Genomic DNA, 53,648 nt, shown 5'->3' on the forward strand with positions numbered 1-53,648 from the left:
TAAGAATATATGTGTAAGTATTTGCATAATAGTATGAAACAAAAAAGTGCAGTGTCTGTTTTTCTACACAAAACAGGTATAGTACGTAATAATAAGTACCTGCTAAAGTTAACAAAATAATAATTTCTTACTCATAGGAAAAGCGATTCTTGAAAATAATTAACAGTTGTCCTAAGTGTTCCACGGCTAGCTGACCCCGGCTATTGGTAAATACCCATTTCAAAAAACGAAAAGGACCGTTCAACATTAATGGCGAAACATTAACCGATTTACATTTTAATTGTAATCCCATGCGTATTATACAATAACACGTACATGTCTGCCTCTGATCTGTAGCATTGCATCGATCAATTTATTCGATACGTATCTAGCGGCACCCTAATGCCTACCCTGTCAGCCTGCCCAGGTTTTTTGCTGAGGGACGTTGGCCGTGTGTTTCATTGTTATTTCTGCGTGTGTGGGTAAGTTAGACGCTTTGCTTGGTCGAGTGTATGGCAAGTGTGTTTATGGCAGTCAGTAGCATAGTGTATTGTGAGCAAACTCCAGTTCACCACTCTCGTAGCACTTTCATTACACTTTTCCTTGGGATTTTCCTTTTTAAATACTCTTACTATTTAGTTGTGGGTCAAATAAGACTGCCTCTTGCGACGCCTGTCCACCCTCTCAAAAAGTGACACTTTTCACGATTCAGAGCACACCTTAGTCCTTTTATGTTTAAATTATTATGCAACTAAACATACATATTTGTTACAATAAAGCTAATATTAAAGAGGCGTAATACATTCTGTGGGAGGTCATTGACCAATGATCCTATGTAGATACTGTCACGGATTAGATGTTGTTTTAGATAGACTAATATCTGAGAACATCGTTTATTGAAATAAGTGTACCAAATTGGACAAGCCTAATAGCTGGTGATAGAACCCAAAATTAGAAAAAAGTTGCCTTAAACATATGTAGTCTTATAGCTGGAATTGCTGATAATAGTTTATTGAGCATATTCAAAAAGCCTAAAGTATTGTACCAAAGGGCATATGAAAAGTCTTCAAACTCTCACTCTCTTATTGTAAAATTAATTACATATGATGACTAGTTTCGAAGTCAAGATCAACAGGTCATACAAGGCTAAAAAATGTAATAATATGAGCCACCAGTAACGCCTCGGTCGCTAGGAACCAAACGGCAAAATGTTACAGAAACCTGTTTAGGTGGGTATGTGTAGGTTGATTTCGGCTACATTTTAAAAATATTTGAAATATACAGGATGTCCAGGAAAGGCGTACCATATCAAAGTTATGTATTTTTAAATGGAACACCCTGTATTTTACTGCTTTTTTGAAAGCATCATAAAAAAATAGGTGAACTTTATTAAAGGTTCTGCATACCTAGGACTTACAGTTTGTGAGATATTTCAATTTTAGTGAAAATGCACTCATAGCGTAGAAACTTAATATTAACAATAAAAAATTAATTTTAAGGAAGAAGCTTTGGAGGGTCTATTTTAGATCATTGAAGTTATAAATTGTTATATTTGTCGTCACTTAGTATTATACAGGGTGTTCAAAAAACTGCTGAATACTTCTCTCAACTTTAAACAGCAATAACTTGGTTTTATCGAGGTCTTTATTGAATTGGTTTGGGTTCTTCTTGATGACGTCTCTTTAAATATACTGAGAAAAATGAGGATGCAATTAGATGGCGCACCTGCAATATTTTCATATGCAGTGAGAAATTATTTAAATGAAAAATTTAGTAATAAATGAATATCACTGGGTATATTTTTTTACATAAACATTTGAAATTGCCTAGTGTTTTGCAAAATTGTGTAGCATACGTATTATCTAATTAACAAAGCGATAATGTAAATCATCGAGAAATAAAAAATGTATGCCGGTCTCCGTAACTAAGAGTAAGTTATGTGGTGGTACGGCCACCACATAACCTTATCCTTATCAAGTGATGTCATACCGGTCGCTAACTGACCTTAGATATTTTTGAAAACACATCCGTCAACCAACGTAGCTATCTTTATAAAAGTTGACTTTAGCTAGCGCACAACCAGTCCGTATCATTACACTACGTGATCGAAGACGCAAAAAATATGTTCTTCAGTGACATAATCGTCGCCTCAATTGGTTTTGTTCTCGTCATATTTTTTGTAGCCGAAGATGTGAAGGTGTTAAAAAAACACTCATACTACAACAACACCATACAAGAAATAGTTTTGTACGAGGTGAACCTTGGGGATATCGAGTTGGAAGCATTCAAAGACTTGTCAGTGTATTTATTACAGATTTCCGAAAATCCTTTGGAGAGATTAAGGAACGGTGTTTTCGTCAACGTTTCAACGCATGAGATGTTACTGTTCGGTAACGACATAAAAACGATCGAACCTGGTACCTTCCAGGACTTGCGTCCTTTGGAAAAGGGCGGAATTCGAATGTTGTCTTTGTCATTTAACAAACTGGGAGTTATACAAAATGGGATTTTCACCAATACAAAGTTTAGGCAACTTTTTCTGGTCGCTAATGATATCAAATACATCGAGTCAGGTTCTTTCGACGGGATGGTAAACTTAGTTGAGTTGAACTTGGAGGATAATCTTCTAGAGAGCGTTGAGGTGGGAATTTTCCAAAATTTAGCAACTCCCGCATCATGGGTGGACTTGTCTTTAGCCGGGAATGTGATAGAATTTGTTGATGTCTATGCCTTTGAAAACACCACGCTTCATGATCTGGATCTACGGGATAATCAGTTGGGAGTGCACTTACTTTGCCACAATTACTTTAAAAGGACTAGCGTAGGTATTTTTCTTGTCTAAAATAGTAGCGCAGAATGTTAATAAAAAGGAAATTACCGATTTTAAAAATAGTTTTTGTGTTGTAACAATGACTTGAATAATACCGCAATTTCAATTTTTAATTGTTAACAAAAGACGTTTCTCGCAAGTATTGGTTTTGTTCTAAATTAGCAGACCTGTTACAAATCGTTTCCAATTCTTTTTATCACGATAAAGTCTTGAAATGGTATATTAGCTGCTAACTCTTTCAATTTAAAATTGTAAGTTACTGTAAAGTTTGAACAATTTTGATTTGTTACTCCTGATTGTTACTTTTTAAAACGTTTTCCGTAAATGACACGATAGTAGCTGCCGAATTTGACGGTATGTCAATTGATAACTAAGAAAAATAATAAAAAGGTACGCAAGATTTAAGTTAAAATTTTTTTAAATATAAAATCTAAAAACCTGTTAGCCAAAATGACTAAATGGAGTGTCCAAAAATTATTTCATTTATAAAAACATTTCTTTAGGAAATGCCTTTTAAATTCTGATTTAAAATGCATCCATGTTGAGTTGCCTAACAGAAAGTGGTAAAAAGTGAAATAAGAACACCTTCAATTGTCTAGTTATTTCGCTTTTGCAGAAAAAAAATATAAACATCAAAAATGTCATATTTTTTTCTGAATATTTGATGTTTATATGTTTTTTTCATTTAATGTAATTAATTGTATTATTAATGTAATTTAACGAGAAGGGAAGCTTCCTGATGAATAATCCCAAGTAAAATGTGGAAACAAACACGTCTCTTTGAAGCTGCTGTCTTTGTCAATTATATTTGGACATATCATTTTTAGTTTTTATTGTGGACAATAGCGTGATATAATTCAATGGGCATATAGCGTATGCAGTACTTTTTTCCCATAATATCAGCAGAATCTTGCTTGTGGGGTTAGATATCTCCTCTCTCCTCCATAGGTACCTACATTTCTGGTATCGAGCAACATTGTTTGACATCATGTGATAAGATTTTCTTAAAACAAATATATAATTTTTTAAAACAGAATAACAAAATGTCAGAGTTAATCATGTGTTTTTTTATATTAATTTTTGGCAATTTCTGTTAATATTTTTATTTATTATCGTATATTTATGTAAACTATCATTGACCAATTGACCCTATATAGAAACTGTCATTGATTAAAAGCTGTTTCTATTATTATTCCTTTCTCAATATTATATGGTTTTTAGAAGAGAGTAATATCTGAAAACGTCGTTCTAGTGATAGAACATAAAATAGGAAAAAAGTTTCCTTAAACATACAGGGTGTCTCGCATAAGAACCGACATAGGGCACGTGCATGTAGGGGCGTCCAAAATATTTATTTAGAAATTACAGTATCCAACGGGACAAAGTCCCCAATTACAGGATAAGGTAAAACAGAAAACCTTAACTAAATTTTAAAAGAAAAAGACAAACTAACATTAAATACAAAAATATAAATACTACATAACGTAAAGCAATCAAAATATAAAATCCAGACAAAGAACTTAAGGATAAACAATAACAGACAAATAAAACGAATAAGCTAACTAACATGTACAAGATAAGAATTACATATGCTAGACAAACGATTTTTTTATGTCATTCATTCATTCAATATTCACAAGAACCAAATTTAGTACATGATTTAGGTTCATTACTGGTCTTCTTTGACTATGATTTAAAGTTAATTGAAGCAGTACAAGATGTTCATTGGGGATGACTCACCCCTAAAATTGTACCGAACTTTTTTTTCATTGACCAAATTGAAAAATAATAATATTAATTCACAGCCGAATTTAATTTTAAAAATTTTTTTACTCTTGTTAAATTTTAAAAAAACTTTATGATTTTCAAGAAAAACTGTACTAACTGAAACAAAATTTTAACAGTGTTTATTAGAAAATAATCGAAAAGTCACTAGTAGGCAATGAATTTATCTTTCAAACTTGTCAGTTAGTAATAGAATTATTTTATTTCAACAATTGCCTCTGATTATTGTTGAAAAATATTAATTATTATTTTTATTATTTATTTGTGTTTTTTACTTAATAGGTACAATATTCGCTTATTTAAAAATTCCTTCTTTTTCCATCGATCACCTTGTCAAAATTTCTAACATTTTTCAGATTTTCCAATATAACATATGACTTTATAAAAGTGTACTTAATGTACATTCTAACTTTTTTATGATATATTGGTGCATTTTTCAATCTATTTTGTTCATAAATTAAATTTTTTGCATTATTTTGACACATTGATTTATTACATTTAACGATTTTGTCTTATGCTATAAACTTATTCTATATCTAAATTTTATCATTCAATTTCATATTCTCAGTATTCCACATCCCTGTTGTATCGGCTTTCTCTATTTATTTTATATGAAATATATCTCAAAAATTTTATTATCGTTGCAAATCAAAATATCATAACACTATATTCATTTTCAGAAGTGCTTCCACATAATCTTATACCTGACCTTATATCCGAATCTCTCCAAAGCACCCTGTATAATTAATAGAAAAAAAATTTTGTTTGTTTTTACCTAAACAATTGAAATTGTTTTGTGGCTGTCAATATTGTGGAGCACACATGATGTTTTTCTTGTCTAAAACAGCTGTGTAAAATGTTAATAAAAACGAACTATTTTTACAAAATTTAAACAGTGCTCATAGTTTACCATTAATGATAAATTTTACCTTTAATAATTTTTAAAGGACTGTATACTGACGCCTGTGCTATAATATTGACAAAACAGTAAAACATAACAATTTGTTACTTTAGATTAAGCTTATTTATGTTATCGCGCACATAAAGTGCGAAAAGGTAATAAAGCTATAAAACAGGAAATCAGTGCAATAACAAATTTAATTGATTGTTATCAATATTTCGAATTAGGATTTAGTGTGTCTCGTTTTAATAACAATGATAACGTTAATTATAAATAAATTTTATTATATGCATTTACTTTATTCAAAGTCGCAGTATAAAGTAAATAAAATACTTCTTCGCTTTACTTTTGATATAAATAATTATGTTAAGGGCGAGTACGGAATAGCGACTTGGATTGGTATACATGTCGTTGATATGAAAAATCGAACAACGCCGATCGCGGTTAGTACTTGTAGTCCAAGAATTCGAGTTTGCCTATTCCAAAAATACCTTTGCTAAATTGAGGGGAACAACAAACATGCAAAAAAGAAAACGAAAAATAACCCGCTTTTCGACATATTTTTCCTGTAACATTGAAACTAAGCCCTAAATAAAAAAAAGCATTCTTAATTTTTTGCTAATTTGATGATTTTCTATAAAGCTACAAAAACTGTGAATGAAAAAGTTGAATTTTGCATTAAAACAATGGACGAAAAATAGTAGAAAATCATGTGTACATTTGAAGCAAGTTTTGTGCAAAACATTTTTTTGACAGTAGCGTAACCTTTCTGGAACCTATTCAAAGCGGATACTAAGTTAGTATTAACCAATTTCTACTTATGGCTTATGGCAGGACACATATGTACCCACAACATTTTTAATATTGTTTAAAGGCCATTTTTGTTGAGCATACATTTCATTTTTCATTTGATATGAAAGAGGCATGCTTATTATTTCATGAAAAATTAAAACAAAACCATGAGTTTATAACTCTAAAAGTAATAAACTAATTGGGAGCAACTTGCACAGCCACTGCGACAAATCACGAGCCCTTAATGACTAATTACAGTAAAATAATCTAGTAATAGAGCTGACAGATGTAAAACTGAGTTGATTGTGATTCAGTATTTTTTGCACTTATTGCTTTCCCTCGTATATTTCCCCACCTACAATTTTATTATTCATTAATACTTCGTATCCACGATTCGTCTTGATCAATTTTAATCTGTTTCATAAACTGCAATAAATTTTACTGTTTCCAATTAATTATCAATTCTCATTTGGCCGAGTGACACAGTGGAGGAAGAAACATGTGGAAGAAAGTGATGGTTTTAGCAATTTTGTGCGGATATGGAGGTTTGGTATGTTGGTATTGAATATTTTTCCCATATAAAATGATTTTAAATTGAAGAATTATAAGATACAAATGCAATTGATATTTTTTTCATATTTTCATATTAATTATATCTAATTATATGGAAAACATGTAAAAGTACACGTAGATATTATTGTATTTCTACATCCTGCATTTGTTCTTATAATTAATGGTTTAATTAGTATATAATTTGGACGATTTTTAGGCGCAAAAGATCAAAATTTCTGTCTATTACGAAACGCTATGTCCATACAGCGTAAGATTTCTAGTCGACCAGTTTAACCCAGCCTACCAGAATCTTACAGACAACATGGAAGTCGACTTAATACCTTACGGCAAAGCTACGGTGAGTTTTTCACATTCGTTGGCGACTGCTGGTTCCGTTAATTCGCATTTAAAGATAAGAAATCGCACATTTAGCAAGTCAATCATAGAACAAGACAATCCATCCGAGAAGTGACGAAGCATAACGCTAAACTAGAGCAACTTCCTTTAATTTTTCGTATTATAGATCACGGAGAACATGTAAACATCAGAAAATGTACCTTTCCTGTTTTGTCCTGCAAATTTGTAAAGATACTCAATAATCGTGATTTATGTTAATGTGTTAATAGTTTACTAAAAGCATTCTACGGAGTGTGATTATGTTTATAGTAACGTATTTTGTTTAGGACAGTAATTTTATTTTCTTCATGTTAGCAATTAAATTTCGCTAAAATTGAAAATTATTAAAACAATAAGATTAGGTACTTTAAAACACAACGTTCTGTTTCACCGCCCGTGATTGGTATAATTTTTCACGAGTTCTATTCAACCAATCGAGCGTAGGAGTAACGGTTTGTTAATGTTCATTGTAAACGAATCATCAATGTTGGTGATGTCAAGATTAAGGAATATTTCGTTACTAGTACCAGTCGCGCAATGTTGGTTGTAAACATTTATGAAGGCATTACATTATTAAGCGATAATCGTTAATGTTAAATGTTGATACATTAAGTTGGACAATTTTAGGATGGTTGCTATGTTGTCGTTCAGATTTCTTGATTGAGTTTTCCTGATGAGTTGATCTCGAATTCCTGATAGTTATAGGCCCCAGAAACGTCGAAAAGTCGAAATTATTAATTATTCTTAAATTGTTAATGTTGTCATTGTTTTACGTCAGTCTAATTATTTAATAAGTAATAAATCAATAATCGGGATTATACTTATGCTATATCAACAATATTTTATGATAACTATGGTTATTGTTCATTTTCAATGGTTGTGCAATAAATGATATTTGATTGCAAAGAGTATATCTTTATTGCACCAGTGCAATTAAAATGTATAACACCATAAGTTGATAGTACATGTTGACTTGCAATTATTGACAACTTTTTATTAAATAATTAATAACATATATTTTGTAACAATATGAACTCTGCTTCTTATGAAAACGTTTATGGTTATCTTGAAAATTAACAAACTGGTGTGCCCGTATATAAAAAATACTCGATCCTACAAATATAAAAAATTAATAACAATTATTAGCAATACAAAAACATATTACGTATAAGTATTTTTGACTGTTTTCTTTCATGTTAGTTTTTTGATTGGAATTGATATACCTAATAAATATATGCAAACGTGAAGATACATAGAGACATTTTGAAATTAGGATAGCTGTGGAAATAGAGTATTTGGGAAAATATTATTTTTACTTTATTTAGAAATGGTGTTTAGATTCGTTCGGTCGAAAATAAAAAAGAGTGGACTCTTGTTGTAAGTAGTCTAATGACAAATTCTTGCCACTTATAGCTTTATTGTAACTTTAAAAAAATACTCTGAGGCCTATTTCACCTGAACCCTGTTGTTTTAATAAAAGTATATAAAGGGTCATGATTAATCTTTGAAATACTTAAATTTTTACTAAATGCCCGGATAAAATCTACTTGATGATGAAGGTAATTTATGCTAACTTTTCTAAAATAACTTGATATAAATGTAGTTTATGTTTCCACAAGTTACTTGCTATCGTTTTTCTATAACCCTAAATTTATAATTAATTTTTAGGCAAGCAATGAAACAGGTTCTTGGGAATTCAGCTGTCAGCATGGTGAACTTGAATGCTATGGGAATAAAGTACATTCCTGTGCCGTAGGGTTGTACCCTGTTAGTCAAAGTACAAATTTTATAATATGTTCGATGAATTCCTCGGACGCATCTTTGGACGCCAACAACGAAGCTGTAAGGTTACATTTATATCGATTTTTAAGTGTATATGGTTTAAATAATATATAGTGCATAGCAAAACAAATAGGAATTGTTAATTTTTCTGTTAAAAGTTAGTGTAATTCTGTTACACGTTAAACTAAACGAAATATATATAGTTTTTCTTTACTAAATTCAACAAAATTACTTAGTGAATAAAACCACAACGAAAGTTTAAATATAAATTTTCAAATGTACAGTAATTCTTGTAAACATACTTACCTACTACTATTTCTTCCAATAAGACGTTTGTTTATTCTAATTATGAACAAGAACTAGGATGAACACAAATCAGTATGCCGCTTGCCGGTATCTTGATATACAAACAAGAAAAATGACATCTGAGTTGTGATATATCACTTATGAATGAAAATTGCCATTAGATTTTTTTCTTTGGGGTTTATTGAAACAAAAAGTTTATAAATCCATGACACAAATTGTACACATACTACGTGCTAGCAAGCCTGTGCAGAAATTACCCCTAATTTACAAACAAAAAATAACAAAAAGCAATTACGAACATAGGTAAGATAGATATGAAATAAATAGTTGGATTGATAAAAGTGATAAGAATATAATTATTTAAATTTTGTTGGTTTCAGTTTCATTATTTTATTTTGTCAAAACTAAAATTATTAATAATTATTATAATACCACATTACTAGAGTTTACTTAAAAAAATTTTATGGTTTATGTTTTGCTTCATGGACAACTTGAAATCAACAATAAATTAATGACAATAAGTAAAGACTTGTGAATTTTTTATTTGGCTGCACAATCGTTATATTTAAAATTTTTTGATAAAATTTGGTATTGGCCCGTTTTGGGGGTCGTGAATCAAGCGGCTTAAATATATTTTTTCACAAAAAATCCCTAATATGGACATTACTTACGAACACATTTCTTCACAAAGTACACTTCACCAAGCTTTACATTAAAAAAAAATCCGGTTAAAATCGAACAATAAATAAAAAAATGGGTCACACTGTAGATAGATGTGAATAGTATATACTGAAATAAAAGCTGTTTTTGAAACAAACAAGCAGATTTAAATTATCTTAGATCAAGGACAAATTTTCTTTCAATTTTAGTGTGCCACATCTACCAACATCTCATGGACAGTAATTCAAGAATGCCTCAGTAGCGACCAGGGTGACGAATTTCTAGCAGCAAACGGCAGACGTACGGACAAATTGATACCAAACGTCGTCAATTCTATACCCACCGTAGTCTTGAACGACGTCTTCAGTGCAGAACTTCGAAGGATATCAATTGCATACTTCCAAGATACGTTGGTGTTTATTTTGGAGCAAGTCCAGTGCGGGTTCTGCCAGTTTAGTGGGTCGAATTTGGTTTCAGGTTCTGGCAAATTTGTTGTTGGTGTCACTTTATTGTTAGCGTTATATCAAAAACTGTTTGCCTTAATATAACAGCAGGTAAACTGAAACTTCTAAAATATTAGTTTATTTACCAAAAATATAATGCTGTTTTATTAGTGTTCCTGTCCACGACGAAGTCAAAGGTTTTATGTCTGTCGTCATTATTTTAAAAATACTCGACAATAATTAGCTACTTAATAATAAAACAAATATAAATGCATCTGTCTTGAGCCCCTTATCATGTAACATCGTCAGAGTGTTTATGTTTATTAATAAATTATTTGACACTCTAATCATGAAATGATGTTATCTCTTTTTTTCGTAAATATAAACGCAGTATGTTGACATTGATGATAGTCAATTAAGTAAGGACCATATACAGTACGGTGTTCCAAAGGGAACAATCCTTGATCCCCTTCCATTTAGTATTTATACTTTTAGTTTGACTAGTTGACATTTATATGCGAATGATACACAATTACATCCGTTTTCTCTAATTAATTTACTTATAGCAAAAGATATTATTTAACCAAAATTTAAGATACATTTGTTTAAATGTATTTTCTGAGTGTCACAAAATGTCTAGTATTATGATATTTGTAAGACGGTGACAACATTTCTAACATTAAGGCGATGTTTCGCATTGTATTAGCTATGTCCTCTCCAAATTTGGTTTAGTGCAACTCTCTCGGTTTCGAGAATACAATACCTATGTATGTTTTCAGCCACGATAATTGAATAATTACAAATATTTCGAGATTTCACCCCCAAGAACGATGGTGACAACATTTTTAACATTAAGGCGATGTTTCGCATTGTGTTAGCTATGTCCTCTCCAAATTTGGTTTAGTGCAACTCACTTGGTTTCGAGAATACAATACCTATGTATGTTTTCAGCCACGAAAATTGAATAATTCCAAATATTTCGAATTTTCGCCCCAAGAACGACGGTCAGTGTCTGATATAGGCTGGTGTAGGCTGCAGCCTACAGGCCCCCATCAACTAGGGGAGCCCACCAAATTAACAAAAAATTTTTTATGAAAACTAATTTTTTTTAAGATTTTTTTAAGACTGTTGTAAATTTCATATTATTCAGCAGGTTTTCTTTAAAGATTTCCGAGTTTTTCACAGGTACTGGGTGTTTATGCGGTTTTAGCGAAATCTTTAATTTGAGAGCGCTCTTTTGCACTTAGGGATACGTGTCTTTGCTTTTCTGCCACTTGTCGTTTTTTTTTCTTTCTCTAACACGTGGTATTTTTATGAATATAATTTAGATTTACGAAGTAACAAAAATAAGCTTAATACTAATTAAGATTGGTAATAATTAAATATAAAATATAAAAAAAAAAAATAAACAATTATAAATTAAATTTATAAACAAAGACCTTCCCATCATGAACAAGACACTACAGACATTATAGAATAATTTGCTACAATAAAAGCTAGAAAAGTTGTTATTTAATCGTATCAATAATCAATAAAGTATTATACTATGATATCTTAATTGTAGCATGAAGATTGCACGTTATTCTTTATTAAGTTTTTTAAATTTATTTATCATGTGGGTAGCAAAATTAAAGCTTTTTTGAACCTTGCGTCCCTCTGGGAAACTGGTTTTAAAATAACGTGTTTATGTTAATAGTGTTTTTTTTTTATTTTACCAGTAATAATTTTTTTTAAGCCAATTACGACTCCCACAATTTACTATTTAAAACAACTTACCCCAAGGGTAAGTGGCTTTTAATTCTTTATTTCTAGTTATACATCTTGTGTCCCTAGGGAAAGTGGGTTAAAATTTACTTTTATTTAATTCAAATTTTTTGTGGGGGGGGCTACCAAAAAGGATTTTTTTTTTCTAGAATAGGCCCCCACCAATTTTCAGCCTACAGGCCCCCACCACTGTAAATCAGGCACTGGTTTAGCGTTGCGACAGAAACCAAGATATTTTCAATGTATGTAATAATAAAACAACACAGACAACATTGAAATCCGAAAGTTTAGCAAAACAAAATAAAAACACATGATATTTATAGACTTATTTACTCTACAGCTGATTTGATTACACGTCTCTCAGGGTCTGTCCGTAGTGAATAAAATATTAATTTGTGGCAGTCCTTTTGGTGACCATAGCTTCTTCACAAAACAGCAAAATTTTTGATCGGCTGGCCAATGTCCAAGTTAAAATCGGAACAGCCTAAAAAAATTTATGAAACTCACTGTGGTGTCGTTTTTGGCATCAGACTTTGTACACAACCAAATTAATCCCAAATATATTGCTTGCGTGGCAATAACCTACGACGTCGGCCGACTATACACAGTGATACATCAAATCTTGAAACAATTGAAATTTGCCTTGATACGCTTGAAATATTAAAAAATCAGATTGCCATTAAAACGAACAACATAAGTAGCTATACTATTTGTGTCAATGATAAAAGCTTAAACAAGAATTTTGAGAGTTCACAATGTTTGCCCAAAATGTGAGATTCCACTTGTGTGAACACTATGGACACAAAAAAGTTAATCAANCTAATTACATCGTATTACCCCAAGGGTAAGTGGCTTTTAATTCTTCATTTCCAGTTATACATCTTGTGTCCCTAGGAAAAGTGGGTTAAAATTACTTTTATTTAATTCAAATTTTTTTTTGGGAGGGGGGCCTGCCAAAAAGGATATTTTTTTTTCTAGAATAGTCCCTCACCAATTTTCAGCCTACAGGCCCCCACCACTGTAAATCAGGCACTGTTTGTAAGTGTGGGCAAGAGTTCAAATTAAAATTTTCATTCTCAATGGAAAACACAAAATACAAGGGATTTTGGATTTACTTTGTTTCTATTTATTATTTTTGTTGAAGATATGAAATGAACTAAATTGCAATATTTTATGCCCACAGTGATACACAACAGCACAGTTTCAATAATTGAGCTTTTTGCATTAAAATGGGGAGGTTATTTCGAATGTTTTCGATCAATCATAATATTTTATATTACTACAATATACATTTATTTTTTATGCAACCAGTAATTCTTCTTAGTGAAATATGGATTGCACAGCTTTAGACGCAATTGATATTTAAAAACATCGTTCATCAAAATCAGTCACTCTGACACTAGGTGTGTTGAATTACATAAACATTGCATGACTTTTTCATTGAACTCAAAATAAGAATGTTTTAAAATTGGTGTATTGAATATATTTAAAACGTGTAGAAGTAAACAAGTGAATGCATGGCAATGCAGCATGGTTTTCGTAAGAGTAAAAGTGTCGACACGGTGCTATTTTCTTTTATCAGTGAAATAATTGACTCCATCGATAAAAAGTCACTGGCCTGAGGGTTGTACCATGATCTGAGTAAAACTTTCGATTGTGTTAATCACCAAATTTTGTTGGATAAATTATTTAGATGTGGTATCCGCGGTAATGTACATAATTGGTTTCAGTCACATCTTGACCATCGATATCAAACAGTCTCTCTCTATCCATTCGAATAATCGTGTTGCCCGGTCTGAGAGTTCATTAATAACGATGGGTGTTCCTCAAGGGTCAATCCTTGGTCCACAATTATTTCTTTTATATGCCAATGATTTACATAAAGCAATAAAAAATTGTCCTAGTTTGCTGGTTACTTACGCAGACGATGCTAATGTTCTTTACAAATCGACCAATATTATGGATATTGAAGTGGCTGTTGATTTAATATTTAAGAATCTAGCACTGTGGTTAGAGAAAAATAAACTTATGTTAAATGTAGAAAAGAACAAGATAATGCTTTTCAGATCAAAACTTTGTAATATATCCTTAGTTGACGGAATAACAATAGCGAATAATTATGTACAATTTTCTCAATCAGCAAGATTCCTCGGTATGTATCTTGATGACAAACTCGATTGGTCTCCTCAGATTAATTATCTGTGTCAAAAATTAACTTCATCTTGTTATGGCTTGAAATCCCTTTCCAAACAATGTAGCCAATATGTTTTGCTCTCATTATATTATGCAAGTTTTTATTCCCATTTACGTTACGGCATTATTCACTGGGGATTATGTGGATCTATTAAGAGGGTATTTGTTATACAGAAATATGCCGTTCGTATTCTCGCAAATTTAAGGTACACAGATTCTTGCAGAGAAGCTTTCAAAAATCTTAAAATTCTTACTGTTACCGGCGTTTATATATTGGAGGTGGTATGTTTTGTTTTTCGTCATTTAGACTTATTTACGAGAAACAACTTAAACCATTTATATTGCACGCGAAATAGGCATATTCTGTGTTCCGAACGGCATCATTCGGCGTTATATCAGAAAGGGGCTTACTTTAATGGTTGTCGCCTATACAACTCCTTATCAATCGATATTCGTAGTTCAAAGAATATATACACATTTAAAAAAAAAGTTAGAGAATATCTAGTTGCTATCTGCCCCTACAATTTAGAGGAATATTTACTGAATAATGCTGTACAATAATTTATTAATGTATTATTTTAGTTTTCTTTTTTTCTCCATCTTTCCATTCTATCGATTTTTTTCCATTTTTTCTCCATCCAGGATTTTGTATTTGTATATGTATTGTAGTGTATTGATGTTTTTTATATTTAACTTTGACCTGTGTGTTTTTTTTNTATTATTATTATTATTAATGTTGACATAGATATACATTTCACTTTTCTCTTTTACAAGACAAAATGTCAATTTATGGACTAGAATAATTTACAGGACGTTGTGATTTGGATGTACCAGGGCCTGTTACAAATACAATTTTGTAAAGAAAAAATCAAAAAGAACAGTTCGAAAATGATTTTTTAATTCATTTTCGAACACTTCTACACGGCACTAGAAACTGGTCCACTGTAAATTCTGATCTCGCACAATGCGACCGGCATGGCGGTGTGATAAAAAACGGACAAGGAAAGAATTAAATAGAACGCAAACCATTTTTGACACTAACTACTAAAAAACTATTGTAAACGCCACAGATAACAGGTAAACACTATCGCAACGACGATTGCAAAATCGTATTTCAGTATTCGGAGTCGCTGAGGCCACGTGGCTCTCCACGCGTATTGCGAATGACGCTAGAGATTACAGTTCTCCAGCTATGTAGTGGTTGCATGTACTATAACTTCAATAATTTTTTTCTCGGAAACTATAAGGATTTTACAAAAATTTTTTTACGATATTGACTCCATTTATCATGTCGCATATATTCCTAAATTTTTTTGGATAAGTTGTGAATCACTCTGTATAGTGATGTGAATCTTGTGTCTATTTGTCTGCTGTTTTCAGTACGAGATATTTTGTTAGGCAAAACTGTTTTCACAAAAATAATAAAAACAACCTTCGATTGACCTTTTGGCACAAGGGTTTCTTTATTAAATTTTTAAAATAAAGACAAAAAAATACAAATAAGTAACTTCAGATAATATCTCGTATTTGTCTATCTCTGGGTAGTTTCTGAATTTTCCACTTGAAACGTTTGTGTCAACCTTTTTCTTATTTTATCTAAAGACTGGAGTGTATTTTGGAATAAGTTATCCATGAAAAAATAGTCCCTACCAAAGGGAAGTGTCCTATCAAAAATGTTTGTAGAGCGAAAGTTGATTATTTTCTTCGGTAGAATACGCCATTAAAGTTTGGCAAAACTTATCACTAACACCCTGTATGTAAAAACGTATGGGTAAATGTCTCGATAAATTACATCTTTGTAATATGTTAAATTAATTAAAAGTATTGACAGAAATATTGTGAAATAACTATACAAATTTTGCAATCAAACGTAACGTTTTGTAATTTAAATTAATGAAACTTAACGCTCTAACTTATATGTAAGGATTACGAAGTTATACTGCGGTATTCCCAGAGATTCATATAAAGTGACGTCACGAACTGGCCCTAATCTGACCTCACGTCGTCTTGGAAAATAATCCAATGAACCGACGGGGCCCTCTTTATAAAAGTTAACAGATATAAATTAAAACCAGTAGCCGTTAAACACGAACGAGATACAGACGCGTTAACTCCTTCGAACTGAGTGTTGTGATGTGAGTCAGACACTATGAATATGTTTTCTAGAAACACATTGGTCGCTTCGGTCGGTTTTGTTCTTGTGTTATTTTCTGCAGCCGAAGATGTGAAGGTGTTAAAGAAACACACTTACTACAACACCTCCCTAGATGAAGTGGTTTTAATGACAGTGAACCTTCAGGAAATTGAGTTGGAAGCATTTAAAGACATCTCTGTATATTTCATACAGATTTATGACAATCCCTTGGAAAAACTGAGAAAGGGTATTTTCGTCAACGTTTCAATTCATGAGATGATGTTCTTTGGTAACAACATAACTACAATCGAACCTGGTACTTTTCACGGCTTGCATCCCTTGGAAGAGCGCGGAATCCTGTTGTTGTCCTTGTCCAACAACAAACTGGGAAATATAAAAAAAGGGATTTTCAACAATACCAAGTTTAGGAAACTTGATCTTTCCACTAACAGAATCAAGTTTATAGAGCCAGATTCTTTCGACGGTATGGTCGATTTGTTTCAGTTGGACTTGAGCGTTAACTTTCTGGAGAAGATTGACGTGGGAGTTTTCCAAAATTTAGCAACCCCTACCGGGTGGGTGCAGTTGTCTCTTGCTAGAAATAAGATCAAATTTATCGATCCTTACGCTTTTGAGAATACAACGCTTTATACTGTCGATTTACAGAACAACCAGTTGGGATCATTGACTTCACACTACTTTAAAAGAACTAGCATAGGTAATTTTGATGTATAAATCTATAGAGTACAATGCTAATAGACTGAAAAATGGTAGCCTCTTTTTCTTATTTAATCCAAGTAAATGTAAACCAAACTAAATACTTATTTATGTAGTAATTGTTATTTTTAATAAAAATGGAAATTCAAACTGTTTTATATTTAATTACTTACCTGTAGTTGTATATAAATCCCACACACCTGAAATGAAGAATTAAAAAATAAATATTTACTATGCAGTCTGTTTGATTATAAAGGCCCTAGTTAGTCATTTTTGTGCATCCTGTAAAGTATACATATTTTTAAATGGGATGTTATTTTCTTCGTCACACTATAGATGAGTGATGTCATAGATATTTGTTAAATAGAATTGTAAACATTTTTTTGCGTGTTTTGATAGATTTTTTTATCCTTTTCCCAACCATATGAAACTAACGAAATTTTTGAGAAAAAATTAGAAAACTTTCAGCTTTTGACTTGTTTTGACTAGTTTGTTTACGGTGCTCGCTTTCTAAATCATATTATCAAATAGAAACCGCTGGAAAAAGAATTTTGCACACTGCTATCTATCATATATCGGGTTGCAATTGCTGATTAATTCGTTGATATACTACAGGTTTATGAACGTAGAAAAAATAGTGTACATTTATATCGACAACGTTATCCTAATAAAATTTTTCCTAACAGAAGAAAGTTTAGTAAACTTTAAGATAGTTAAGGTATAGGAAAAATATGTATGTAACAATAACTTAGTGATTAATAAACAAGAAATTGTACAATACAGTAATAAATGCAAACGAAAAATGTAAAATGAATAGCGAGATTTACTGTTTTGGAGACTGCGTTCCTGTGTTCTTGTTGTCTTCTCATAATTTGCATTTGCCGTTCTTTCAAACCTCTCCTTCAGTTTTACAAAACACTTTGTACGAGGATATCTTTGTAAATCTGGATTATTAGCTTGGTAAATACGACTTGCCAATAAACAGTTACCATGGGCTTCTCTTCTTCTATTAAACCTTATGTGAATCGAAAATTATCCAGATTAACCTTTGACAGGAGCCTACTACGTCATTTTACATATAAGCTATTTGTAAACTTCGCATTTTTTCATAGAAATGAGATTTCATGAAAAACTAATGAATTTTGGAATAGGAGCAGGTATAGCAAAGTTGTAGAGAATTTAATTCTGCATCTCATGGTATGAAAATATACAGGGCGTTGCATTTAAAAAAATCGAGATTTTTCAATTTTTCAATTGGCAATTTTGACATGATATTTTGGTCACCCTGTATAACGCAGGCCAGTTTTTGGAGCATGATTCGGAAGAGTCATCCTTACTAAACATCTGATAAAAAAATGGGCTTAGTAGCTATTAGTATAACCTGTCAGTATCAGAAAATGTAAGCAACCAATATCGACTAGAAAAACCTTTCAAGCGAGATATCTCAAAAACTGTGAATATTTGAGTAGAACTATTCAACACAAAGTACCCTTTATTTTTTATGTAAAATCCGAAAAAAATATAAAAAATGTGTTTCCATTTAAAAAACCAAAGTTGGTGTCTGTCCAGGAAAAGTGGAACATCCTGTATAGTTGAATATATTTTTAATTTGTACATTCCGAGAAATGTGGCAACACAGTAAAAAGAAAAATCCATATATTTCTCATTTTAACATAGATATTGGACTTTTCCGCACTAGTGGGACACGCTGTATATATGTTTTAAGGAACTCGTAGTTTTGAAACAAATATGTTTGCAGTTTATGTTGAACTGTAAGAGAAATTGTAGCTAAAGTCCGAGATGATAAATTTCAAAACTATAAAAGATTTGAATTAAATTATATATATTTACAAATAATATTAATTCTAATAAAAATTATACACTACAGCAAATATTTCAAATAGTTTGACGAAAGTATATACATTTGAATAGAATAAAATAACATTTACGGCAAATTAATCCATTTAAAACTATGTGCTCATTTGATCCTAATACTTTTTTTTAGGTGCAGATGATATTTAGCTATTACATGAACTCTAAAAAATTACTATCCCCATTTTGTACACAAAAAATGTATTATTTTATCGCAATAAAATTTAATAATAATATTGTTGTATTGAATATTTAAATTAATATAACACAGGGGTGTTTATAGTAAAAATATTTACGAAAGTTTTTTACTAAATGGTACTTGAATTTTGAATTGCATCTTAAAATTTCGAGAAATGATAGTCGTGCACATTTTTCTCAGTCAAAACAGATTCCTTAAATTCCGAAAACATGTAGGAATTCATATTTTAACTTTATAATTTCAAAAAAAGTGCTTGTATTCTGAGTTTTATCCTGAAATTCGGAAAAGAGATTCTTCAGAAATTTTTCTTGGGAAAAATTGATTCTTGAAATTCCGAAAACTTAAATCGATATCAATATTTTAATTTAATAATTCTAAAAAACAATTCTGAATTTGATCCTGAAATACCAAGAAAGATTGTGCTTTAGACATTTTTCTTGTATAAATTCTTTCTTATATATGTCGGAATTCATATTTTAATATATTTCCAAAATATGTGATTAAACTAAGACTGAAACACTGAGAAAAGGTTATTTTGATATTTTTATCGACAAAAATTGATGTTTCTGATATGAATGCAGGAATTCCGCATTTTCTTTTGAATTTCAATCAGTTTATTTTACCACGATGTCTTGTTTTCAATTAATTTTTTTATAGAAGTTTTCAAAAACTATTGGGATACTTCTCAGCTTGATATGCGCAGTTATTGTTAAAACTGTGGCGTTACTTTTACTCCTGTATTCAGATTAGCTGGCTTTAGACACCCAAAAAGACGTTTTAAAGTTTGTTTCTGGTTGTGGATAACTCTACAGGACAAAATTGCGATGAATAAATTTGCTCGAAAAACCGGAACACTATAAATACAATATCTTTTTATTTTAAACAACACAAATAAAACTGTGCCGCAAATCAATAACTTCAGATGAAATATTTAATAGTTTATTGAATACAGCGTGATAACATTGAGCACAACAAATCATGTTAACAACAAGTAAAGAGAAAATTCAACAGTATTTTATACTTAAATTAGTTAAAATTGAATTAGATCCAACGTTTTCTGCCTTGGGCATTCGGTTAAAACAATTACTTGACTGACTAACAGTTTTAATTCTTAATTGGACAAACGTAGTTAATTTAATTATAATGAAGTTGCAGCAATAACAAGGAACCAGCTAAATCTAATTTAGCCCAGAAGTTTTTATAATTTGAAACTTAAAATCCAACTAAAAGCTTAAAATATTTCATGTGGAAACTGGTGTTTATATATTTTATATAGAGAAAATTGCCTAGGTATTGGTTATAAAGTTCTTTCCTTTGATTATGGTTGCTTTAGGTTGCCCGTTGTCGCAAATGCAAATAGTTTTTCTCGAAAATTTCCTTCCCTTGAGATACTTCGTGCAATTTTTATTCTCTCAGAGATACATCAAGTGTAGTGGAAGACTAGTGGTCTTGCTTAGCAAATAAAGTTTAATCCGCAGGGAGTGTTGCGCTAATCCTGGTGATCCTTAAAGTAGTTTACATGATGGGGACGTTGGAGACGGGTACTTGGAAGATTTTGCTCAGGGGGATTTCGCTAAGTTGTTGGTCCACAGGCACCCTGGTGTCGTACAAGGACGGTGCCTGGAAAATGATCCCGCAGGTGCCTCCGATGCAGGCGAGAGTAAATATCCAGAGGAAGAAGCGGTCCAAGACCATGGAGACAAATTTCCAATCTTCCACGATCTAATATAAATTTATTATTATTACTAAAATTAAATTTGCCACCTAATCAAATTGAAGTCGAGCATAATCGTACTTTGATGTTGCCAATAATTTATACAAAAAGCAACCTATTATTTGTCACCCATGGATTCATTGTGTTATACAGAGTGTCTGCGAAAGGTTGGGAAATCTGGAGACCAAAATAAGTCGATAGAGGCAACCAAATATACCTTATCCAGATGTTGTTGGTTTCAAAGATAGGGCGTTCAATGTTTTTTTCTACCATAGCCAGGAAATAAAAAATAATAAGTATTCAAATGATTTAATCGATTTTTACTTTCCCTTTAAGTCGTTTGTTAATAAACTGCAAACAATTTGGTTCCTACTCCAGTTTTCAAGTCGCATTATACACCAGGAAAATTAGCGAAAATAAAAGAGAAACTCGAAAAAAGTCCTATCCGCGAGATTATTGTAAAATTTGCCTTAATATGTAAAAAAAAAATACTTTTTAAATGAACGATAGCTTCATTTATATATTTAATAATAGTAAAATAATTCCGAAATTGAAATTTTAATTAATATTTGGTTTAACAATAATTTTTGTAACATTTTTGTAAATTAAAAGAAAATAATTATAAAAGATTTTGTAAACATGCCCATTGTTGTTTTTTCGTCGAGCTATCCCAGTTTAATCTACGATGAATAGAAGCCGAGATATTGCAAAATTTACAGCGCGCATCAATTTGAACTTGCATCTATTTTCGGTGAGATAGCATAAATAGTAACAATGTTATTCAAATTGTTTATAAGCGAAAAACGCGAAATGTCAAAATAACGGTGATATTTTTTAATGGGTCGCTTAATTACGTCTTTAAGATTACAATGACGCTTTCAGAATAATGTTTGGTTGAAAATTAACGCCTATACAGAGGCTTAAAGTTCATAACTTTTGGAGCCTCCGTTATAAACAAATAGAATTGTGCGAAAACTATTGCACCCACAGCGCCCACTTTTGGTACACTTTTGAAGTATGACAAAACCCTCAACTTGTCATAGGTTTTATAAAATTTTAACAATAAATGCGATAGTTATAAACAAATTAAAAAATGGGCACTTTTCTTGTCTTTTTGCAATAACTTTTTTGTTTATTAACCGATTTTAATTTAACCAGTCTCATTTTGTAGATAATTTTACTCCCTATAAGCTGTCTGTGAGTCACTTTTCGCTAAAATTGATGGTTTTCCCTGCAAAGTGAAAAAACTGTGTTCCTCACTTATTTGTTTAAATAGAAAAGTTAGCTAATAAAAGTTTTTGACTCACGAGATTCCTTTAGACAATTTTACAATAATCTTGCGGATAGGACTTTCTTCGAGTAAAAATTTAATTTGCTTGGTCTATTAATCTAACTAAAGGATTAAAAAATATCGAAAACGAACACGAGTAACTTTTTTATGAGACGAAGAACGTTTGCGATACACAATGTCCGTAATTCTAAAAGCAAAAAGATTTTCCAATATTTATCAAGGGAATAAGGCATAACTAACGTCTTATTTGTCATGTCAAAAAACATAATAGTGAGAATTTTTTGTCCATACTCTAACGGTTTTCAAAAGTATTGAGACATTTCAAAATTAAATTCAAACATTGAACGGCTTAGTGCCCTGTATCTTTGAAACCAACAACAATTAATATATTTGGCTCAATCGACAGTATCCCAAGCTTCGAGATTTCCTAACATTTCGCAGACATCCTGTGTGGATTCATTAAGTTGAACGTAATTTATGCATTGAACGGGATTTTATGAAACATGTTTAATTTATTAGGGTAAGTTCGTTTGTATAAATTTTTAAAATTATTCATAAAGTAATTATAAAAGAATACATCCAACTTCTCGGGAAAAATTAAAATATAACGATTTGTAATTATAATTACTGTTATTTATTAATTTAAAATGAATTGTAAAATTAAAAGGATTCACCAGACTTTTACATATGAAGGGCACGTACAAATTAGATTGTCAACCTTCGATAGCTCAGTTGGTAGAGCGGTGGACTGTAGTGGAATCGCACAAGTAGATATCCATAGGTCGCTGGTTCAAATCCGGCTCGAAGGAAACTTTTTTATTTTTTCAAATGTATTTGTATTGTTTAATAATATAGTAATTTTAATTTACAATAGTAATTTCTTATAAAAAACTAACACATCAACGATCAGAGTTAATAACATTTTCATATTTTTTAATTTCCTGGACACCGTATACGAAATGTTAATTTTCTCTATGGCAACCTCATTTTAAATTCAAGTAAACTTTTTTATCATCTGTGCTTTTTTCTGTAAAACGTAAAATAAAAAAGTTTTTCCTTTTAACCCCTCTAATCTGCGGTATTAATATATATAATAACTAAAAGTAAATTTTAGAATCACTTAAGAATTTTATTGCTCACCTCGTTATCCTTATCTGCATCTCGGATGTGCTGAGCGATAAATCTGACCCCTTGAAGAGCTGCCAGCACATTTGCGGAGAGATTTTTCGGTGTTATGTTCGATGAACCTGTCACTGAAACAGACATCAAAGTTGTCAAACTCAAAACTGTTTATTTTTACAAGTACAATCTTTAGTAGAAGATAGAAAAGTATGTAATATAAAATGGAATGCAATTTACTTCATTAAAATTACACACTTTTTATCATAACCTTTGTACTTTTATTTGTTTCAAAGATATTAAGCTAAATAGCCACGATAACTTGACAAACAAATATTCATAAAAAAATTAATATAAACTTATTAATACGAAGAAAATCATCGAACAAAATTATGACTACTTTGGATACCTGAGAGATGAGATATTGATAAAATAATTTTTCAGGATTTAGTACGAAGTCTTATGAGAATGCAGATTTTTTTGGTCTTTCTACTTAGAATGCGCAACAATTGACGAACAGTTTCCACAGCAACTTGTATAAATAGAAAACCGATATCTAAGGAACTGTATCGATTAGTAGAAATCGATTAGGTACATGTAAGATACATAATTTATAATTCACCTTCACACTGCTGTCGTTGACTAAATTATCCTCCATATGCATGATAGCGGCAACGCCGCGGTCTCGATGTAGCGTATTATTTGAAATTTGCAGGTGTCCAAGCAAACAGAATGATCGGACGAGAGCGAGCGAACGCCGAGGCGAGCGAGCCAGCCAATTGCAACGTTGACAAATCTAAAGTCTTACTAGTTTAGTCACTAGCGAATCTACAGAAACTCTCGTTAGACTCTAGATGTACCTCCGTACCCGATAAACCTTTTTAATTAAACAATTTCTGCATTTTTAAGATGGATTTTTCAAGTCACCTTTTTTGAATTGGAATTAACAAATATCAGAATATTAATACATACATTTATTAAATGATGAAGAGAATTAAATTCTCAAGGGATAATATTAGTGACAATGTGTCTACCTGTATATTATCGTGAACTATTATTTTTAACTATTCAATATTTATTCATTTTTCCTCTGTTTATTTTAGTGTTTTTCCTTTGGATAAGCATAACAACGACAACAACAACAACAACAACAACAACAACAACAACAACAACAACAACAACAACAACAACAACAAGAACAACAACAACAACCATAACAACAACAGCAACAACAACATAATTTTAATTGAACTACTATCAATTTTTGTCAAATTTGACAACATAAAAAATTTGAAAGCTTTGTTAATTGAAAATAAATTATTTATTTATTAAATAAGTAATTGCCACGGCACGTAATAGAGTTTTAAAGTTATATATTTAAAAAGAAAAACAAATCGGAGAATGAGAACAGTTTATAAACTTCTGAAATGGGTCACTTTCATTCGTTGATGATTTTACGAAAACTTAGCTAAAGTTTTATCTTTAACATAATAAATTATCTCTCTTTTCACCTTGCAACAAAAACGACTGCAACATTTTTTTACCTTCCACGTAGTAAACAGGCTAAATCAAATTTGCAACAATTTCTTTTTGTAGCATCTTCCAGCTTCATTATTACGTACGGACCTATGCAGTACTCTCCCTGAACTATTCAAGTTGCAATCACGTATTTACAGCGTTATGGATATTTTTAACGTTTACGTGCACACCTATAACTAGGGCCATAATAAGAGCGTAAACCTGTGAAACAGCACTAGAAACTTACTGGAAGAGTGCGCTTTCATTTTGCCGTCCTCTTGATCCGAGTTCTGCAGCACGAAACTGGGCTCTCTGGTCGTTATCTTGAAATCGGTCGTGAAGGGTTCTCCCATGTTTAATCTGGAATATAGTGCGTTTAAATATGGAACATCTTGTTATCGCGAACTTTTTTTACGACCCTCAGGGCAGAAAACTGGCAGGCTATAACTCAGATGAAGTGGTGTTTGCTTAGCGGTAAATAATATTTATTTGATTTTAAAATGAGTCCTTATGCCCTTGAAATGTTGGGATGACATTTATTTGATAGGGACTATTTTTTCATTGGATAACTTATTCCAAAATACACTCCAGTGGCGTAGTTATTGGGGGAGTAGGGGACCTTTTTTGAAAAAAATATAGGTACCTACAGTAGGATCGTATTCGATGCAAAGTAGAGCAAAAAGTTGTCGGTCTTTTATCAAAGGAAAATCGTGTAATCATTTTTAGGAGGCGTAAGATGAACCATTTCAAATTTAAAATGAAACTGAATGTTAAATCTGAAATACCGTTGCATACGCACTGTGTTCTGGTAGTAGCTGTAGTCGCCCAGGTGCATCGAGTGTACGAAGTGGTCGGTTATACGTCAAATACTAACCTGACGAGCTTGATCGTAAAACAGAGAGTGCCTCCAAAAAAACAAGTAAACAACAGTGGCGCGTACAGAGGTAAAATGTAGTACATATGTGGAAATTAAAAAACAAATTGGATTTATAATAAATTACATTTAAAATAAATAGTTTATGAGAATAAAGGATTTTTTGTAGGAATAAGGGTGCCAGACGTGAACTGATCCCTTCGTCCCTTTATAATGTATAAAGAAATTATTCAATTTCTAAAACCCTTAAAAGCGTATGGCACTGGATCCCTTGACAGGCAATGATTTATTACTTTGCATCGAATATGATCCTACTATACGTTGCTATTTGCCATTTTCTATTGATTGCTAAATGTGTAACAATAAATTCAATACTTAATATTTCAACACACTATACAATATCACAAGAAATGTTCAGTCCTTCATAATTTAAAATTATTTAAAAAACCAGTGGCGTACGATTTTTTTTTTTCAAAAAAGGTCTCCTACTCCTCCAATAACTACGCCACTGGAGTGTATTTTGGAATAAGTTATCCATGAGAAAATAGTCCCTACTAAAACAATGTCATCTCCCAAATTTTATCACTAAATATTCTTTGCCAGTGAAGTACAGGAAAAATCATATAAATATTTGAAACTTTTAACACCCTGTATTTCCGCAGGAAAGCGTCTTATCAAAAAATTTTATAGGGCAAAAGTTCATTATTTTCATCGATAAAATAGGCCATTTAAGATTGGCAAAACTTATCATTAACTGTACTTAAAATTTTACTCCTAGACTTACTCTAACTGTAAGAGAAATGAGTTTTTAATGCGGATATAAAATATTCTTGAAAAACAGGTTATTCTTCCTCGTATACAATTTTATAGATGTGCATGGACTCTAATTAAACTTAGTTTAATACCAATTTGTTTTTATTTAATATCGACTTAATTAATGTTTATTTGAACAGTAATTTTATCACCTTACTTTAAGTAATATCTTCATGTTCCAAGAATAATAATCTCTGCCCTAGATTTATTATTTTTGAACATACTCTTTGGAGACCTCTCCCGTCTCTTTTTGTCCTTATCGTGAAGCATTGCATAGTTTCTGTTTTGTCTTTGTCTATTGTGTTCTATTTTTTTCCAATTTCTCTTAACCGCGAAATACTTACTGGACATCTATCTCATTGGTGTATCCTCTAGGTGGCTGAGTATCGTCATATTCGGGTAGGGTATAGGTGGTTCGCCTCATGATCAACAGTTTAGGCATAAAATGCAAAAATATCTTCCGAAACAGCGGTGACATCTTGTGAGTTGACGGCGACCTGAAATAGATGCCGTGCGTGATATATTTTGTAGGGAATTAGGAGGAAAATATTGGAAATGAGAAAGTTATCAACAACACCTATAATTTGCAACCATTATTTTTATTACCATTACACAAACCCTACTTTTTCTTCAGGGTACTGCAAGTACTTAGCTTTCATTGCTTTTTGTGAATACAACAAAAAATTAATAAGACTTCCTTTCATAAATCGGAAACAAAGAGATAGTATCACTTTAATTCCCTGGGAGTTTCTTTCAAGTTCATTATTTTATATATTACCTAATTCCAATTGTGCGTGTCCAAATTTCTGAATGCTCCTTGTTTCGTCGTGGCATATAAATTATCCATTATAGTCTTATGGTCTCGATTTCAGCTGAATTAAGGAAGCAATCATATCCTAGTTATGTGGGATAACGATGTTTTAATACCCAACTAGTAAAGGTAGATACGGCCATTATTTTTTGAGGATTTACACGCGATTTGGGGCAATAACTGATTTTCTAAAACTGGAAACTTTATTAGAACTTGATTTGGTGGCTTTGATACCAGAAAACTAAGCTGTATAGAAAGGGATGGTAATACAGACCTCACTTGTTTTTATCAGTATCAATTCCTCATCAATTTCATTATACTTAGGTAAATACATATATTTTTTTTCAAAAGTTATCCATTTTTTAAATAGTGAATTTATTGCATCAAACTGTATGTCACCGTTTTAGAATAGTATTAGAGATTTCTGTTTTACATACTGTCAAAATTACCCAGAAAGAATGATATAAAAATAATAAATAATATATCGAAAAACCTCTTATTATATCGAAATATCTTTGAACACCTCTAAATACTTGTAAAAATTGCGGAAATCTTCAAATTCGTCGAAATACCTAGAAGCACCTCCAAACTTTCAAAATAACTTGAAACAGGTACATCGAAAACATCGAAATATCTCAAAAATTATGAATTTCAAAATGTCTGAGAATAAAGTTGCATCTCCATAGGCTTAAATTTTTGAATTATTTTCGAAATTCTTCAATTTATTTTTGTTTCAGTTTTTTTACAATTTCATTGTTTTATATCTCAAAATTTGTATTGTCATATTGCACCGAATTCGATTTGATTCTTTCCGTTATCAACTAGTACAACTTTTTTTGTATCTTCCTTTCATTTTTTTAAAATCTAATTAAGAAAAACCCTCTTCAAAGTAACCTGTATACAAGTGAGGAGACATTAGACATATTTCAGAGACTACTTCGATTTTAGTTTTCAAAATTTGGGCAATAGTGTTTTCGGGCATGCCCTTGTCAACTAAAATAAAGGCATCCATCTAACGCTTCCGGTTATACCGAAAATTTACGTCATCTTCGTTATTTTAAATGGAACACCCTGTATATTATTGCAATTTTCGATTCTACATCAATTTTTAGGTGAACTTTCATAAAGGTTTCCTATTCTTAAAGTTAACCATTTTTGACATTTTTAATTTTTTTCAAAAAAATAAAATAAAAAAGGGCTGCCTAATTAAAAAATATCTGTATTTTACAATAATAAAGTTAGAGCGATAAAATTAATAGGGGATATAACTAAAAATCTAAGCTTCCCTTCAATAATTTCAAAATGACTTAATTTCATACAGGGTGGTAGAAATTTAAAGCCGAATTTAGGCAACTTTAAATCATTTTAACTTATTATTTTTTTGATAGAACAAACACCCTGTATATTTTTGCGCAACCTGATGAACAGTTTTGTTCTCTTTCGAATGGTATAATGGTTCCCTAACCTATCTCTTCTGATTTTTAAGGTATTTACGGTTCTTTGTGCAATCAACGGATATTGCATAATTTCTTGCGAGGATGGATGTGAAATTTTTAGTGGAACTTCAAAACAAGCACCTAATCTGCCACTAATTTATTGTTGTCAATTTAACACATACAGTGAATGTTTATTTGGGTATTATTTATTGTTGAAGATTGGAAAACGTTAACATTTATTCAAATACTGACATTCTCAATTTATTATTTATTTATAAAGCTTCCCTATTCTTAAAGTGATATACAGGGTGTGCCATTTAACACTCCCGCTGCCAATATCACCGAAATGAAGAAATTTATTTTAGTTCTGGTAACTAGTATAGTTAAATTGAAAGACACAAACTGATAAAACTGTAATTATTGGAATACTGATATGTGTCATCTGGCATACATGTTTTGTTTTATTTTAAACAAATGACATGAGCCACCTATGACTGCATATTTTAATAACATTTGATAAAATAATGTTCGTCGCTGCCCCTTATAAGATTTACCATTGCACAATTATTTTTTCTGTAGTTGATCATTCGGTTTTTTATAATTTATTGGTTGTTTGTTAGTATGTGATGCGAATAAAGCCATTATAACAATATTTTAAAAGAATATTTTATCTCAGTGTGATTTAAATAAAATAATAGATTTTCCTGTTACATCATACATTGCATATTGAAGTCGAGATATCTCGAAAACAAGTAAATATAGGGAAAAACATTCTATTACAAAAATTACTCAAAATTTAACGATCTTTCAGATGGACTGTTCACTGTCCACGTTCCAGGGATCAAAAAATTTTTTAGTATCGCCACGCCATCTATCCAGAAAGATTTGAACTAACACAGTTCTAACTACAAGCTATTCGAGGAAGCTAACAATCCCTGTTTCCAAATAAGTATAATCTTTGTTTTGGAGATATTGACAGCGGGAGTGTTAAATGGCACACCCTGTATTTAATGTTTTTAAAAAATTGCAATAATATACAGGGTGCTCCATTTAAAATAACGAAGATGACGTCAACTTCCGGTATAACCGGAAGCGTTAGGTGGACGCCATTATTTTAGTTGAGAACACTATTGTCTAATATCTCGTCACCATGGGACACCCTGCATGGTGCCAGATAAGTTCTTTAATTCCAGTCACGATAACATTTTCTCGAACTCGGGCCTGGGGCAAGGATTAATCGTCCTTCCTGCGTACGCAGATGTCACCCCGACACAATCTCCCGCTAATGCCTGCCAGCTACACTTACCTGAAGTGAACGTTGAGCACGCACACTGTCACCCATATCGAGGATGTGACCAAAATCATAGTGAACAGCAGGTATTTTCCTAGCAGGGGCACCGCCAGGGAGGTGGGGGGGATGATCTCGGCGAGCAGCAGGAAGAACACCGTCAGGGAGAGCAGGATTGATACGCAGAGCGTCACCTTCTCGCCGGAATCCGAGGGCAGGTAGAAGACCAGCACCGTGAGGAACGTGATGCCCACGCAGGGGATGATCAGGTTGACGGTGTAGAAGAGCGTCTTGCGGCGCATTGTTATCTTGAACGTGATGTCTGGAAAATATCGGTGTGAGTTGCCGTTGAAATATCTTTGTCTTCGTAGTAGATTAAAAAAATTATTAATACAATTAAATTTTTTAGAGCCTCAGTCGGTTAAATTAATCAATTTGTCTTTATTACAGTTTAATAATAGAAACGTAATAAGAAAGCAATCGCCCTTTTTTTGTAGTGACGTCACATACACCAAATAATAGGCAACCTCATGGTGCGTGCACATTGTCATGAGGAATTTCTCAATATTTTTAATAGATTGATTTTCGATCCTATGTACTTTGGACATAAAAGTGCCAAAAAATGGCTTCTTTGTCATGACCTTAAATATCGCGATGTTCTGGCAATATTAGAAATATTTAAGAAGTTTCAAACCCCAAGTGACAAACTAAAAGAATTATAGAATTTATACAGGTTGTTAGTAAATAAGTGCGACAAATTTCAGGGGGTGATTCTACATGAGAAAATAATGACAGTTTGCTGATAAACGTATATCCGCAAATGATTCGTTTTTCGAGATACGGGGTGTCAAAGTTTTTCTTAAAAACTGACGATATAATTTATTGCTCTGAAACCGGTCGACATGTTCAAATTAAATTTGGTGGGTTTTAAGAGGTAGTTATTGCGCATTTTTTGACACGCAATTAAGAATCATTGACGCGCGTACAGGTAATAATCTCAATTTTTTTTAAAGAAAAAAATGGTACGCCACTGAGATATTACAAATCATTTTTGAATTCCTCGTTCAATTTGTGACAAAAAATCTCTCTTGCCTTTTCTTCGTATGGGGCGCCGTTTTGATGCAAAAAAATAAAACATCTTAACGCGTATTTTTTATTTCTTTAATACATTATCAAGAACTATCTAATACAATAACATTAAACCAGAACAATAACAGAAAATAACACTAATAAAATTTTGAAAAGGCGCAAAGCTACAACAAATGTTCAAAATGACCTCCCTCAGACGTGACACAAGATTCAACTCTTCGCCTCATTGATTGTCGTATTCGCGCAAATATTCCTGGTATATTTCTTATTGTCTCACAGCCGACTATAATTCGATTCCTCAGGTCATCAACATTTTCAACGGGAGTGGAATAAACTAATGACTTAAGAAAACCCCAAATGCAAAAATCAAGAGGATTTAAATCCGGCGATCGAGCAGGCCAATGTTCCGTACCTCCCCTACCTATCCAACGATTTGGATATACTGTGTCTAAGTGATTACGTACATTAATGCTAAAATGGGCTGGTGCACCATCATGCATGTACCATAGGTGTTGTCTCAGCTGTAGAGGAATTTCTTCAAGAAGAACAGGTAACTCTTCCTGTAGGAAATTAAGATAAGATTCGCCTGTTAGTCGTTGTGGGAGGAAATATGGACCGATTAAATGATCATCAATTACCCCAAGCCATACATTTACGGAAAACTGATGCTGAAAATGAGCTTCAAAGATTCCATGGGGGTTTTCCTCAGCCCATAAGTGATTGTTATGGAAATTTCGTATACACTGTCGTCCAAAAGTAGCCTCGTCAGTAAACAAAACGGCATTTAAAAAATTAGGAATTTGAGCGATTTGATGATTAATCCATTGGCAAAAAAATAGGCGCGGAAAAAAGTCTCTAGGTAGTAGAGCTTGCACACGTTCAATATGAAACGGATACAATTGCTGTTCTTTAAGAATTTTAAATACAGTGAAGTTGCTTACATTCAATATGTTGGCAATTTTTCGAGTACTTGTTTCAGGTGACTCCGCAATTAACTCGAGAACTGCTTCTTCTAGTTGCACAGTTCGTACTTCTCGAGGGCGCCCACAGTCAACCGTTTGTTTCTTAAATGAACCATTTTCGCGCAAACGTTGATGAAGACGAGCAAATATTGTGTGATGAGGTACCCTACGTCCTGGATACAACTCAGCATACAATCGTCGAGCTTGCCGACCATTTCCATTACTTCGACCATAGACAAAATGCATGTCTGACAATTCCGCATTTGTAAAATTTTCCATTCTTTTCGATAAAAGAAAAATTAATTACTTATTAACACCAATGTTATAGCAAACGAAAAGCTTAATAAATTAATAATGACGAAACGCTAATTTGACATTTCTTAAAAATATTCGTATTTAACAGACAAATGTTGACAGTAGCCTAGGTAATGTATTAAAGAAATAAAAAATACGCGTTAAGATGTTTTATTTTTTTGCATCAAAACGGCGCCCCATACGAAGAAAAGGCAAGAGAGATTTTTTGTCACAAAAACGAGCGAGGAATTCAAAAATGATTTTTAATTTGTAATATCTCAGTAGCGTACTATTTTTTGAATGATGAACGTAAAATTCTTAATTGCGTGTCAAAAAATGCGCAATAACTACCTCTTAAAACCCACCAAATTTCATTTGCACATCTCGACCGGTTTCAGAGCAATAAATTAAATCGTCAGTTTTTAAGAAAAACTTTGGCACCCCGTGTATCGGAAAACGAATCAATTGCGGAAGTATAGGTTACGGATCCTACACAAGTATCTACCATGAAATTTTAAATTTCTAACTTTGTAATGCTTTTACATCTATCACTATTTACAAAATGCGAAAAAATAGTATATGTACACAAATCTCGTAAGAAAAGCAGTTTTACTAAACTCAAATAGCTTTTGAGTACGTGCAAGCGCAGTGAGCGAATATCTTTTCGTTTATAAAAATTTCCTTTTCCAAACTTGTTTAATATATTATTAAAAACATATTCATCATGTTCTTAAAGGACTTTATTTTACAAAAGTATCTGCACTTCTGAACTCTGCTGTATCTCGGATGGGATGCATTAGACTCGTAAACAAGTTTATAATATAGAAAAGACCTTTGTTGCGTGCCCTAAGGGGCCATTGTACGTCCGAGAAAAAAACCGCCCGTCACAATACAAATGACATCAACGCCTTTTTCCCAATCTGCGCCCTCTTTTACGGTATTATCACCGCAGCTGAGTTTCGGAGCCATAACAAGAAAAACATTAATAAAAACTCTTTCAAAATATGGCACAAAAGTTGAGTATAAAAGCAACATCGACAGCGCTCCCCGCTAGCAATATAGACGTCTGCGCCAGACATTTCTCTTGAGATTGAATGTCATTGTCTGTTGCCATCGTTCTAACGCTGAATATTTTATATATAACGCAGACTCACTCCAATAACTTGATATATGCAATTTGTATGCTATCTCGCGCCCGCTTCTCGTTCTGTGTACTGCCGGTGTGAAATTCCATTCAATTCTGTCTCGTACAAGTGCTATTAATTTTTGGGAAATGCTCATGTCCCGTGTATTACTCAGGAGTCACATAATGAAAATAGGGCGGTTCCATACAGTTCTACTTCAGCCAAATAGACTAGTTACTTTTATCCAGTTAAAACCATTTCTCATTAATTCTGCTCTTGCTTATTAATTAAATTTTTTTGCATGTTTTGGCGAATGCGTCGGGCAATAAAAACTACCATTTAAGAAGTAATACTCGACTGAAAAAAATCAGTATACTTCAAATATATTTTCTATATCTCCTCATTTGCAGTAGAAAGTAGTATACAGTATGGACATATTTATAAGAATATATTTCTACTATCGTGTTTCCAATTAAAATACTTTGTTGAATTTTTTCAAAAAATAGCCTGATACTGACGACACGCAGTAAGTTATTTGTTACATCTGTGGCTTTTACGCCTTTATTGTGTTAATATTAATATGTTTTAATACTGCCACATATGGAGACGTGTTAGTGTTGTGCGTGGCATCATTCTGATTATGAACAATTTCGTGAAAAATAAATCTATAACGATAGGAGGTATACTACGTGTAGTATCCAAATTTTTTAATTTTGTTTAGCTGTAAAATGTTAAACGGTTATAATAATAATGTATAAGTAGCCGTCTTTAATAGTGTTTTAATTCAAAATTCGTTTGATAGCTATATTTGGATTCCGCCTGCTTTCTATTCCAAGACATATTTGTATTTGTAGTCTTTCCTTTGCAAGTTAAGTAATATAATAATATCTGTAAAATTTGCTAACTTTTACAAAAGTATTTTTAAATTTCTACAATCATGTAACATCAAAAGCTTCAACACCTAGAAATTTTGTATAAAATGTATGACATATTAATATTGCATTAACATTTAGCATAAATATGCGTATATTTTACAAAATACAAAAATGAAATATACCGGGGGTCCTGGTTGTAGTAAGAGGAAGACCTCATTTTAATTTAAACAGTTTTGTAGAGATGTTAAGTCCGTATAATATTTGTTGAGATAGAATTCCAATAAAACTTTGTTATGTTCTTCTATTCATGATAGTAATATCTCTTTAGATGAAAATGAAAATGTCAAATTGATGACTTCCTTAATTGAAACACAAAACTAAATTTGCCTGAATCTCAATCAGTTAGCATAGTTTAAAAAAGTATTTCATATCGAGTTACAGATGCTCATAATGCCACTTTATCGTAAATTTATTTCGAAATTATTTTCCAGATACAAGGTGTTAAAGGTACCTAAAAAATTTTGTTTACTGTAAATATTCTCTGACATAATAGAGTAAATTTGTTGTACGTTATATTTGGTTAAGAGGTACTGGGATATATCGTTATTAAGGACGTCAGAATTTCAACGCCACATTTTGTCAATTTGATAAGTTCATTTTGTAAATTATAATATATTAAAACAAGCTTACTACGTTGTTAAATAAATAGAAAAAAAAATGTTTCACAGAGAAGATTTTTAGGAATTTTTTATTGCAAATATAATTTTACATACAATGTAATAGTAAAAAAATAAAAAAAGTACGCCATTGGATTTTCTACAAGAATTATACGGGAAAATGAATTAATTTTATTTCTGGTATTTAATTTGATTTTAATTAACAGTATTAATTTTAAGAGTTTTATTTTGTTAAATTTTATGATTAAATGTACCCAAACTTCCAAGTTTGTATCTTTTATCAATGATACCTTGATGCATTTTTCTCAAAAATAGTAGCAATAGAACAATAGCATAATTCTTGCAAATAATCTAGTGGCATACAAGTTTTAAGTAAAAAAAATAGATTCTTCATACACCAGATTCACTAGACATTGCCAAAATGACAAATGTTTATCAACAATCACCTTATAATCGGACTTTTGTCCACACATATGAACCGTCTAAAGTGATACTTTATCCGCTAGTGAAATGAAGTAACTTTATTTCACTAGTTGAATAATGGAAAGATAATAAACCTATAATAAATCAAATTTAATTTATTTACTTATTAACATTAACATTTACATTTATAGTAACAGACATTTCGTTTTTTGTTTTATATCACATTTAACTTCCTTTTCGCTAATAACAACCCTTGCACCATTGTTACCATCACTTTCGGAACGCATAACATCTGCCGAAGTTTGTGAAGAAGTTACGGATGTCTCCTCTTGTAAGGAACAGCTATTTTCCTTGCCATAACATGTTTGTTATATATAGACTTGTAAACATAACTTTCTGATACAGAGGATCTCTTCCATCCACCATGCCATTTGATGGTTGTAAGATCGGCTCCTTTATTATCCAACAAAGTTGTTGAAGTGCGCCTCATACAATGGCCAGTATATGCTTCTGGATTTGCGATATTCATGAATGAAACAACTATTGAAGGTACCTTCGCCAATGTGTTGATTCCAACAGGGTGAGAAGTACATTTTTGTACTATACACTACAAAATTCTTCAACGTGTGTTCTTTCCAATACTACAGCTATTTTTGCTTTGTATCTTCTTGATTCACTGGTAGCCTTCAACATCGAATACTTGACCACATAGATGAAATTGCATATTTTTTCTTCAAATTTAAAAAATGACTTCTTTATTTATTGTCACTACTCTCCGTTTTTTCCTCCATTCGGCGAACACTTTTTCGTGACGTTTCCTGAATTTCGCTGGCACTAAATGGAAAGTTGCTTCTGGAGCTTCTTCAAAAACAGCTACATTACCACAATTACTTTCTTGCTTTACCAAATGCAGATAGAACGGTTTATTAAATAATTGATAATAAACAACGTATTGCAGCAACCAGTAAATACATATAACAAAACCTACCATGTTTCATTGAATACTAGTAAGAAATATCAAGTCGTGCGAATATTTTTTTATTAAATTCCAATAATTTTAACTCCACAAATATGATTGTGATGTGATTATGGATAAAACGTTGTATTGCATTAATGTTTTAATGCTATTTAAAACACTTGTACAATAAATAACTATTACTGTTTTCCAATAAATATAGAAAAACTTTATTTTTTCAGAAACCTTTTGTTGGTAATTATAAATCTTTAGCATTTTTATATCTATTTTATTTAGCAATTTTTAGCATTAAATTTTCAGTTATTCCTTTTATTTGATTATTTACAATGAAAAAAAACTTTTTACTGAAATGAAAAAAAATAACAACTTTTAGGCATATGTATGTATTTATGTTCATTGTAAACGAATCAAGTTAAATATATTTTAAACACAATTTTTTGAAAATAAATTTTCTCTATAAATTGTAGTTAATGTTACAATTTATACGTACTAAGTTAAATATCATCTTTTTCTATGCAAGTTGGAAATTATTGTGCAAAATGTATAAAAAATGAATTCACCTGAATATGGCTCTTCGCAACACGGGTAATACTCTTCATTTCTCGTAGCGGGGACTGCTAAAATATCCCATTCGACGGACAGGTAAAATTCAGACAGATCTATTCCCACTTTAACGATATTGCTTCCTGATTGTTGGTCCATGTGCTTCAGGTCTACCTGTAACAAAATTACCGTTATTTTTTTCAAACTATTACCTGAAACTGATTGCAAAGTTTTTCTTGGATTGAACTACCTCACAATTCATGCAAGCACTTTTCTGTGGACTCTGTTAGCCCAGTCATTATAGACATGAAAGAGCCTGTTTCGGGAAAAAAATACTATTAGAAGTTTCTCTGCGGAATATTGTTCGGAAACCTGTTATAAATAAAATATCAAAAAATCAACTCGAGGCTAGTTGGGAAACTTTGTTTTAACAGTGGTCAAAGTTATGGAAAAGTGGTTTTTTGACTCACGTAAAAAAGCTATTATTCATAGCGAAAAAAAGTTTATACAAAAAAGGTAGGTATTAAATAAGCCTATAAAATGAAAAAAGTCCGATTAAATTCCGATAATTTGTTTATGCACAAGAGCTCAAAAATGGTCGAAAATTGCCGTTTTTTTCAATTGCTAATAATTAATGCAATTTTCATCGCAGACACTTGTAATTCAGGATTTTTGAGGCTTTTTACACCCTTAATAAGTGGTAAAAATTTCAGCTCGAAAGCTTCATTGGTTTGGCGTTGGCGGAATTTGTTATCTAAGAAGATGCTATTTTCAATTCATTTTTCCCAAGCTCACAGGCGTTGTAGGGTTTTGATCATTAGTTGTTTTTGTACCTAAATAGTTGTATTGACATAGGCATTTACTGAGAATTTAGTTTTTCAAATTTAATTTGTTTAAAATTGACTGAAAAAATGTTAATATTTATTAAATTGTTAAGATAGGTAATTATTATAAAATAAAATAGTAACCTCTTTACTTTAGTTTTCTTCGAATTTAAAAAAAAAATCGTTGTTGTAAGTTGATTAGAAGCTGAGATATTTTTTTTTTATTTAATCGCAGTGACCTTAATTATTAATATTAAGAGCCGAAATTTGGAGAGAGTATACATTAAGAGCTATATTTTCATGTCCTACATTAACATTAAGGTGAATTCAACTATTTAATTGCGAAAAAGAAGATAGCGGCGATGCGTTCTATTACTTGGTCTAGCGAACGAGTGGGGAGAGCGAGGCGGAGCATGCGCGCTTAACAATTTAATAAATATTAACATTTTTTCAGTCATTTTTAAACAAATTAAATTTGAAAAATTAAATTATCAGTAAATGCATATGTCAATACAACTATTTAGGTACAAAAACAACTAATGATCGAAACCCTACAACGCCTGTGAGCTTGGGAAAAATGAATTGAAAATAGCATCTTCTTAGATAACAAATTCCGCCAATGCCAAGCTAATGAAGCTTTTGGGCTGAAATTTTTACCACTTATTAAGGGTGCAAAAAGCCTCAAATATCGTGAATTACAAGTGTCTGCGATGAAAATTGCATTAATTATTAGCAATTGAAAAAAGCGGACATTTTCGACCATTTTGCACATAAACAAATTATCGGAATTTAATCGGACTTGTCTTATTTTACAGATTTATTTAATACCTACCTTTTTTGTATAAACCTTTTTTCTCTATGAATAACAGTTTTTTTACGCGAGTCAAAAAAACACTTTTCCATAATTTTGACCATTGTTTTAACAAAGTTTCCCAACTATTCTCGAGTTGATTTTTTGATATTTTGTTTATAACACGTTTCTGAACAATATTCCGCAGAGAATCTTCTAATAGTATTTTTTTCCCGAAAAAAAGCTATAATGACTAGCCTATGTATTTTGTGTTTAAATACAATTATGTCATTTTAATAATCTATTGTCGTTCCAATTTGATTTTAAAAATGTATCAGGCTTCACTAGCCCTTTATGACTGTAAAAACGGATTATATCGAGAAATAAACATAGAACTTTGTCGGACTGGTACAAAAAGATTCGGAGACCAATGACGGATTGTCCTGCACAGTCCCTAGCCGTTATTTGACAAACAAAAAAACTAGGAAATACACGCTCGAAAGAGAAGTTTAACTCGCTCCTGCGCTAAATAAAACATTACATACGAACGGCACTCCGGTGGGCTGTTTGCGAAAAGAAATGGAACAGCTTTGTTGATTATTGCCGGGCCGTCCAAGGGCATTATGGCAAAAATAAAGGAAGAAACTGTCGCACGGGGTGTACTGTCGTGTTATTTACGACCAACGGCGTTCATAATGACTTTATTATAGGGTATCTTTTTTATTGTTTTACCAGCTGGGGTTATCTGTTTACGATAAATTTGATGGTGGGGTCGTAATTGTTTTATTGAACGAGGTATAATTGTCAGTCCGTAACTCTTTGGGCCAATTGAGAAAGATACCCCTTTTTCACGGGAGATTTTATCAATTTACTCTTTAAGGGACGTAAAATACTTTATACAGGCCTTTAAATTAATTACAGATGTAAAGTGTTGTGACAAAAACGCAAAAATTAGTTTTCTCGAAAACTGTCGTTAAAAGTTGACTTTTATATGATACTTATATTAAGTGTCAAAACAACAGTTTTGTGTCTATAGAACGTAAAAGTCTTTTACATCCAGAACGTAATAAGTATTACGAAGCGCAGCCCAGTCTATTAAAGCAGCTGAGCCATTACATTTACGTTACTACCAAGTTAAACACATAATTTTTTCGCCGATCAATTTTAATTTGATCATAATAGCAAACATAGCTATTTATTTTATATTGTTAAAATTGTATGAAACTTCTTTCATTAATAATAATAATTTCATCAGTTCGTCTGTGGTCGCTATGAGACGAGTGTTATTAAGTAATTAACTTAGGTACACAGTAATAGCCATATTGTTCCTATTTAAATCCATAATCCTTTAAATCCTGCTTATTATTTAAGGTGAAAGAATTTACATTAATTCGGTCAGAAATTATTGAATCAGCAAAGCAAATATAATATAATTAATTATTAGAAAAATCGAAGAAGATATATTACAAAACATATAAAAAATTTATTTATTATCGGGCTGAGGATAACATTGTCTTTTTCAGAAAATGTACTATTGGTATATTTTTCTGAATTAAGCAAGAGTACGAAAACTTCTTCATTATGGTCAATAGAGGGTGTTCCTAAATATCATATCAAGGGAGGGGGTAATTCTTTGGCTTATTTCATGACTAAAAGTTCATATAAACATAGATCCGCAAACGCTTCGTTACCGATCTACAGGGTGTTGAAATTTTAAGTCGTTTTTAGTATTTTCTCTATAGCTCCCACAGTTTTTAAGATATTTAGCTCAAATTTGGAATATAGGTTACGCTGTTGGGCTTACATCATTGGGCATGCCAAATAGTCGTGACATTCTACAGAGTGATATTTTTTCGGAGTTCATGTCCCCTTTTCTTCCCCTGAACTTTTGTGCGGTGCGCCGCTGGTAGATCCTAAAATCAAAATTGAATTTTATGTTTTGTTGAGAAACTTTTTTGTCTCTTAATGATTTTTTCGTATCTGCAACTGTTATCGAGAAAAAAATAAAAACGATTTTGTGTAAATCGTTAGATGAAATTTAAATTCTTAAAATGGTCCAGTAGGCTCTGGATTTATTTAGATAATCTCTTGTTTCTATTAATTATGACAGTTTATTCGCCTGTTAATCTATTAAAAATTAAAGCTGGCTTTTGTAGCAATGATTTATTACAATACAAAAAACCAAAATAGTAACCATATTAAGGAAACTATGTTACAACAATTGTTGAAAGTGCCGTCTATGAATATTTGAGAATATTCGTTGATCAGGTATCATTCTATTGGAATAGCGCTCCATGTACATACGTCTAGCTTCTCTTACATTATTTTCATTTGCAAGGCCATACATTTCATATGCATTGATTGTTAGTGACTGTAGTTACAGTCACTAAAATTTTGATATAAAGTTAATTAGAGTTTAAAATATTACTATGAATGTATGCGTTGTTTATGAGGCATCCATCAATAAGTTTTGATATAAGCCTACTTTGAGAAAAGTCGACTTTTGACGACAGTTTTCGAAAAAAGTCTTTTACATCTACGATGTAATAGACTTTTATTTCCACCTAGAAAAATCAATGAAATTATAGATGATAGAATCAATTCACCAGGTTATTTATTATTATCAACAAAATCATAAATTATAACAATAATTAATAGTCAATTTAATTATCAATTAATTTAACAGATTACACAGACCAACAAAATTTAACTTTTTTTTGGAAGCAGAAACTTGAATATATGTATATCTGGCAGCTGAATTGCTGTCACATCAGGTTTTTGAGATACCCTAACCTAAAAGTGCAAAAAATAATGTTCTTCGTCATATTTGAGGTTATGTAGTAATGCCATCTATTATTTTTCAAAAAGCTAATACATTGAATCTAAATGTACAAGACTCCCTTTTTCGAATGCCGTTGAGTTTGCTCAAATATCTTTTTTTCGTTGAGATATCACATGTTGAATTTTTTAAGTATCTCAGTTTCTTAATATGCGAAAATCTAATAAGGATCCCTTAGACATCAAGCAGTCGATTGCAATTCAGAAACTTCGTACCCATACGGTTTATGGGTTTGGAGTTGGTGGGCTGGGGGTTTATAAGCTTGGAGTTTGTAGGTTCGGGTTTTGTGGGATTGGGATTTGTGGGTTTAGGGATTGTGGATTTGGGGTTTGTGGGTTTGTGGATTTGGAGTTTGCGAGTATGAATTCGTATATATTGAAGGATTCTGAGTATGAAGTTTCTGAACTGCAATCAACTGTTTGACGTCTTAGGGATCTTTAGTAGATTTTCGCAAATTAAGAAACTGATAAACTTAGAAATTTCAACATGTGATATCTCAACGAAAAAAAAAGAAGATATTTGAGCTTTAACTCAACGGCATTCGAAAGAGGTAGCCTTGTACTTTTAAATTATATGTATTTTTTTTTTAAAAATAGATGGTATTACTACATAATCTCAAATATGACGAAAAACAGTGTTTTTTTGCCCTTTTAGGTTAGGACATCTCAAAAACCTGAAGTGATAAAGCAATTCTGTGGCCAGATTCGGATTCATGGCACCAAAATCCTCCGGGAATGCATATTAGTCTGTCTGCTTCTTGACCCTTGTTGACCTGTGTTATCAAAGAATGTTTGGTATTAAAATATGTGCAGTAAATTCCAAATGACATACTTGTCAAATTTTTAATAATTTTTTAACTGCAGGATACAGTTTTCGAACAAATATTGTGTGATACTCGATTGCGTAATTCCTTTGCATTCTCGAATGATTATTTTTGCTCCCTATCGCTCACAAAAATCTCAATCTAGTGTTAAACATAACTATTATTGTAGGTATTTTCTTTTTTAAACGTTGGTGTACCTATCAATGCTCTTTTCCCAGGATTTTAATAAAGATACACTTAATTTCGCTGTCCTGTCTACGCCGAATACAAAATTTATAGGTTGCTAATACCCACCTGTAGACCATTGTAAGTCCAGGAGCCGAACTTCATCAAGCAGCTCTGCTCGTCGAAGGGGAAATATTGCACGTTTATTTCGCAGGAAGATTTATATATCGACGGCGGCTTCCAGATCACCTCCCCCGTGTAAGACAGGGTCGCCTTCGTCATCAACGTCACCTCGTAGTTGCCGTCGGCGCTGGAAAAAAATTGCAATTCTGACGGGGAACAAAAACTTTTAGATGAAAAGGGTTGCGGCAGGTAGCCTGTTCGTGAAAGCAGCGAAAATATGCGTGAATGTTCAGTAATCCGGGCTCTCGGATGAAACAAAAGCGTCACCTTCGAGTAAGTCCGGAGTTTTGAAACCCGGAGTGCTGGAAAATTCTGTGTATTGTTTTCCTAATAACTCGAACTTCGCGGGACGCTTTTAGCAATAACTCATTTCTATCTTAAAGTAATACGTAATTTTAACCCTGCGTTTAATTATTCCGGCCAACAAAAGAAACAGTTATATGAACTTTACATGCGGAATATGATTTCCTGTGTATTTTTGTCTTCTGAGCACGAATCCATAGTATGTTTTGCTCCATCACCCTTCAGTTTTCCGTAAATCGCTGAATGTCTTCAGGAAATCGCTAAAAATCTTCAGTAAAATGGAGAAATTTAGGAAGTGACGAGATCTTAACACGTGACACATGTTTTTCGACGTTATTTTACTTCCTGGATCCGAATCCGTTGTCAGAATTACTCCAAAACCCTCTAGTCTTCAAAAAATTGCGGAAGATCTTCAGACCTTCGAATGCCGCATGTCAAGATTTCGTTACTTCTCAAATTTCGCCCTTTTTCTGAAGATCTTCGGCGATTTTTTGAAGACTAAATGGTTATGGAGTAATTCTGACATCGGAATCGGATAGAGGATGGAAAATTACGTCGAAAAACAAGTCTCGCATGTCAAGATCTCGTCACTTCATATATTTCTCCATTTTACTGAAGATTTTTAGCGATTTTCTGAAGGTATTCAGCGATTTACGGAAAACTGAAGGGTGATGGAGCAAAACAGACTATAGATTTGTGCTCAGGAGACAAAAATACACGGGAAATCATATGCCGCATGTAAAGTTCACATAACTTTTTTTTGTTGGCCGGTTTTGCCATAATATACAGGGCGATTCACAAATGCTGGCCAAAATTCTCGTATTCTTTGGTCAATTTTAAGGGGACTCTTTCCTATAAAGTTTTTATCTAGGACGCCTCGTTAAAAAGATACAGGGTGTTAAAATTCAAAAAATATTTTTAATTTTTTTAAATAATTTAAAAACTAGTAAGTGACACAATTTGAAATTGGGCACATGTATTTATGTAAATATTGTCCAAAATCTGAGGGTTTTTCCTAAAATTTACATGCTCCAGTGGCGGAGATACAGGGGCATAGTACACAGTGGTATATTTCTCTAAATAAAATAGTACGCCACTGCTTTATGGTAACAATCATAATATTTTTGAATTCGTCTTTCAATTTTCTACAAATTACTATTCTCTTATGTTTTTCGATAAAAGCCTGATTTTAGTAAAACTTAAAAAACGAATTGACAACACCAGACCTCAACCCACTGGATTACTTTTTGTGGAGTGCTGTAAACGACTGATATATAGTGAAAAAATTAATACACTTGAGCAATTAGAAGAAAGAATAAATAATGCTTTTCATAAGATTCATGCAACAATAAATTTCGAACAAATTACATTTTCTTTACTAAAAAGATGTAACGCTTGTGTTCGTGCAAATGGAGGTATTTTTGAGCATTTACTGACTCAAATAAAATCATTAAAATGAGTCTCTTTATTCGAATAAATAACCGAATGATTAATGCTTGTCATGTCATTTAATTAAAAGTGTTTGCAGTAGGTTTTTTAAGTTTTACTCGAAAATCAGTATAGTTTTGTGTATTCATTTTCATGTTTTTGTGTGATATTTCAAAAAAGCACATACACGAATCAAGAAAGAGCTGAAATGGTTAGAGTATACCTTTTGTCAAGAGAAAAAATGCTGTTGCAAGAAGAGGGTATGGATTATCCTGACCTATAAGTACCGAATAAGAAACGTTTGTAAGCTTGATGCAACATTGAAGGGAACGGGAATCAACTCAGAGAGGGATAAATTTATAATCTGAAATTTGAAACGCTATGAAAGAGGATCCTGGTATCTGGTACTCGAAGTTTAGCCACAATATTTCAAGTATGTCATATTCTGTAGAAATCAGGTGAAGAAACAAATTATTTACTTATGTTTGTCTTATTCTTCATTATTTAATTATTCTGTCTGTTAGATTACTTGTTTGTGTAACTATTTCATAGTTTATCTTAATATAATTAAAATAATTAAATTTTCATTTATGTGAGAAGATTTTAAGTGATTTCTGTAATTTATGTACTCAATTTTTTTTGCAACTGATGGTTCATTTTGCTTATTTTTTATTAATTTAATAACACCAGCTGCGATCCGATTTTTTCTTTTCCTGTTCCGCATTTTAACAAATTTTCAACTTGCCACCCACGTGATCCAGATATAAATCCAATTGAACATTTGGATGAACCAAACTGTCTGACATTTCCTAAAGAACTGGTCATGACATGCATTAATAACTGTGTTCCGTATGTAGTAGCGAGTTTATTAAATTCGAACCAGCAACAGCTCATCAAAACAAGATAAAGTTTCGTGTGACATGCTGATTTAATACAAAATGTTAAATTTGGCGTTTCCGCTTTGCGGAGACTAATTGTTTCGGGTATCTATAAAGTTATAATTTGAAATTTTAGGGTTTGTCAGCACAAATGGGAAGGTAATTAATATTGTTTTCAAGTTTGTTTCAGCCTCAGTCGCCTCGCCATCCCCGTTTCAAAGTTTTTAAGCGGTAGTCTTTATTTTTCATTACGGGGTATGGCAGGAAATTTCTTTCGTTATAAACAATGTCATTCTGCACATTATGAGGTCTCAGGAATTAAATAAAGTTTGGCAATTATTCCGGAACAATGTAAAGGGAAAGTTTAACGTTTAAATTTCATATCGTTCCGAGTTTTATCGAATTTAGCATATACCTTATATTCGAGTATAGAAAAAGACGGGATAATTCCTGATATGGGGACGAACGTTTTTCAAGAATGTTGCGAAGGTGTAGCTAATACGAATTTTTCACACGTCGACCCGTGAAATATGTTTTTCTCCAGTCACGTCGCCATCTTGATCTGGTTTTCCATTTTGCATAATAACATAATATTGATGTGAACGCCATTCTACGCGGTACGCATAGAACGTCCGCAAATCGCTAAAAACATAAGGAATTTGTGCGTTCAAGAGAATATAATATATTATGACTTATTTAACAATTAACTCGACTCGAAAAAGATAAAATTTCCTTCTGAAATTTATATCCCTAAACAAAAGAAAGTATATATCGGAACTACATACTTCTGACGATCAAATAAAAAGAGACTGTATAGAAAATTGTTGGCTTTGCAATAAATTTGAGACTTGAAGTGAGAAATATTGACTTACTTATTGAAAAGCACAATGTCCGGTAACCAGATATGTTCAGATGGAACGTATAACATCTCAACTCCACCATATTCCTCGGGATCCCATCTCAATTTGTAGTCACTCCATTTCTGAAAGAAAATACCTATAAATTCACTTTTCTACATGGTGAACCTTTAATACGTATAGTTTACTAAGTAAAACATATAGTTATTAGTTTTGAGAAAAAATTGTGATTAAAAAACTCAAAAAAAAACAAATATACATGACTTTTTGATATAAAACTTGTTGAGTACCGCTGACTTCATGGTAGCGGAACTCCGGTAGATTTCGTAGCGGTAGATCTCCATTATATAGTGTTGCAGGTTTAACTATTAAACTGTAACTTCTTATATGAAGAAAAAAAAATAATAAATAAGCAAATTTTTACAAGATAAGTAAAAAAAAACAGTTTTATAAAAATGTTCATGGCCTCCTTCAACAAATTATTTATATGCACACAAATATAGATCTTTTACTCAGAGATTTTAAATGACTCATTTTAAAATATATACACCAAGACCAAATTTATGGCATTTATTGCATGTTCTATTTGTTCGTCCGTGATATTCGTTACAAATTTATAAACCAAATGCACTAGATAGTTTCGCAGTTGGTTTTTATCGAATTTATCAACTTGTTCATTTGGAATAGTTCTTTGGTCTCGTACCAATTCACGTATAAAACTTTTGCTCACAAAATACACTTTAAATGCTTTTTATGACCGCAATATTTCACTTGAATACGACATAGATGACAAAAATGTTTTTTAAATACAGTTAAAGTGACTTGAAAGAAGAACACCGTCCACGAAAATAACAAATCGACACAAATAAGTTTTCCCGGCAAGTTGCGTTGTCCCTATTTTCCGAGAAACAATAATCGTAGAGTTTGCGTATAGGTACCTTACAAAGTCTAGAGACACAGCTGCAGAATCATTTCCACTATGTTGGAAACCTATTTCTACGTGTTTTTTTTAAGTTTTTTGAAGTAACATTTTCAAGTCTACACAGGGTGTTTATTAAGAACTTGTACAAACTTTAAGGGGTCAATCTTTGACTAATTTTAAGATAAAAAGTTCATATGAACATGGATCCGCAAAGGCTTGGTTCTTGAGATACAGAGCGTTAAAAAAAATGTTTGTTTCAGCCATTATTGTAAATGTAATTAACTTATTTGTAGAAGTAGTTTAGTTTTAGTCCTGTAAGTGATCTAAGTTTGTCACATCGCAATACAACCAATAAAAGACACATTTTTTCACTTGGTTTTCAAAAACTCTTAATGATGCAACTTACAAAATGCCAACGCAGGTTTAACTTTCAGCCACAAATACTAAGAGTAGGTACCTTTTGTACGTAAAATTGAATGGAGAATAGATATGTTTAGTCAAAAATGACATACAGTGCGCCAGAAAGAAGTTATGGTCATTTAAATCCAGGTATAACACTGTAGCAATAGTTTTTCTCGGAAATGTTCTGATTATTATTTCTTAATTCAATCAAACAATAATTAAGTAACGAGCGTTCAAATAAAAACGTGGTCGAAGTTGGCTCTGACACATTGGACGTAGGGAGTAGCTTATAGCGACCAACTTAACCTCATTTCTCAACGAGATGTATAGCAGCTGTCAGTTTCAATAACGTTAATGACTATATAACTTTATTTTAAAGAATAATCGTGATAAAAATAACAAACAATTAAAGGAGCTGCGGAAAGTGTCCCCCTCCTTGTTATAACAATAAATTAAAGCAGCTGCTGAAAGTGTCCCCCTTCTTGTTCCAAGCACTTTTTACACCTGTTCCTCAAAGAATTAAAGACATTTTCTAAGATGCTCGGGGTATTGTTAATTTCACGAATCTTGCCTATAAGTCGAGCCTGCAGATGGTTTAAATCAGGAATAGGCAGTTCAAAAATAGTGTTTTTAAGGTAAGGCCACAAAAAGAAATCACACGGCGTAATATCACATGACCTCGGTGGAAATTCATGTTCAGCATTGAGACTTATTAGGCGATTTTGGAAAACTTCCCTCAACATATTCATCGTCTCGCCGCCGTATGTGCCCTTGCGCCATCTTGTTGAAAGTAAAAGTTTGTAATTTCGTTTTCTTCCAGCTGGTTAACAAAAGGAGCGATAATTTCTTCTCTATACCTTTGCGCAGTAAGAGTACCATTAAAAAAATAGGTCCATAAATCCTCCTTCAATTGAGAGCACACCAAACTCCAATTTTTGGAGCGTGTAGAGGGCTCTCGACAAAAAAGTTATCTGGTTTTCCAGAAGACCACATTCTCATATTCTGTGAGTTTACGTAACCACTTAAATGAAACCAGGCTTCATCAGAAAAAAAGGTGATATTATGAAGTTCACCGTAGTTGTTTAAAAACCATTCACAAAATAGAGCCCGTCGCGGAAAATCAACTTCATGAAGTTCCTGCTGACAAGTTAAACGATAGGAGAACAAACGCAAATCTTTTTTTAACACTGTGTGGCAGGTACCGACTGATACTCCCACCATTTGTGATAAAACACGTACAGAAGTTCTTGGTGCATTTTCCATTATTTGTTGGACATTTTCTTTTAATTCTTCAGTCCGCTTTTTAGGTCGTCCGCTTCCTTCTTTTCTTGTTACACTGCCCGTTTCACGAAAAACATTAACACAACGCTGAACTGCACTTTGAAAAATTTTGTACTCAACAACGCCGGGAAATTGATTTTGAAATTCTATGAAACATTCCTCAATAGAATACTTCCATATTCCATCAATCTTGCGTCCATTTCTAAAGTAGGACTCTATGATAAACACTTTTTGTTCTTGAGAAAACACCATTTTAAACGCTTTTTAAAACGAAAATATTCAAATTGATAGCGGCGATATAGCGCTTTGACAGATGACGTTTAAGTTCATTTGCTATACGCTACGCCCTACGTCCAAATTTTCAGAACCAACTTGACCACGTTTTTATTTGAACGCTCGTTATATCTTCATAACCCAGCATAATTTCGACTTTTGATAGGTATACATTTTTGTGTAAAATACTCTACATATTTCTGATAGTTGCGTGTAAAATATAAATATAAGAATGTAAATTTCCTCACTTTTTTCAACATTAATTTGGATGAAATTAATTGAATAAAACAAAATAATATAGTAGAACTATTGAAAGAAACGAACATGTAGAAAGAATTGCCACATTTTAATGTATTTACTTGAATATTTTGCCTGCTAGCACTTGTGCTTCTTTATTCAATACATCATGTACATATCTTCTTAAATAAGTATCAAATATCGCATAATAAATAACACATTCGCTCTTGTTACAAGACTAATCGAGGGACTGCACTCAAACAAGGTCTTACCTGCACCACCCAAAGGTTGGTGGTCATGATTTGGTTCTTAAGGTTCATCTCTATGAGCTGAGACAACTTGAGGCTTAGCCATACCGTGAGGGTTTCAGTATGGTTGATAACAGGCCGTATGAGTCTGTTGTAGTTGCTGAGCAGGTCGTCGTAAAGTCGCTTCGCGTCCGGATTAGCTTCAATGTGTTTAATTCCAGCTGAAACGTCGTTTAATGAATGTGATTGCCGAGATCGATAGCATTTTTTAGAAATGAAAACTGGAATCCGAAAATATTTTCAGAAACCAGTGCACTTCGTTAAAATTATAAATGATAGTAGTAAATGCCGTTGTTATCCTGTTTATACTGTCAGGAATTGTATTTTGGTGAAAAAAATAATAATAATAAATATGCTATAAAATAATAAATAGACAATAAAGAAACAACTAAATTGCCATTAATTTACTTGAAAAAAATATTGAGAGATGCTGCACCAAATTTTATCAAAATCAAAGTAATAGCGTACTACAAAATGACAGTAAATAGGTAGGTATACTTAGAAGAATTATGTCACTGAATGGCATTGCGTTAACTTTTTATCGAAAAATTAATAATTATTTTTGCTGTGTAGAAAAATAAGAATAAGTACTAACTTAAGTTGTTTGTGTAAACGGGAAAAATTATAAAAAGCTTTTTTGGTTCAGTCCTGCGCATGCTACTGTCCATTCGCTTTGCCCACATTTTGCAAGAACCGAGTACAAACTTGAATTTTTAATTACGAAGCGTTTTAATCGCACAGTCTTTGCTTTTCCACTTACCAGAGGCATCTCTGAGCAGCAGGACAGTAACAAAACATAAACAAAGTTCACATTTCAACAGATTCATAATAATAACAGCAGTTTTTGGGTAGTTTGTTACGCCCACATGTTTGTGGCCAGATGCTGGGCTGGACCCGTTTGACATCCTGAAAATCGATGCTCTAGCGCAAACTCCCTCTAGCGCGTTGAAAGGACGAAAGAGGACTGAGAATATATTGGTTTCGGAGAAGATCTAATGGTTATACTTGCTATTTTGGCTGCGTAAATCAATTATTGTAATTAGAAATTCCAGTTTTTGGAACAATGCAACGCGAATTGAAACCGCAAACATGAAAAAATAATCGGCTATATATTTTGTCCCTCAGTTGCAGTTTTCTCTTCTTCTATGTATTCTGTGCATATCCCCACTAGTATGTCATATCTGCATAATTTATTAAAACAACTTGTAATAAATATAATGTCCTATTATTTACCTGCCAAAATTGAAAAGGGACAGTCTAATCATTATACGTACATTATATTCCCTGTTTGATGGTCCATAACCTACATTGCGCGACTTATCTTTCAATTTTGTTGCCTCATATCTTTTGTAGCTTAATATTTAAAGGTATGACTTTACTGTAATTAAAATGTTGGTTTAATAAACACAAAATATCTCATCCATATTCTATTTAATAGCGTGGCAGGAAATTTGAGATTTAATCTGTGCAGATATAGTTTCATAATTTAACAGGTCTGTAAATTTAATACTGAAAGCCCGTTTTTAATTGAGTTTGTAATATAGTTTATAAGCAGGGTGTAGCTAAAATACGTGGCAAAACACACGTGTATTAATTTAATTTTCTTCAGAATTACTAGTAGTTTACTATTACTATTCTGTTAGTGGCACGAATATTTGAAGGAAGAATAATATAGTTTCTGTAAAATGGCCGATGAAAAAACACCATGTAAGTTCGTAATCAAGACAGATGCCTTAATGAAATGTTATATTAGGTATATTATAAAAAGGCCTTTAATTTTGAACTCTTGCATTTTTTACGTATCTTGTTTAGTTTTTTAGTTATTTCGAAAAAAATTTGTTTCATTATTTCAAACTTTTTTTTAAATTCAGGCATTCTAAACCGGTAAAACTTGCAGAGCCTATTATTAGTACCTAAATAAAGTCAACTGTACATGGATTACGCGTAGTTTCCATTTTTTATGGTTCAGCCATAGATTTTATTGTTGATTTTTTCTCCGAAAAAATGAGATGACCATTTTATTTTCGTCATAACTCCGCGAGTTTTTGAGCTACGAAATTTTTTCAAAAAGCATTTTAAAGATCTTTCCAAGCACTTTAAAAAAGGTTATATTCATTTTCTTCGAAAATTAGTTCTTTCGCCATTATTTTACGGTAAAAGGTTCGATTTTACTTTCCGAAAAATAAACAATCACCTTTAGAGAGTGATAACTCTGTTATTATTACATCTACGGCAATCAACAAAAAATCGAATCGTTATTTCAAAAGCTTTATTTTTACTTTATATTGGGTTTTTCGATAAAACGCAAGGTTTTCAAGTTATTTATCACAAATGGTTGAAAAACATGCTCGTTTTAGATGAAAAATCTACATTTTCAATCGCAAATAACTCGGAAAACATTAATTTTTGGAAAAAACTATCGTTGCATTCATTGCCACCTCCGAGAAGAGATGGCATCCACCCCCATTTTTTTTCAAAAAATCGCTACGACCCCATTTATTAATATTAAGGTATGAAATTTACACAAGTTGTAGTTGAATTAATTAAAGACCACGTGCATTGATACCTTTTCGTTTCCGAATATCCCAGCTTACAATTAGATAGTTTTTACCGCAATCTTCAGCTGGTTGAGCCGGGAGAATCTAAGATGAAAGATGTATTGTGCGTGGTCTTTAGAATACCTGCCCTTTTCTTATTGCATATATATGGCAAATATTCAATTAACAAAGTATAAAAAATTAAGATAATTGCTTTCTCACAAACGTGTAACACAGATACACATAATATTGATATATTTTATTTGTCGATTGAAATTAGCCTATTCAGATAGTCGCTAATCATGATTAATGAACCTAAATTAATTAGTTATCAGTCTTAACATCTACGACTAATGACTAACCAATTGATCATTAGTCATGACTAAATACATGAATGCATGAATGATTAGTGTTAGTTTGATCCATTAATTGACCAAGAAATGTTCACCACTACTTTAAAGTATACAGGGTGATTCCGTCATAATGTCATTAATTGTAGTCATTTACTAGGAAGGCCTAAAAAAGACAGAAAATTGAAAAAAAAAATAACTGGATCTTTTAAAATATAAGCCGATTCGTCGCCTTACTTTGCATCACAGTTTCTGATCGGGAACGCGCCGGCAGACCACAGAGCGTTCGAACGTTGAAGCGAAACAGCAGATTTCCCCAGTCGTCTTTTTTTGCAATTGGTTTTAAAATCAGTGCAGCGCAGCTTTATTAACAAAGTGCTATGGACGGATTAGTGTTGTTTTAATAAAAACTGAATAATCAATTGAACATGATAAACTCATATTCAATTATAAAACATGATAAAAACGTTGACAATATTAAAAATACTAAATTATAATAACCTAAGATTAGAAAACAATTATTATCCTTCTACATTTGCTTTTACCGAGAGATGCAGAATGATTGATAGCGCCGCTACTTACAAATATTTTGTGTGCCGCTCTCTCGTTGTTTTCGCTCTTCGTAGTTGGCAACATTGACAGTGATTTACTTCGTTCAGTGGCGGGTTAAGTGCAGTGGCGATAAGGTATAGAGTCACATACTCATTTTAATCACAAAAATACAACACAATGTTAGCAAATACGATTTGACAGGTCGTGAAGGTCGAAAATCCAAGAACACGGAAAGTAATTTTGATCAAATGGAAGTAAATTTTAATATCTTGGGTAACATTTACGCGTGACGTCAGCTTCAATCATTCTGGATCGCTCGGTATTAACAAATAAATAATACTTGTCAATATTTAAAATTAAAAAAATATATATTATTCATTCATGTGTCTAGGCCAGGGGTCGGCAAACTTTTAAGCCGGAAGAGCCATCTGCAATAGAAATATCAATTTCATGAATTTCAAAGAACCACGAATTTTTATTTCTGCTTTTACATTTTATTTCAAATTTAATTGTCTCTTGAAAGAGCCGCATGCGGCTCGCGAGCCGCGGTTTGCCGACCCCTGT

The 53,648-nt window shown here is 32.1% G+C and overlaps 3 protein-coding genes and 1 non-coding gene across 5 annotated transcripts; 3 read left to right on the top strand and 1 right to left on the bottom strand.

Moving 5' to 3' along the window:
- The first annotated feature begins 2,076 nt into the window (after positions 1-2,076).
- Positions 2,077-10,632, top strand: LOC108909945 (gamma-interferon-inducible lysosomal thiol reductase). 2 transcript variants are annotated; one of them, XM_018714423.1, is made up of 4 exons: positions 6,618-6,837; positions 7,057-7,197; positions 8,904-9,077; positions 10,193-10,620. In XM_018714423.1, the coding sequence occupies exons 1-4, from the start codon at positions 6,787-6,789 to the stop codon at positions 10,529-10,531; spliced, it is 705 nt and encodes a 234-aa protein (XP_018569939.1). In that variant the 5' UTR covers positions 6,618-6,786; the 3' UTR covers positions 10,532-10,620. The 2 variants fall into 2 exon arrangements, with proteins under 2 accessions (XP_018569938.1, XP_018569939.1); XM_018714422.2 differs by lacking the exons at positions 6,618-6,837; positions 7,057-7,197 and adding an exon at positions 2,077-2,800 and having other exon boundaries at positions 10,193-10,632.
- Positions 10,633-16,474: 5,842 nt separating this feature from the next.
- LOC108909946 (leucine-rich repeat-containing protein 15-like) lies at positions 16,475-17,373 on the top strand. Its single transcript, XM_018714424.1, has one exon. It carries the CDS (start codon positions 16,533-16,535, stop codon positions 17,250-17,252), a length of 720 nt encoding a protein of 239 aa, XP_018569940.1. The 5' UTR covers positions 16,475-16,532; the 3' UTR covers positions 17,253-17,373.
- Positions 17,374-20,820: 3,447 nt separating this feature from the next.
- Positions 20,821-50,472, bottom strand: LOC108909943 (acetylcholine receptor subunit beta-like 2). Its single transcript, XM_018714419.1, has 10 exons — positions 50,406-50,472; positions 49,610-49,806; positions 46,238-46,347; positions 42,703-42,883; positions 37,150-37,306; positions 30,188-30,491; positions 26,979-27,131; positions 25,195-25,307; positions 23,451-23,563; positions 20,821-21,027 (listed from the first exon to the last, which is right to left on the bottom strand). Exons 1-10 carry the CDS (start codon positions 50,470-50,472, stop codon positions 20,821-20,823), a joined length of 1,602 nt encoding a protein of 533 aa, XP_018569935.1.
- Positions 23,028-23,119, top strand: Trnay-gua. The gene is given in 2 exon segments: positions 23,028-23,064; positions 23,084-23,119. It is a non-coding gene; the product is annotated as a tRNA-Tyr (tRNA).
- Positions 50,473-53,648: the final 3,176 nt, after the last annotated feature.

This window comes from Anoplophora glabripennis, unplaced genomic scaffold (genome assembly GCF_000390285.2).
Source record: "Anoplophora glabripennis isolate ALB-LARVAE unplaced genomic scaffold, Agla_2.0 scaffold430, whole genome shotgun sequence".
Classification (NCBI taxonomy): domain Eukaryota; kingdom Metazoa; phylum Arthropoda; class Insecta; order Coleoptera; family Cerambycidae; genus Anoplophora; species Anoplophora glabripennis.

Bases quoted from the DNA above. Each gene is read 5' to 3' on its own strand.
- LOC108909945 (XM_018714422.2), top strand. From the start codon at position 2,102: ATGTTCTTCAGTGACATAATCGTCGCCTCAATTGGTTTTGTTCTCGTC. The intron at 2,801-8,903 runs GTAGGTATTTTT...ATTAATTTTTAG, and splicing joins ATTACTTTAAAAGGACTAGC to GCAAGCAATGAAACAGGTTC. The intron at 9,078-10,192 runs GTAAGGTTACAT...TTTCAATTTTAG, and splicing joins TGGACGCCAACAACGAAGCT to TGTGCCACATCTACCAACAT.
- LOC108909946 (XM_018714424.1), top strand. From the start codon at position 16,533: ATGAATATGTTTTCTAGAAACACATTGGTCGCTTCGGTCGGTTTTGTT.
- LOC108909943 (XM_018714419.1), bottom strand. From the start codon at position 50,472: ATGAATCTGTTGAAATGTGAACTTTGTTTATGTTTTGTTACTGTCCTG. The intron at 49,807-50,405 runs GTAAGTGGAAAA...ACGACGTTTCAG, and splicing joins GCTGCTCAGAGATGCCTCTG to CTGGAATTAAACACATTGAA. The intron at 23,564-25,194 runs GTAAGTTTCTAG...TGTCTGTTTCAG, and splicing joins AATGAAAGCGCACTCTTCCA to TGACAGGTTCATCGAACATA.